A 69,578-nucleotide genomic window follows, 5' to 3' on the forward strand; every position below is an offset into this window, starting at 1 on the left:
TCAGCACCTTCTACAGCTGCATGGTTGAGAGCATCTTATCTCACCATCAGTGCTACTAAACAGGTGACTGATGTCTAAAATCATGCTGTCTTGTTACTGGGTTGCAGACTGTTACTGGTTGCACACTTAGCTGTAACTTGTTTACACATTTTTATATTACTTTTATTGTCTTACATACTTTTTGCACATCCTATTTTGTATGACTATTATTTCATTTTATTTTTTATCTATTTGTCAATATCTCTGAACACCTGACTGGAGTCAGCTTAACTGTTGTTTGGCATTCATTATAGACAGCAAAGAAAGCATTTCATTGCTCAGGGAAACATGTTTCCAGCTGTGCACATGACAATAAACACTTTCTTGAATCTTTAACTTTTAATTTAATTTATTTGTTAACACACCCAAGCTGAGTTATGCTGCATCACATTATTTTAATTTGTCACTTTACACACATTCCACCATTTCAAACCAGCAACAAATTAAAATAAGACAGATGAAAATTTAGTGATAACATATGCAGTGCATTCATACATTTTCTTCACCTACTTTTCTGTGCAGGATCACAGGGAGCTGATATTCAACTCTCATCTAGAGACAATTTTAGTGTTAAAGCATGTATATTTTCAGTCTGCACAGGGAGAACATGCAAACTCCACATAGAAAGGCCCCAGCTGGGGTTTGAACCTGCAGCCCTCTTGTTGTGAACATAAGAAGCTGCCATCTATCAGCAGCTGTTAGAACCACATAGGGACAACTTTGGAAATATTTGCTGTGCCCCAAGTTATGGACTTAAAGTCAAACTAACTAAATCCAGTTTGGTTTCTTTATATAGAATCAAATCACAACAAAAGTCACCTCCAAAGTGAAAATAAACAAGAAAGAATTTAAAAGACAATAAAAACAGAACAATTCATATCTAATCTAATCCAGTGCCTTCATATTTAATATTTTAATTATATATGCCTGATATACTGTATATCTAATATATTTTCAATGAAATCTCCATCTTGAGCTGGAATGATAAAACAGGTGATAAAGTAGAGAAAAATTTATTTAGACAGAAATGTAATCTTGATCCAATAGATTAAAACTCAGGAAAAAGAGCCATTTGTTGAATAGTTGGAGGATGCATGCACATAAATAAATACAATAAGCTGAGAAAACATCAGAAATACAATGAAAAAAAGTTTTTTATATATTTTAACATAAAAAAACAAATAACAGTATAGTTTTAGTTTTTAAATTCATAAACATTTAATTATATTAACAAGTTTAAATTTAGATAACATTTGCCTTAAATAACAGCCCAAACATGATCTTTTATGAAGTTATTTGGATAGATGAACACCAACTTGTTGTGTTTTGAAATACTTGGTTCAGCCCTTAATTAGTGCTCTAAGAAATATATATTATGTTTAAATGACAGAAAAAGTGACAATTTTAGGAATTAAATGCACATAAAATTTTTTAGTGAAGCCATGCACTAAGAAAGTAAAAAGTAAAGCATAGAGTTACAGAAAAGATGGACAACAAGCTGTCTTACCTCACAGATCACTTCAGACTCAACTTTGACCGGACAGGATATGAGAGGGAAATATGGCTGATGTTGTTATTTGTGCTGTTTATGTTTAAAGTCCTGCCAAAGTGTGATGCAAGGATTGTATCCTCTCTTGTATTAATTAGATTAATTAACTGTCTGGAGGCAACTCCAAAACGACTTTTGAAAATCGAGCAGCTTTTTTTTAAATATTTTTACTGCGGTATTGCTTTATCATATTATAATGAGCCAAAATTAAGAAAAAAATAAAATAAAACAGACTCTATGGATGAAAAACAATTTATTTATGCAAAAAAGACTTACATATAGCATCAATAGTTTATCTAGTAGTATTTATTGGAATGTTGAGAAGAATTACTTCTTCACATCATTACTGTCCAGAACCTCAGATGATCAACACGAGACTATAATCTGGTATTTGCATCTTCTTCAATCTTATTTATTATTTGTCCCAAACATTATCATCACATTAACTTAGAACTGGACTGGGGCTATGGTGTCATCATCAACCAAGACCAGGGCAGGTGTCAAAAACAGAAATGAACTGTGCCACTGAGTGCAAAACTAGCAAACAGGGAACTCAGAAAACACAGAATACACAGCAAAAAGGATACAAGGACCGTCTGACAGTGAGTGGAAAAAACCTGGTAGTTTAGGTACTGGGACAAGTAAATACTGAGTGAAGATGTGAGCTAATAACAGATGAAACACAGAGTGTGGAGCTGAGGTGAACTGAGAACAATGATCAAGGAAATGACAAGAAAACAAACAAAAAACACATAAATATGAAACTATAGGATAAACTCACAACACCAAACTAACCCAAAAATCCCACGACCATCACACTAGTCAAAACATTACCTTGCTTATTGTGTAACAATGTTTTCTGAAGTAATATTTACACCCACTTTATTTTTTATACTATGTTCCAAGACAATAATGAGACAAAAGATCTTTAGAATAAGGTTTCTTCAGTTACTAAAATGGTAAATATGTATGCTGGAGTGCCAGTAGTGGTGAATAAAACACAACCTCATCAGATGTTGGGGATATATGTGTTTTATAACAATAGCTAAGTTCTCTTTATTGAACATATTTGTTACTCAAGTGCATCAGAACTTAAGGACAACAAATTCAAAATTTGTTCTGTTTTGAATAGCAATTTATTGAAGCATTTGTGAAGAAATATCTATTTGCCAACAAGTAAAACAAAACAAAAAGTATGTCAATGCATTTTAAAGCTAAACGATAAGTAATTGAAGGAGAAAGGAGCAAAAAATTTAAAGGATACTATCTCTCATTACAAGTTGTTACATTTGTTAATTAAAACTTATGTCTGCACTTTGTGGTAAAATAACAAGAGGATGGTCATTACACAGCATCCTGTAGTTACGAAAACAGAGGATGTGCAAATATTATGCCTCTATTTATTCTGTCTAATATGATATTTATTACACCAGCATGAGTTTCACCTAAGGCTACAGTTTAATGTCTGTTCTGATGGTACACAGCAGGTATTTTTTCAAATGCCGTTTAAATGTCTTGTCCCGTAACCCATAAACAATGGGACTGATAAACCTGGGGAGAATCTGGACAATGATGAACCAAACAAAGAATAATTGAACATAATATTGAGGGAACACAAGAATAAAATATGTTTTTATCATAGGGCCTACATACGTTAGCATACACAACAGGAGCTGAAAGCTATGAAGCAGGATAGTGTTCCTAGCTTTATTTGCACTTTTATCAGCTGAATTAGCTGCTTGAGCAGCAAAAAAGATCTTAAAGTAGGTAAAGAAAAGGGTGAGCCACACTCCAGTCAAAAATATTGTATGAGAAACGTTCCTCTTTTGTAAACTTACTGGGTGCCGAAAAAGATTATCTCTTTCACAAAATATTGAGGAAAAAAATAACCGCAGAGGCTCCGTTGCCAGAGTAAGAAAGATATCAGGAATAATTGACACTGCGCTCAAAACCCAAATACAGACAATCAGAATATATGTTCGTCTGACGGTGCAGAGCTCAGCGTGTCGCAGAGGGAAACACACAGCGATGTAGCACTCCACAGCCATTACAGCTAAATTTACTGGAGTGTTCAGGGTGGTGAAAACAGCAAAAACAATAATGAGGCAACAGACAGAAGCATTAATTTTGTAGAAGACATAGCTGATGACAAACAGGCTGACTGCGGTTGTAAGCTGGATCATATCGTTCACCACCAGATGGATGAACAGGATGTAACGAGGATTCATGCAGAAAATCTGAAAAAGAGTAAAAGAAAAAAAACTATCTACTTTTCAATGTTTTCATTCATTTTATTTGATTTTGCTGATGATGCTAAGCAATATTTTAACTGCACTGATCATTCAGAAAGAACTGAAATCACTGATAAAACAAATGCAGACCTGGTGTTTCCTGAAGGTGTGAATCAGTGTGCCGTTGATGTAGTTGATGATGAGGCCAAGAGCGAGGACGATCACATTTTTGGCTGCAGCTGTGGTCGCAGTGTCCCGACCACCCAGACTGCTCGACACATTGTAGTTAGAAGACGAGGAGTTCATGGAGTTCATGGAGTTCATGGAATCCTGTCTTCCAAAGAACATTTTAAATATTTAAGTTTTAAACATCAAAAACTCTTTTGCACATTTAAACTTGTAATGGGTTTTTACCTGTACATAAATCATTCTTTTTAAAATTCTTTAAATTTAAAACCCCAACGACTTTAAGACATTATGCAGTGAATAATAATAAAAGTTGTAAGAACCTAGTAGACTTTATATATATATAATGAATATATAATGAATGTATTTTTCATAAATTACAGCAACATGTAGTCTTTTGATATACTTGGTCTGGGTCCTTCAACATGTATACTGTAGAAAATAAACTTCAGAAATATGAAACCTATTACTAAATTCAGAAAAAGAAAATGCACATAAAAAGTAGAGTAAAGTCATTGTGAAAGTTGAAACATGAAAACAGAACGGATTGATGAAAAAGGGTTCCTACCTCACAGGGATCACTTCAGACTCGTCTTTCAGGAAATGAGACTAAAATATGGTGGATGTGTTTATGTTTGGTGTTATTTAAATCTGAAAGTGTCATGTAAAGATGATATCCTCCTTCACATTAATTAGCTGTCAGGGGACAGCTGGACTGGAAAGTTGTGAATATCAGGTCATTTATTCTGTAACAACTTTATTGCCATATTGTATTATATTAGCCAATAACACAGCAAATCATTGACATAGTACTGCCATTTCACCAGTACCACACTACTGAATTTTGTAAGTTGGCAACTCAGTTATTTTTACAGTAAAACAGCTGAAAATAATATAACAGCTTTAACTGCTAATGTCAACTCACTATAAAAATCAATGATCAAGATATGCATAAGTAATAATAATACCAGTCTTTTATTACTGCTTCACCACAAATGTACTAATGAAAAGCCTATATTTTGTAAAAATCCCTGTTAATACCATTTTTACCTGCTAGATAGGAACTTGGAACAAAAGGTTTTTCTATTAAAGGACTATTCTGGTAATTTTAAAAGTGATGTTCTGTCTAATAGTCATTAATTATTAGTACCTTTACAGCCATGACATCAGTCATATAAACTAGCCAAACAAGGGCCTGTTGTTTATTGTTTGCTGCATTAGCTATTATTAAACTGCTACACATTTGCATTACATCATTTTTTTTAAAATTTGTCATAGTTTTTTCAGTTGAACAACACCTGTGTTACAATACAAATGTGCGCTGAGCATAGATCCACTGAAATAGACTGTCTAAATGCTGAAGGTGTTGAGGCTAGGAACGTTTCAGGTCACTAGGAGTTAAGTAACCTTTTGGAGACGCTCTGATCAGGTAGACGAATACATCCAGCAACCTCAGCACCAATGGCGTATTCACAATCTGTTTCAGCGGGTCTGTGATCCTCACACATACGTACACTCTCATTGTAACGCAGATTTTATTCGTTTGAGAAAACAGCAACAAACTAAACAAATGTCATGCAAAAGTGCAGAGATTTAATAGTAGCTAATGTAACATTTTTTCCACACATTTTAACACTAACTTTTAAGAAAGAGTTGTTTTATATGCCTGAAAAGCAATAAGCAACGGGCCCTCATTTGGCTAGCCATTAGTCTAGCCTGGTCAAAAACTTTTGCCCTTTTCTTCATATTCTGTGCTTTATGTCTCAGCTGCCAATATACCTTTGATAATTATTAGATAGAATATTACTTTAAAAATTAGCAGACTATGCCTTTAAAGTAGAAAGAGTTTCTCTGCCTCTACATTTTAATTGTAAAACATTGTAAAGACATTGTAACTAGACAATAAAAATATGAACCAGTCATACTGAAAGTGTATAGTTTAAATATTTAATGTAAATCTTCAAATGAACATTCACAAAAAAGCATTTGTGAAAAAACATGCATTTTTTGCAGGATTTCAAACACCAGCATCAAATTAACACCATAAAATAGCTTTTTTTATATTTTATTTTCCCCCATTGTATTTTTGTTGGGTTTGAACATGTTCACTGAAGCCTGAGGTAGATGTAAAGAACGGCTGCAGGTGACTGTCGGTGAGAGGCTCTGTGTCTTGGTTTATTTCCTTCTCATACTTGGAAAGTTCTCCTTCCCTTTTTTCTCTGAGCTACATATGCATATTAATGCAGCAAGAGTTCATCAAACACTAAACTCACCATTGAAGAACATCGACTGCTTTCTTTACTTTGTGAGATCATAAAACTAGTCTTAATTGCTTCATTTCTGGATATGGAAATCTGGATAAAAAAGTCTTTTTTTTATACTTTGGAGAGCAAAGCTTCTGATATGTGTGCCTGCTCTGTATTTCTGTGTATTTTCATGCAGCTCAGCATGACTTTGAGCTTATCTTTTTAGACTATTTTAGCCATTACTGAAATGAGGTGATTGCACTTGTGTTTGTTGAGCAGCACATTTCTGAAATAGTAGAACTAAAGCCTCACCACTGTTTGGTATAAGTGGCATAATAATTTGCACGTTTGTTTGAATCTGACCCTAACTGTTGTTTTAGAAAGTGGCAACAACTTTATAAAATGTCTCTAATTATTTTTTGACTGCTCTATAATGTGTCCAAGTAGTAATACAGTGTATGAACAGAACCTCCTAAAAGAAAAGAAAGGATTAGATGAGCTTGAAAATGAGCTTGAAGAGTAAAAACATGTAATACAATTACCTTCTACAATTATTAACAAATTTATTATGTAAACTTGAATGTCTGTGGTGCAGATTAAAGCAAAACACCGAAACCTGCTACTATTTCTATACTGTAATTTAAGCTTCAGTTTTAAGTTGAACAATATTGGGGCCTATTTGCTGCCAACTCCTATTTGCGTAATTTGAAATCTGGAAAGCTTTTCAGAGTTTCACTGAGAGCAGAGGTTTGTTGCTTGCTCCCATGCCACAGAGCAGATATTTTCTCAAATGCTGTTTAAATATCTTGTCTCGCAGCCCGTAAACAATGGGACTGATGAACCTGGGGAGAACATGGATGATGATGTAGCTAAGATTCAAAATGACAACAGCTGACCTGGTGTTTCCTGAAGGTGTGAATCAATCTTAACTTCAAATGTAATATAAAAGGCCATTTTTATTATTTCTTTCTTCTTCTCATTTTACATTTAGTGTTCCAATGTTTCTAAATGTCGCAGCTGTCACACTGAAATTTTCCTTGTCTTCTATTTAGTTTATTTGAAACCTAACATATCTCTTTACATTACATCACAACACTACTTTGGAAATAAATAAGCCCTTCTAAATTTAACCTTGTTAGGTTGAAACAAACAAACAAACAAAAATTCTGATTGGATGGAGAAGAAAGAAACTATTCAATGCATTGTGATGTTTAGAAATCAGTTAGAACAAATTTGTAGTATTTTTTTTCTTTTCAAGGTACTAAATAAAGCCAATAAACATGTGCATACAACCACAGAAAAAACATAAATGTTAATAAACATAAAAGAATGAGAAATGTACTTACACAATGATGGCTGTAACATGAAAATACCGAGGAGGAGGACAGAAAAATTTTAACTCTGTTTGTAAATCATTTAATCTCCAATCAAAGCAGAAAGAAAATGAGCCTGAAATCTGTGTGATGAGTTTATATTAAACATCTTTATCCATAAGTCACGACCCACATGACATAACTATGGTCCTAATTTGCATTAGTTTGTTGTATGTGGTAATTGGATCATGTCTTGTTAAGAAAAAATAAGATAACACAAAGTTAATTTGTCACATGCACAGTTATACATGGTACAATATGCAGTGAAATGTGTTATTGTTATTATAATAGTTTATTTTTTAAAAATCTCTATTGCCTCTACTCTTCTAAATATTTTTCCTGTTGAGTTACTTTGAGACAAATTAGACAAAAGGAACTACAACTACATTGCTCACGTTCTTATTTTATTTTTCAACCATTTAACAATAACCAGTTAACAATGTGTACATTCAATCATTTCTTTTTAAAAGTTTTATTAAATTTTATGAGAGATTTTCCCAGCAGGACAAACACACAGGCTAAAACAGTATAACCCACTTTTCATCGTTTTTGCATTGAGCAATAATTTCCATTAAAAAAAAATACAAAGTGCCTACATTTTATTAAATGTTACTGTAAGTAATTGATTTTTGACTGCAATACAAAATGGCCAAAAAGTAGAAATATATGAACAAAACCCCCAAACATAAACGTAAAATGTGTTATCCAGCTACATTCTACACTAACTAGCATAATAAACTTGAGTTTCATAAAACCAAATCCTGCTCCTATTTCTGTATTTAGTATTTAAACATCAGCGTATTAAACAAAAACAACTTATTTGCTCCCTACTCCTATCCGTGTAATTTGAAATCTGGAAAGCATTACGAGTTTCACTGAGAGCAGAGGTTTGTTGCTTGCTCTCATGCCACAGAGCAGATATTTTCTCAAATGCTGTTTAAATATCTTGTCTCGCAGCCCGTAAACAATGGGACTGATGAACCTGGGGAGAACCTGGATGATGATGTACCAAACAAAGAGGACATGGATATAATGTTTAGGGAACCAATATACCAATGAGTTTCTTAACATAGGGGCTATGTATGTTAGCATACACAAGAGGAGCTGAAAGCCATGAAGCAGGATAGTATTCCTGGCCTTCTTTGCATTTCCATCAGCTGAATTAGCTGCTTGAGCAACAAAGAATATCTTGATGTAGGCAAAGAGGAGAGTGAGCCAAACTCCAGTTAAATAAACTATGTAAGAAATGTCCCTCTTCTTTATACTTACTGGGTGTCGGAACATAGTGTCTCTGTCACAAAATACTGTGGAAAAAAACAGCCATGCAGGCTCACTTGCCAGAATGAGAAAGAGATCTGGCATAAGTGACACTGCGCTCAAAACCCAAATACAGACAATCAGAATATATGTTCGTCTGACGGTGCAGAGCTCAGCGTGTCGCAGAGGGAAACACACAGCGATGTAGCACTCCATAGCCATTACAGCTAAATTTATCGGAGTGTTCAGGGTGGTGAAAACAGCAACGGTGACGATGAGGCAACAGACAGAAACATTAATTTTGTAGAAGACGTAGCTGATGACAAACAGGCTGACTGTAGTTGTAAGCTGGATCATATCGTTCACCACCAGATGGATGAACAGGATGTAACGAGGATTCACGTAAAACACCTAGAAGAGAGCAGAAGAATTTAGTTATTTTTATTTTTGTGTTTTCATTCCTTTTTCTTTCTCTAGGCAATTGCGATAAAAAGACATTAAGTCTATCTGGTTGCAATAGATATCTAATTAATTTCACACCAAAATCACATTCTGCAAAGAATAAACAGGCATGGTGAAGAACAGGACACAACAGAAAATGTGAGGAGAACTTTTAAGCAAACAAACAAAATAAGATAAAAATAATACCAGACTGTATCCCGCCTTCAAACTATTTCATGATAGAGTGTGAAAACAGCATCCAAAACATTTCACTGCTGCTCAGAGCTGTTCTGTTTCATGATTTATGAGAAGAAATTAGGAGCTTTACCATCTCAACTTTCTGGGTCAAGTCCTGTTTACTGCAAACCTAAAATGAAGTAAAGCATCCTGGTTTCATCCTGCCAAGCAAGACAAAGTTGACTTGGAAATTAATGCCTTTCTATTCTGTTTTCAGCAACACCTCATATTCTACCAGATGATTTTGGTCACAAAAAAACCTAAAAGAAAACTAAAACACAAACACAAGTCATTTAATATTTCATCAATAAGATTCATAATGACAACAGCTGACCTGGTGTTTCCTGAAGGTGTGAATCAGAGCACAGTTGATGGAGTTGATGGTGAGGCCCAGAGCCAGGATGATGAGATTTTTGGCCATAGCTGTGCTCGCAGAGTCTCGATAGCTCAGAATGCTCGACACATTGGAGTTATACGATGAAGAATTCATGGAGGTGATTTCAGGATTTTATTTCTTTTACAGAGAAAAAAATAACAAAATATATTTAAAAACAATGATGTAAATGCAACAACTTATCTTTAAATTTGATAAAAATACTTTTTTGTGCCATGCATCAATTTATCAATGTTTCTAAATCTGGCAGATCACACACTGACCTTTTTTTCTGACTTTTATTTATTTAAAATGTCTTTTTTCTAACATCACACCACTTCTTTAAGAGTAAAATAAAACCCTTTTAAATGTTCAGTCCAATTAAGTTGAATGTTAGATTTAAAACAATGAAATTAAAACAAATTTATTATAAAAGTATAAAATAAAAACTAACTTTACTTTTTCTTTTGAGAGACTAAATTATGCCTTTAAAGGTGTGAATTTCTATTAAACGTTTAATTCAGGAGTTTAAAAAGTCGAACAAATTCCCCCCCAAAGTTATATATATATTAATGCCTAAAAAAGATGATAAAAACTCACACAATGACGGCTGCATCATGAAGGCACAGAGGAGGAAGCGAAAAAATAGGTTTCAAATTTTCGCAGATCACTTCAGGCTCCACTGTGACCAGCAGGGAAATAAAAAGAAGTTTGGATGATGTGTTTATATTAAGCATCTTTATGCAGGTGTCTTGACTGGAATGATGTAACTGATCCTGATTTACATTAGTTTGCTGAATGACGTTGGTACAGTAAGTGGATCATCTCTTGTTAACAAAGTACTTTGTTCTTCTAACCTTTTCTGTTGCTCACATACAAACTTTTTTTTTATTACATTACTTTGAGAAAAACTAGATAAAGAAACTTTGAAGTGGTTCCAGGAACTAAAAAAATATCTGTAACCTTTTAAGAAGAATTATCAATGACCTGACAGTTTTTAAACAGTTTGTTTGGTTTAGTGGTATTTGGCAGTAAAGCTGAAGAATCTCATTGTCAGACACTGCAAAAAGATAATTTATTGGAATGGCGAAGCGGGTAAAGAAAATGGATGGATGGATGGATGGATGGATGGTGTTTCTATAAATCAGAACCAGAACCAGGTTTCATCCAAAGACAGGACGGCAGCAGAGTTACCAGGAGCTCCATCAGAAACAACAGTAAAATATGTTACCCCCAAACCACTTTTGATTAGTCAGCATTCTCTGGCAAAGGATGCCTTATCTGGAAAAAAATGCCCAATTTAATAAAACTGATAACAGATTTTAACATTTTTAACTGTAAAGTTAAGAACTGGCTGAAAACTAAACAATCTGCTCTCACTTTTAATATTTTAGTTTTAATAAGGTAGGATCTATTTTTGACAGTGTAAATGTATTAGGCATGTTTTTTATTTAAGTCTTTATATCCTTGTGTAGGATTGTAGCATTGTTGATTTTGTTGCAGTTTTATATTGCTTAGTTTGTTGTAATTTTATGTTGTATATGTTTTATTTGTTTATCTTTGAGAAGCCCGGCCAGGGACTGAAGTTGCGAATTTCCAAATTTCTGTATTGTGCAGAACAGACTGTTTGTTCACTTTGTCTAACTGCATTGTTCCTGACAAATAAAGAATAAATCAATATTTGGTTGCAACACAATGGTTCCTGAAGGGAAGCAACAACAAAATGAACTTGAAATGTAGCTGTTAGTGTTTATATAAAAGACTCAAATGCAGACAAGGTTATAGGGTAAAGAAATTATTTTATTCCTGAACAAGTTAAAGAACTGTGCAAGGCAGGATTTAGAAAATCATCATCTTATAAATATAATCTGACAAAATACTGTTTGCAGGACTTGGAGTTTTGTTGTTTATTTAAACTCTTAAAGAGATAGTCTTGTCATTTCTGAAGCATTGTTCTTTCAAATATTGTCATTAGTATCAACCCAGATAAAGGTCATAGAGAACATAGTATGGAGAAAAGGGCAAAAGTCTTTGTCTAGGCTTGGCTAATGATTAGCCAAACAAAGACCTGTTGTTGTTTTCTCAACCAAACAACATCTGCATTACTACGTGTAGGAATGTAATCAGAGCATAAATTGTGTTTATGGAGTACATTCACAGCCTCAGCATCATCAGCAAATACACAATCTATTTCTGTGCTTGGAGCATAAATGTATTTGTGTAGTAACATGTTGTTTGGTTGCAACAAACAGCAACAAACTGAAAAGTGCCATGCAAAGGTGTAGAGGTTTAATATTACTTAATGTAGTATTTTTTCATACCACTATGCCATTTTAAGAAAAGCTTGCTATTAGCCTAGCTTTTGCCTCTTTTTCTAGACTCCGTGCTCAATGACTGATGTCATAGCTGATAAGGTACGATTTATAACTATTTGACAGAACATCACTTCAGAAATGGCCAGACTATCCCTTTAGAGGAGTTTCTATTCTGTTTCAGGCCAAATCTGTCTTTCTGTGCTATTAAATTTGAAGGGTAAAATGTTCAAACTACGTAACAAAAATTACAAGTAAACTGTCGGAGTGTAATCATTAAGAAAAAATAGACCGAGATCCCATTAGTTATCCCCTGCAGCCCAAAGGGAGGTGACAAAATATTTACCTGTGAGTCTGTTTGTGTGTATTTGTTAGAAAAAATGGAAACTTTTATTTTCTTTTGTAGTTTCCTGATGTCCATCTTTTGAAGCATTCGGATAATAAACCTCCACCACTGTACAAACATTTACAAAAATATAGATATTTTGATATCAGAAAAGTGATTTAAAATTAACAGGAAAGCTTGAAAATGTTAAGAAATACTGGTATTCTGCAGCAACTGTTTTAGATGTTTTCTTGAACTTGTACTGAGAGTTTATTCTGGCCTAATGAAATTACATTTTAGAGCAAGTATAAGATTTCACTTTAAGTGTTCTCTTTAGGTGGATATTGTTTATAAGCAAATCCAATTCTTCTTTAAGTATTTCCTGAAAGTCTTATCTCGTAACCCATAGACAGCTGGACTTAAAAAGCGGGGAATTATCTGGATTATGACAAAAGTTGTCAACTTGATGACTACTCTCCCTTTAGGAAAAAAGTATAAAAGGAACTGGATTAACAAAGGATGCGCATACGCCATCGTACCCAGCAGCATCTGGAAACCATGAAGAAGGATGGTCTTTCTGGCTTTTGAGGCATCAGCTTTTGCAGCGTTGGCCACAAAAAAAATTCTAAAATAAGTGTAGAACAGTGTTAGACAAACCACCACAAGAAGAAATGTGTGGGTTGCATCTCTCTTTTTAAAACTGTAGCTGCTCCTAAACACCATTTCCCTGTCACAGAAAACCCTTGAAGAGATGAACTGCGGGTCTTCAGTGATGAAAAGGATAAAGACATCAGGCAGGATAGAAAGTATACTTATTGCCCAGATGACACCAATTACAATTTTTGTTCTTTTAACAGTACATATGTTGTTGTAGTGGAGGGGAACACAGACAGAAATGTAACATTCTGTAACCATACAGGCTAAATTCAGAGGGATGTTTACGGTGGCGAGGATGGCAGGCAGGAGGAAGAGTACACAGAGGGAGACGAAGATGGTGGCCAAAGCAAAGATGTAGAGCAAAAGGCTGGACAAAAGCTGGATCGTTTCGTTTAGCACCAAATGGATGAAAAGGATGTAGCGAGGGTTCTGCCTGAGGATCTGGAAGAGTCAAACACAGTTAGACTGCAAGAAAATATAAACCAGCAGAACAATAACTAAATCAAAAATGATTACTTTGTAAAAATAACCAATATACTATAGGATGAGTTAAAAATTATTGGATATTAGCAATAATTTATAATAATTTATTTATAATTATAACTCTATGACAAAGTAGGAGAATACCGCGCAATAATCTACATTATTTAATATGTGCAGTGATAAATAGGAAGTAGGAAACTATTGCAAAAGCTTTTTTATCTTCATACATATATCAGTCATTCTACATTCATTTTTCCTTTCAGCTATTTTAAAAACTTATGGCATAAAGTAGTTTGCATGCATATATAACACATTACCATAAAAAACCCACTTGATGCTTATTGAACGTATGGAGCATTGTAGCATTCATAAAGCAGGTGGTGACGCCGATTATCATCACAACCACATATGTCATAATTTGTGGTATAAACTGGTATTGAGTAAATCCAGTCAGGTTGCCTTGCATAGGTGTGAAATTCATCTTGGTTTCTGATGAAAGAAGACAAACACTGCACTGCAAAATGTACAGCAGTATAATCAGAAAACAAACATTCTGATAATAAAACAATTCTCAGATATTGATGCGTTTTAAGTTAGAGTAAGATCTGAAGAAGCTGTAAAAACAGTAAACCGTTGACCTAAGACGAGTGGAGACCAGTCTTTGTTTGTAAGAGGAAGGCTCAGTGTGTTTGCATTTATGCTTTTCACTCACACTACACCCTCATATGTTAGAGCAAGATAATGCACTAATTAGGCTGATTTGCCAGACCTAATGTCACCTTTTCACTGAACTCACATGGGAAAATCTGACAAAGGGAAGATTTAAAAAAAGCAGAATGATGTCAAATCAAATTTCACGTAATTAAGAAATTTTCTCATAAATATTTTTTATCTACTGTCCGAGTTATGAGATATTGTACACAATGATGTATGATTTTTGTTCTTTATGGTTTACTACTGATCGGATTTAACAGTACATACAGTATATTTGTACCATCGATATTCTGTAAAAACGTTTGGGACAGGGACAGGAAGCTAGACAACAATTCTTTCATTGATCTGTAAATAGTAGTTGTCAGGGTTTTGATTTATTTAACCTGCTAAAAAAGAAAACCCTAACAGTAGTAAATGTCCCCTTTTTGTAATAAAGCCACATAAATAGCTCGAACTAATGCTAATACGTCACAACAACTTGCGAGGAAATATTAATATTATCTATTTATACACATTGAAGATTTTTATTACACTCGTAATGTGGCATTCCACCTAAATATATATGTAGAGGTGTCAAACTTTTAAAAAGTAGAACATGGAAACCAAATATGAACTATGTGTATGATACCCTAATCTTTTTATTCTGGGCATTTGCAATTTACAAATAAACTGACACTTTAAAGGAACACAACGCAAATACAAAATGAAGAAAAAAAGACGTGATTTTATTTTTTTAAACCTCCTTTTACATTTTTCACATTATCACAAATGTTCATTGATATTCTTACAGCTGCATGTTCTAAAAATGCAACTTAATGCTACAGAAAAAGACTAATGACTCATGAAACTATTCAGAAATAGAAGTAAATATTGAAATAATGTAGAAAAAGTACTATTTGAACTTCACACTCTACATGTTACTTTACAGAAACAACTGAACTAAGTGATTCAAGAACTTGTTTTTGTCATCAGTTGGAAAGACGTAAAGTTTATTGTTTCTCACAGCACTCTGACTCTGCATAGCAGATGCTTTTTTAAGTCCTTTCTGAAAGTATTGTCTCTCACACCATATATCATCGGGCTAATAGATCGTGGCAAGATCTGCACAATAATATAGAAAGCAAAGAAGAAGTCTTTAAAGTTCAGAGGGAACAATTGCTGCAGAGAACCTAAAATCTGCGGGGCTACGTATGTTGTCATACACAAAATCACCTGAAAGCCATGCAGGATGACTGTGTTCCTGGCCTTTTTAGCATCTTTGCTTGCTGTTTTTGCAGTGAACAGGATCTTGAAGTAAGAGTAAAAGATAGTAGACCAAACAAAAACTAGAAACAACGAATATGTGATATCTCTTTTCTTGACAAGGAGCGGATGCGGGAAGGCAGTTTGTCTGATACAAAACACTTGGGTGTTAAAAAAACTCAGTGGTTCTGTGGCCAAGGTGATGAACAGATCGGGCAGGACAGACAACATGCTGGTTGCCCAGATTAGCCCAATCAGCTTTAATGTCCTCCTGATAGTGCAGATCTGAACGTGTCTTAGCGGCATGCAGATGGCGATGTAGCACTCAATCACCATGCAGGCCAGGTTCAGAGGGGTGTTTTCAGTGGTGAAGAGCGTGATCAGGATCAGAATGCAACAGACTGTAACGTTGAGTTTGTAGATGGTGTAGCTTAAGACGAATAAAATGATGCTCAGCGTCACCTGGATCATGTCATTGACCACCATGTGGATGTAAAGGATGTATCGAGGATTCATGTAAAAAATCTAGAGGATGGAACCACAATGAAGGAAAAATGTTTAATTAATTAATTATTTAAGTTTAACAAGTTATGCGTGTTGGAATAATGATGTTGATATCAGACAAATAAATTAAATTATATGGCCTGAAGTATTACCCACACCTGTGAATTGATGAATTTAGGTGCTTCAGTCATTGTTTGGGCTAGGCTCTTTATTTCCAATGATGAGCAGTCTTAGTGTTTAAGCATAACAAGACATTTTGAATAACATTGTGCTTCCAACTTTGTGGCAGCACTTTGGGGAAGGCCATTTTCTATTTCCAATATAAAAGTGCACAAGTGTACAAAGCAAGAACTATAAGAAGTTGGTTTGATGAGTTTGGTGTGAAAGACGACGTCACTGCTGTTACAGCAACATTATTTAACAACTGCTCCAACAGCAGAAAATATTATAAATGTTCAATTTGAACAAATCTCTGTTCATTTATGAACATTGGTGGCACATAATTAAAGGCATAACAGACCTGATTTCTGCTGAAGATTACGATGAGGCTGGCATTGATGTAGTTGATGGAAACTCCTAGAAGCATGACGATCAGATTCTTAATCACAGCATTAGTGAAAGAGTCCCGAGTTATCAGCGACACATTGGAAGATGATAAGTTCATCTCCAGGAAGCTAAAACTGGGCAAAAAATAAAAAGCAGAGCATAAAACACAATGTTATCTAAATATAAGAAAACTCATAGTTTACTCTAAGAGAGTACAGAAACCTGATCTACATGGTGGATTATAGCTCACAACAACTGCAGATGTTAAAATACTTTTTTTTTTCATTAACAATCTATTATCAGAACATTATTGTTGATTATTGTTCACATGTGATGGTTTTCTCTGGCTCATGTCATGCTCTAATTAACAAAATAAGTTGCAATGTTCAATCAACTACAAAGCATAGTGATGCAGTGCTCACATGTGGACAAAAACATATTGCAGACTTAGGTAAAAAAGAAAAAAAAAAAACATTTTCACAAAATAATGTAGCCAAATAGTATGGTTATTTACCAATTCAATATCTGCTGACAGCTTCTGTAGTGGTGAAAAACAGAAAAAAAGTGTGCAAATCAGTGCTTATAAAAGCTGATTTTTGTTAAAAATGTGTCAGAAGTGTAATAAAAAAATCCTTCAACATAATTTGTCACAGGCAGCAGCAGCAGCCTTGCAAACAGAAAAAATGCTTGAAGAAAAGTCATCAAATTCATGATGAGAAAAAAAAATCAGTCATCTTGATTGTGTCGTTATAGAACTTCAGTACTTATTGAACAAAATAAACTTGCTGATGTCACTGAATTATGTTCACCTCAGACAAATAATGAGAGCATAAACATGAAAGATAAAAAACAGTTTGATAAACCTGAACGTATTTAATCAAAGTGAGGAAAAAAATAACACACAAAGTAAATTAGTGGAAATAATAATCATGCAATCACATAATATTAATGCTACGGTCATAATGGTGTTATAAAATGTGAATAAATATATTAAAATACCTTGAAAATAAAAAATGTTCTTCAATTAAGTGATATGCATAAATGCATAAAACAGTTTTAATAATCTACCAATCTCCTTAAATACAATTGTGGCATAAATTCAGTTGTTTTTACCTTCATTGACTCCTTCAACCAAACACTTCGCAATGACTCCTCCAAATAAACAGCTGCTTTTATACAGTGTACAAAACCACACTTTACAGGTGTGTGTGTGTTTGCAAGTGTGAGTTTATTTAAATTATTCTTTTTTTCTTTATTTAGGATGTGTGAAGTTCTTGTAATCAATAATCGTTAACCCTGAGGCAGTCTGTGAGATCTAAGCTTAGAGAAGCAGGGAGAAATTTTCAGCTGCATTATAATTCTATCCGCATGAACACTGAGTTAGCTTGAGTTGTAAAAATAAAAAGGTACAAGATTTTGAAAATATTCTGTGATTAAAAAAATGAAGTGTTTTATCTAAAGAATAGGTTGAAAGCCAGAACCTCTAAAGAGTTTTTTAGAAAATATTTATTAAAGATTTTTTACATGTATTATAAAGTACAATATTGTATATTAAAATTAGAAGTTCAACCATTGTGCTACACAAAAAACCTAAACTATTTATAAAACTATATATTTAAAAAAAAACTACCATATATATATATATATTTTATTTTCATGGTGACATTTGAAAAAAAAAAAACAGTCCAGTTGCTCTTTAAAACTGCTGTGCAGTCTGACTATGACAGTCTAAATATATTATTTCCTAAAAACAATAAAATAAACAGGTTGTTACTGTGAGTGGTATTGACACTTACTATTATGAATATTTTATATCAAATTCCAATATTTACACATTATAATGAGTTATCATATCTACAGCAATGCAAAGTTTACTTTCCTGATCAGTGAGTTTGAGTTTCTTCAGGACCTGATTTCATGTCAAACTTTTGAGTATTTTTGAATTTGAAAGCTCTTCATTACCTGATTTTTATTATTTTACATAATAAATACGTTTTCAAGTACTTCCTAAAAGTTTTATCTCTTAAGCCATAGAGGATTGGACTAATGGATCGTGGCAGAATTTGAAAAAGTATATAACAAGCAAACAGAGAGTCTGAATAATGCTTAGGGAACCATTGCTGCAGAGCCTGTTTCAGCAGATGCTCTACATATGTCACCATGCACAATAAAAGCTGAAATCCATGGAGAAAAATTGTGTTTCTCGCCTTTTTGGCATCTTTACTTGCTGTTTTTGCTGTAAACAGGACCTTGAAGTATGTGTAAAAGAGAACAGACCATACTAGGCAAAGATATGTAATATAGGTAATATTCCTCCTTTCAATGATGCTGGGATTTCGAAAAACTGATTCTCTGAGACAAAATATATTTGATTTAAAGAAGTCCAGTGGCTCAAGGGCCAAGGTCTGGAAGAGATCAGGAAGAGCAAACAAAGTGGTGGTCACCCAGATTAAACCAACCAGTTGGATTGTTCTCTTGATGGTGCAGATCTGAGGATGACGAAGAGGGAAGCAGATGGCGATGTAGCACTCTATCGCCATGCAGGCCAGGTTCAAGGGGCTGTTTTCAGTGGTGATGATGGTGAAAAACATCAGGATGCAACAAGTAACAACAGGTAACTTGTAGAGGATGTAGCTGATTATGAAAATTGTGACAGTCAGTGACACTTGAATCATATCGTTGATCACCAAGTGGACAAACAGGATGTACCGAGGGTTTGAGTTGAAGATCTAGAAATGGAGAAGAAAACCAGAAAGGAACAAAAAGTTCCTATCAGTAACACTTCTGTTCAAATGCATTGTATAAAGAGACATATATTTGTCAATTAGTGTTTCAATTATAGCAAATTTTTAACCTTTATACCTTCAATATTCACTAACTTGATTAAGATGTCAGTAAAAGTAATTGTAGCAATTCATATTGTTTGGTATGTATTATCTATCTGATACGTACCATAAGTAGTAGTAGTACATATCTGCCACTTACTAAATAATTACAGGTATATACCAGGTTTTTGCTCAGTATTTGCCAGATAAGTACCTAGTATGTACCAGGTATGTGCCAGGCTGTATTTTGTACTACCATTGAAGTAGTTCAAACAGTTTTACAAATATCTTGTTGTTTGTTTAAACCTCAAACCTCAAGTTTGTAGTTGACAACAAACTCCGCTGTTTAATTTGCATGAACTGCCAATAAAGTATTGTCATATTTTATTTTTATGTCTTAGTTTTCATTTTAAATTTGATAAATTCACTCACTTTTGTGTGAGTAGAAAGAACTGTTTCTGATTTTAGCTGCTGTAAACTTTTAACAAAGTTTTAAACTTTATTTATCACTCTTTACTGTTGTTAAACATTGAATAAAAGACACAAAGAAACATTAAACCTAAAAATGTTTAAGTTGTGTAGGTGCCTGTAGGAAGAAGTACCTACATAAATGAGAAGAATAGACTATGAACAGACTATGATTTACCTAATCTGTGAACTGAAAGGCATTATTTTTATGGCCTATTGGATATATGGAAGTTTTTCTTTTAAAGAAATTAATAACACTGTTAAACGAAGCTGTGAAAAGAATCATAAGTGTGAAAAAGTTACAATCTTGAGAAATTCCATACCTAAAAAATGTATTAAGAGTAAAACTTTAGGATTTTACCAGGCTGCACATTTTTTTTTCTTAAACATCTATAATTATTTATGAACCTGCAGATTTAGGAGTGTTGCCAAAAATCTTAAAAGCCCCAAATATTCATTTAATCATCATCTGCTGCAATATAAATGTAAGAACTGGGCCAGGTCAGGACTGCCATATAACTTGATCACTGATCTAAGATTTTTGTTTTACTCTTTTTTTTTTCCTAAGTAAATGCATTTTAAGCCATTGGGTTTCTTCAAAGGAAGGTCTGACCTGATGTTCACAGAAGGTATAAATGAGTCCTGCATTGATGTAATTGATGAAAAGGCTAAGAGCCACAACAGTGACATTCTTGATGACAGCTTTGAGAAAGGAATCCCGATACTCTACAACCACGGTCACATTGGCAGATGACACGTTCATTTCTTGAAGGCTGTAAAAGTAACAGAAGGAAAGGTGAAAGTAAACACTGTACACTGATCCACACCATTATTAAAGCTGCAGTCTGATGTCTTGTCACTTCAACAGCCATGACCTGTTGAAGCACAGATCAAGTCAGCTGAAAGTGTCATGACGTTTAGATTAAAAAGATCAAAAGCTTCTGCAATTTTGGTTTTCACAAATTCATTGTAGGATCATCTGGAGGTTGACTTAACCAGCTGCAACTCTCTGTGGCTGGTTTTCAGCACCTTATACAACAGTTTGTGTTTTAGCTTTTCTGTGTTACTACAAGCCTTTTTTTTCTCCATGCACATCAGTGAACCTTAACACAAACAAGGCTCAATCACCATCTTTCTATAAATACTTTTCTTAATCGACAATCCACTGCAAACAACCCATGAAATCTGCCATGTTGACATGCTCTCACCCAGTTGTGTAACTTTTAAGACAAATCTCTGCATCTAGCACACCATCTTCATCTTGCTGCCAAATACTGACAGATGTCAACAACAAAATAAATATTGGGAATGACATGTTATTTTATATTAGCAAGAAAACCATTGTCCATTTATTTTTATCTGTTTCAACATTTTTCATCAGAGCATGATATTTCAGTACATTATGATTTGTAACAAAGGTTTCATATATAGTATAAAAACAGACACACCTTAAAAAATAATAATGGAAGTTCTCATATTAAAAAAATTATCAAAGCATTAATGTGCACTTTTAATAAATATTTAAACTGAAAGAAAATGTTGAAGTTAATTACAGTTGTTAAAGTTTAATAACTGTGAGATTTTACAATGGTAAGAAAAATAAGCTCTAACTTCAACCTCAGGATCCCCTCATCAGCTTCCTTCCAGCAGTTAAACAATTAATTTGTAATTTAATCTATTTTAAAGCCAGATCTTTGTACAGTGCACCTACCTTTATGCATCCAGACAACACAAACATTGTTCCTCCGCACTTTATATGTGATTTGGTTGGCAATTATTCAAGGAATTGTGGGTGGGCTGATGTATACATAGATACTGCTTGTCTACAGGTTAGTGTATATTTGAAAAATATTAAAATAATTATCTTATTTTTTAGTGATAACATCAAATATTTCACATTATTCACACAAGGCCAGAACAGAGTTTTTACTTGTTTGAGAATCTGGACTTCTGTAGTCTAATTCACTACTAGTTGTTTGTGTGCTAAGGGCAAAAGGCCTGAGCTCAATGTTTTATGTTTTAACTGTAGTCTAAGCATCTGATAACATTTAGGAGTTTTTTTTTCTTTGCAACTTGTTGCTGTTGTACCTAAATGATAGCAAGTGTTTCAAGTTCACTAATTTACTAAACATGAAAGTGTATTTAATAGGATTACTGTTGCTTACATACTTGTACTTTGAGCAGATCTACATGCATTTGTTATAAAACTAATTTCAAAGTACTCTAAAGTGCAACTATAATAACAGTCACAGTAAAGGTCACAAGATGTACGGGTGCTGCAAGCTCCCATTACTGGATGAAAATAAAAAAAATATATATATTTTTCTGTCAGTTTTTGTTCCAGTGATTAATTACTACCATAATCTGTTAATTTGAGAAATAACAGGTGAGCTACAGCATAATGAAACAGAAACAGGCATTTTTATTTTTACAAATTTCAAACAAAAGAAAATTAAAATGCAAAGCAAAGGGGAGCAGATTCTGCAGAAGCTAAGCACAGAAACTTTACTATCCACTGAGTGGAGAGGAGGAAACTAGTGTTAAATTTGCATTTTTATATATTCACTGCAATTCAACACATTTAACTTCCTATACTATTTTTCTTTTGTTTGTTTGGATTTGTTCACCTTTGCTCATTCAAATTCAAACATGTGAACCACATATGGCCACTGTTCCAGTCACAGGCCTGTTGTAGCCAACAGTGACATTCATCCATCCAACTGTCCATCCATTCAGCCATTCATCTATAAATCTGTCCATCCATTCATGTATTCATCTTCTAAGGCCTACCAGTTTCATCCTCTTCAGAGTTGCAGAAGATGGTGCCTATCTCCAATAGAGTATAAAATAATAATAATTAAAAAAAAACCTCTTTGTGACATTTTGTCTCTAGATTGCTATTAGGAGTGTTTTGTTTGTTTTGTATTTTTCAAATTCTGAATAGTAGGTGTGCATTTACACTTTACACCATCCAGTTCAGTCCATCACAAATACAAATCTGGGTGGAAAAGATTAGTTCAATTATTATTGCAATTTTCAGGAAAAAAAATTAAATACTATAAAAATAGAACTGGTTATGCACTCCTCACTGTAAAGACCCCCCTGTATTTGAGAACCAGTGAATTAGAAAGTGAAGCTGTGACTTGGTCTTCCACACCAAAAACATGCTTATATGCAACACTGTGTTGCTGTGTGCATGATGTGCTGGCTTGACCAGTACAAAAATAGAAAAAATCTGAGTTGTATCTGACAGTCATCTTTAATAAACTGTCAATCTAAAATTTCCCTTCTTTGATTACCAATTAAGCACCTCCGTAAAGACCTTTCTGTTTATGTGAAAACAGAGGTGTTAAACTTGTGGTTTAAAGTTTGCTATTTAACTATTTTATTTTTTTTGACTTCCTCACAACTTTTACATCATTGTTGCACTTGCTGCTGTAAGTTTACTAGACCGTTGGGACATCCTGACATTTTCATTAATCCATGGTGAATTCTAGCAGTGAGTCGTGCTGCAGGACAAAGAGCAAACAACCACCTCATTAACCCTCTTTAGACTTTCACACTAAAGGTCACATGCACACAGGGGTGGTTTGTTACGCAGTCGTCAATGTGCAGTGCGCCATTTCAGAATCAAAGGGATCAATTAGATCTGCGAGTACTCAGAAGTGCTCCATTAGTACCGTTTAAAAAAAGAAACTTTATTTATGAGGAACATTGAGATTGTTTACAACAAAGACTTACTTTAAATGGATGTTGAAATTAAAAACAAGTGGCAGTGCATTCATTAGAGACACATAAATGAAGTTAATGACAATAACATGGTTGTCTGAAAACAAATATTCTCTTTGGACACAGTCTTTAAACAAATCCAGAAGGAGATCAACTTTAGTTCTCACTTAGTTTTTAGTTTGTTTTCCTGATGAAATTAGGTGACCAGGACTGCAGAGGAACGGGTGTTGTGTCACAGCAAGGTCAAAGGTTAAATGCTCAGTGGTGGCCTGTTTAAGTGGAGCTTGAATATATTTTACACATGACCGTAAGTGTGTGTTCATGGTAAATGATCATGAGTGACTGAATAAGTTACCAGAAATCAAAACTATAGTGCAGTGAAATACTGCAGTACATGGTAATCTTCAGATTACCTGGGTGAAAACAACACAAAACAAGACAACAAAAACTAAGTTCTTAACTCTGTCAAAATGTACCAATAATTGTACAGAATTGGTAACTCTAAAATTGTCCCTAGGTGTGAGTGAGTGTGAATAACTGTTTGTCTCCTTTGTCTCTATCGGGCCCTGTGATGGACTTGCAACCCGTCCAGGGTGTCCCCCGCCTCTCACACACTGATGGCTGAAGATAGAAAGAAAATGGATGGATAGATAGAAATATAAAATAAATGAATTTACTGATATCTGTTATCATTTATTTAGTATTCAGAAGATAAAAAAAACACATCTGAAGTTTCTTTGTCATCTTAAAAGTAAAAGTTTTGTCTTCTTGTATTTATTTACTGGATGATAATTGTTTTAAAAGCTGGTGATATTTGCAGCCAAAGTTACAAGAAGAACTTGTGTTTATTTCTACAGAATCTAAAATTTAAACTGCTCCACAGTTTGTGCTTGTTTGACTCTTCTCTTCATAAAGTGAGTGGGAAACACATTTGGACTTATAACCAATCCCAATACTTTTATTTGCTACTTTTTCTCTTATATATTTCCATTTTATTTAAAGACCTGTTGAGGCGCTCTTTTAATCACCATAAAGGGAGTACTTTTTATAAAGCAACAGTTTCTCCTGTTTCCTGAATGTGTTCAATTCTTTTAGCACTTTTTGAACCACATCTCATCACTTTTAGTCAGACAGTTGTTGTCTTTGCAGATGTCTGTTTGTTTGAAAGACAGAAACTTCTGGAACAAACACGTGTTGCATCACAGTCTGTGGAGAAAATGTTTTAAAGGTCATTGTCAGTAACAATGCTTGTTATCTGACAGCAATAAGTGATCCCTGCAGAGCTGCTCTTTAAACACTACAAATTACTGCCCACAAGGAATTAGCTTCGCTCTATTTGGGTTTCACTCACCTGAAGACTGCAGGTCTGTTCAAAACAAACCTGAAGTTCCTCCTGAGAACAAACTTTGATCATTTGGCACTTTCAGGTAAATGTAATAAGAAGTATCTGAAGTTTGTAAAAAAAACTTTGCAGTGAAGTTAATTCAGTGATACAATAACTTATTAGGCCCTTTATCAACCAGGTTCAAACAGCCTGAAGATGAATTTAAAAAAGTGAAGTGATAAAAGCACGAGTTACTTTCTCCAGGTCTTTTACTAGCAGTCAAATGGTTTTATTTTATTAGGAAGGTTTCCAACTGAGAGAAATTACCCGAACGCATCTGCATTGCAGAAAGAACAACAGACCTCGGAAGTCAAATAGTTTAAAAGCCAAAAAAAGGAGCATCATTGTTTTTTCTTCTCTTTAAGCACACAAAACAAAACTAAACAAACAAAACAAAACACTTGACCTGACAAAAAACACTCAGAAGCAAAAATTTCACTTCTTTATTGCCTTCTTTGGTAAAATACAAAGATGCAAAAAAACATATATGAGGAGCTATGAGAAAATATACAAAAACATACAAAGATTAAAATAGTAACGGTATAAATTTATTATGGTATTTTTAAATACAAAACTGCAAATTATAGATATTTGACACACGCAGAGGAGATTTCTTTAAATTTAAACTGAAGATAACTGAGTCACTGAGTGTACTTTGATTTTTTATTTGCATTTTCATTGCATATTTCGTGTTGTTTGGTTACCAATCAATAATAAGCACTCAACAAGCACTGAAAGGAAGACTATAGAATACAATTACTATGTGAAGTGGCCTGTGTTGCACAGAAACTTATACAAAGGCAGAAAAATGCAGACTAAAGATAAAATATTTAAGAAAAAGTTGAATTTTTTTGTAATAAATACTGCATGTTTTTTCCTGTAACAATCTCACATTTTTACAACAGACCACAGCTTTAATGAACAATGAACCTCCCTAAATTGCCTTTTTGTAACATTTAAACCAATTTTTTTTTTCTTTAGATTTTTAACAAAGCCGATCAGGCCTGAGATTAAAAACTGTAGTTTAGAGGCAAGCAAGAAATAATTTTATTTCAAAATAACCCAAGTGGTAATAAAACTTTCCTCAATCCTTGTCCTCCTTATCTGATTTCTTTTATTTGCTTTTCAGCTGTTGGTTATAAAACAACAGAACAACACTCTAATATAAATTCACCAATTAAGCATGTATAAAAAGGAAAAAGCATTAACAGGGCATGAAGAGAAGCAGACGGATTGTGAGCGAAAATGATTGAAATACTTTGTGCGCTCATCTAATATCTACAGTTCACTCATTACATCGAGATTAAAGTCAGCTAATAAGATTTGGAAATGTTCATTTTACACAGAAGAAGTGACTATCATACACAGTCAGCAGTAACAAATGTTATTTCATTTATGCAATAAATGTATTCATCCTTAACTAGAACATGTATTCTGTAAATGCACACTGTCAGGAATGTGAAGGTTCTTGTCTTTTAGTTTTATGAGTTATTATTGTGTAGCTGCTCCTTACTCAGAAATGACTTGGAAAATCATTAAAACAACAACTGAAATTTAATTCTGTACCACAAACTTTCAAATATTTTACTCCAGCAGGGAAAAAGAGCAGAAAAGCCCTTATCGGCTACATTTAAATTTTGGTTTTGTTAATTAATCTGAGGAGTTACTAATTTCCTCTTTGTCCTCTAAGACCCACAAGAGTGTGAATACACTCGTTTAATGCAGGTGTTCACGGGCTCACAGTTTTTCAGATGTGCCCTTCTCTTCTCTTTTACTGTTCTTCCTGCGTGATGTTCTCACTGTGATGATTGCATCACTTCCTGGAGAGAAGCTGGTTCTCCAGTTGCTCCAGGCGAGCAGTCATCGAAGCCAGTGGATGCTGGATTAAGGAACAACAGAAACTGAAAGCATTTAATATAAATGAGCATATACATTTTTTAAAATCCACTGCATTTAGGCCTTTTTTAGCTTGTTTATATAATAAAGGCTGAGATAAAGACAAAACTAGGCAAAGAAAAGAGAAGAGAAATGATGTGCAACAAATGTGCAGCAACTAGAAAAGATATTCATAATTTTTAACATTTCGACATTTTGTCTCGTTAAAACGTTTTTATGTGATAGACTAAACCAAAGTGTTGCATAAGAGTGAAATGGAAGAAAAACAATACATCATTTTCAAAATCTCTTACAAATAAAACTCTGAAAGGCACTTTAAACAGGCAGCATCAAGACCTTAAGGCCAGTGATTTAAAACCTGTGTCAAGATTTAAATAAGAGCTACAAGAATGAAGCGCAACAACAAATAAAGGTAAAGGTTGAAGCTTAAAGTGAAGACTACCAGAACGCTTCAGGTCTGTCTCTAAAATGGAGAGCAAATGGTGACCAACAGGTTAGTTTTTCTGAAAGGATATGTTTTTGTGTGAGCTGCTCCAGGCTGTTAATGGTGGCATGCTGGAACTCCACCAGGTTCTCACAGGCACATGGATCCTTCACCTCGATCTCCCCCTGACTTTCCGCTGCTGGGAGCAAACACATTTTATTCACAGTCATTTTATGTATTCTTTATGTATAATTTGCAGTATTCGTCGATATTTAAGACCATACTATTTCTTATTGTTGCTGTCCTAACATTGTTGAACAATTATTGTTTAACTTTATTGTTGCTCTGGACATTCTAAAATGACAAAGTTTTAAATTTTAATACTCTTCAATGTAGAAAATGTTGTAATTTTGATGTCAGAGTTTGTTATTTCATGATACACTAACATGTGCTCTGATGGTGCAATGTAACATTTTGGCCAGCAGATGGAGCCAAAGAGTAAATCATTTCTACAGTTCAGTCAGGATGTCACACTGGGACCGCCATCATGCAGCAACAGGTCTGCTCATTTTAATTTTACTTTATGGTAACAAAGAAACTAATAAAGATACAAGGAAAAATCTTATAAACTATTTGTTTTCAGTTCAGTTCTGTTTTTTTCTTTTCTTTTTTTTTTTTTTTTTTTACAGATTATTAAAATGCATTTAAAAAGCAGAATACAGACTTTTTCAAAACTGTTTGCATGTTTCAATGCTTTCACAATCCAACCTAATCTCACTCAGAGGGCATCAAGCATGGCTGGTTTGTTAGGACTTCATGGCATCACAAACCAATGCAAAAACATCACAGCCATTAACTGCAAAACTGTTAGTAATGTTACTCACCACAACATTTTAAATTGTTTTGTTTTGAATGAAACCTGAGTACTTTCCTAACACTCATTAAACTTAAGTTTCATGTAAGAATCTTATTATAAAATTTTCTGCACTGCAGTGAGTTCTTTCAGGGCTTTTTACCTGGGCAGACATTAAGTTTGAGGTTCTCAGCGATGGTGCTTATGGCGCTGAAGTCAGTGGTGTAGTAGAAATGTTTGTCCACAGGTTCAGATGCAATCTCACGGAGCTCATCTTCCACAGCTTTTCCTACTCCCACAGCATACATGGTGATTCCTGCGTACACACACAGAAATGTTCAGTCTAAATGAGTTTTATACCACAATCATGTTGCCTGACAGATCCGGTTGTTTACTGGGACTGGGTTGAGCCTGACCTGCTTCCTTAGCCTTTTTGGCGAACTCGCTGATGTCGTCCTGGGACCGCCCGTCTGTGAAAACCAGTCCGACTCGGGGGATGTTGCGACTGGCAGGACGAGCTCCTTCTGCCTCAGAGAAGCTGTTCTCCAGCATGTGCTTCAGCGCCAGTCCTGTCATTGTTCCTTTCTCCATGTATTCCACCTAAAATTAAGAAAATTCAATCAGGGAAGATATTTTTGATGCAAATTATCTTAAAGTGTTGTGGTAAACATTTACTTTTATTATGGAAAATTGAGCTTTTTGCATAAATCTGCTTCTATTAGTACCTTCAAGACTGCAGCCTTGATTTCCTCAGCAGTGTTGTACTTGTTGAGCGGGAACTCTGTCCTGACCCGGCTGGAGTACTGAACCAGACCCACTCTGGTACCGTGAAGAGACACATCTAGAGAGTCAACAACCTGCAGGATAGAAGGAAATGAAGAATATTTATCTAACAATATATTGATTTATAATGCGTCCTTAAATTCAAACTTTGTAACTGTTTGTGTTTGTTTGACTGAAAAAATGTTGGTAATGCTGACATTCATAAAAGAGCTGTTTAGGATCAAGAAGTCCTACAATTTTGTTCTATTTGTATGTATTTATGCTCAGATTTGTTTAGTAAAGTAAAAAAAAGTGCTTTGTTTACATTGACTGCTTCCCTGCATTTCAGAATTGCATATGAAATATTACTGCAGTAAAGAAAATGTGTGAGACGACATGTTCCACCTGGTTAACAAACTTTTTGACGAGCTCAAAGTTCTGAGGTCGGACGCTCTTGGAGCCGTCAATCAGAAGAACCAGGTCGATGTTTGCTGACCTGCAGGCTGAAGAGAAAACATGGGGCAGACTGGAAATGAATAGTGACATAGATGGATATTGGTTCTTTAAAATATTGGGTATTATTTCTGCTTTTTTGCTTCACTTATAATTTGTCAGACATAGCATAAAAAATCTAAACAAAAAAATTAATTACCAACAAATATTAACAAACAAAACAGCAAAATCACATTAAAACAGACAAAAATGAGACCTAAACAACAGCAACACATGCAGTGTTTATCACTTGAAAAATCTATAAGGTTTATTCAACCATTTATTTTATCATTAACTAAAAGATGAAAGAAAGTTTTGATTATAAATTACTAGTACAGATTTTCTTTGTTTCCAAATATCATGTGAAGGTCCGGTGTGAACTTTACTGCCAGAAACCTTCCCTCATCGCCCTCTCTGGGACAGAAAAGTAAAAAAAAAAAGACTCATGTCTGAGTCCAGCCAGGTTTCCCAGACAGAACTGATCTGGTTTTAACATCAGGATGAGTTGTATGTCATTCTTTCATTTATCTTTATTTTACTTTGGAGACATAAACACCTCTCTTTCTTTCTTTAAACTCTGATTCTAGTCATTAATGGTGTCGATCAACGAGCTGCAACCCAGAGAGATACCACCTTTAATAGTAACTGTAGGATTCTGTGATATTAGACAGTAAACAGAAGGTCCTGTTTTGTTCAGATCAGTTTGCTGCAGCGTCTGTTCAGGGAGATGAAATCCTTTCATATGTTTCACAGATCACATGTTTCTGTGCAGGCTGAACTTACTGCCGCAGCTCTTGCCGTCCTCCTGCAGCAGCTGCCCTTCAGGACAAATACAGTAGTAAGATCCAGGAGTGTTCACACACTGGTGCTCGCAACCGTGCTCCACCGTTTTACACATATCCATGTCTGAAAGTACACATTAAATATTTAAATAACACCTCATGACCCTCACAGAGACATGGAAAATTGCAAATCATTTTAAAAAAACTAACTCACATGAAACATTCATCAGAAATGTGTTTGATTTAAGAGACAGGTTGAATGACTTTTGTTGATGTTTAACTCATAAAGATGAAATAAATCAAACATATGAAGCTAATAGAAAATAGATTTTTTTTTAACAAAAGGAAGTTTTTAAGTCTGAAAATTTTTATTTAACAATTCACGATTTTAATATGTTTGTGTTATAATCTGGGTCGTTACAGTTTCAGGATCGTTTTAAGCTGAACGGTATAATTTAGCATTTAGCTCCCAAAGCTATTTTATAGATTAACACAAAACAAGTTATTCCTTGATTAATCATTTCAATCTGGAGTGTAAAGGAGAAAAGTAAAGGTGAGGATTCACTGACTTGTGCAGGTCTTCTTGTCTTTGTTAAGTTTGAAGCCTTTGTTACAGTCGCAGGTGAAAACACCCGGAGCGCTGATACAGATCTGTTCACAGTCATGCTTCCCCTCCGCACACAGGTTAATGGCTGAGACACACACAGGTATACATATATAATTATCCACAAGCTTTATCTAGAGGTAAACATCATTATATTTGTGATTTGATGAGTTATTCCATTAGTTTCTTTTGTGTTTGTAATTTTACGTGTCAGTTAGAAAAGCACAAGTAAACAGAGAAGACATTGTGACAGAAACCACAAAGGAATCCTTTAGCATTAGATGAATGAATTTGTGTATATTTGTACAAGTTTGACCAACCTGAGCAGGTCTTCTCGTCCTCGTTGAGTCTGTATCCCTTGTTGCAGTCGCAGGTGAAGATGCCCGGTCCCATGTTGACGCAGACTTGTTTACAGTCATGTTTGCCCTCAGCACACAGGTCAATGGCTAAATATGGTTAAATATGTTGTGTGTTAAAGCATTTTTCTAAATTACTAAAATAATAATTATCAAATGAGGTAAAAAAATAACTGTCTCTTACATGCAGCTTTCCTATAAATGCTAATGTTTTCAAATTGTTATTAAATGAAAATAATATATTCATTTATAAATCCGCCAATATGATATAAAAGGACAAAGAACAGAAAACATCCACCACTGGTATTATGCACACTTTATTTATCCAACTTTTGTAGGTGTCATCCAAATCCAGGTTTTAGTAAAGTTACAAACATAAATGTTCCAATTAAAACTTCTGTATCAAGAGATAAAACTAAGGTAAGGCAGTTTTAGTGTATTCTTGTCATGTTGGGACCAACCTGAGCAGGTCTTCTCATCCTCGTTGAGTCTGTATCCTTCGTTGCAGTCGCAGGTGAAGATGCCCGGTCCCATGTTGACACAGACTTGTTTGCAGTCATGTTTGCCCTCAGCACACAGGTCAATGGCTACATCACAAACACATGATTTATTAAAAAAACTATTCTCCAGCAAGGTAAAAACTAAAACTGACTGTATCTCACATAATTTCTAATCTCTAAATAACCTTTACTTAATTTGTAGTTATAAATCAGAATAGCTGACAATCTGTCATTAAAAACACATTTTTATGTTACCAAAAATTACATGGCACTGGTGCTTTGAAGATCTGTGTGACTTCAAGAATCTTTGGTTCTCAAAAGGTTGTAAATGTTTTTTTCTTCCTGTCAACAAGACCCTGAGCAGCAGATGTTTCTGTGTGATAATCTGTAAATATCTGCTGTGTGCACGAAAATGTACAAACATGTTGCCTGATGGATGTTTATTGGCTTTCTGGATGGTAAAAAGTTCTTTTGTTGCTGCACATAAATCTTTCCAGTTAAAAAAAGGTTACATAACTGAAGGCATGTTACTGCAGTAAATAGTAATGATTGTTACTTCCTCAATATTTAAAAACCACAGGTACATGGAGTGCAAAAATATCAATATCACTATTTGGAAAAGTGTAATTTTGTCATTTTTTCATAGCTCTTATGATGCCAAATGTGTGTGTGTCACATTGACACTGATAAAGGGTGTGATGTTTGTGTTTGTGTGAGACTGACGGGAGCAGGTCTTCTTGTCAGTGTTCAGGTTGTATCCTTGGTTGCAGTCGCAGGTGAAGGAACCAGGTGAGCTGATGCAGATTTGCTCACAATTGTGTTTTCCATTAGCACACAGATCAATGGCTGTAACATGCAGAAACACACACATGCAAGATCAATAACATGATTTTTTTTTCAGATGTTTTATTATTTATTTTTAAATCAAAAAGTAACTTATGTAATAATTATATATTCTTTGATGTATCTTCATATTTAAAAGGTAAATGTTTAAAGTTAACTCACAGAAACATACACAAAGATTTTAAAATGTGTTCATATTGGAGTTTCTTTATGACCTGCGCATGTTTTCCCGTCCTCATTCAGAGTGTAGCCGGGCAGGCAGAGGCAGTGGAACGAGCCTGGAGAGCTCTCACAGAGATGCTCGCAGCCGTGCTCTGATTCCAGACACAGATCAACACCTGCAGCACCAGGAAGAGCAGAGTCAGCCCACAAATAGCTGCTAAAAGTGGTACTTTATTACTCCTTACAAATAATGTCAATTATATCACTGCTGTTAGGTTTGCATTGGAAATATTTATGACTTTCTAGGCATTTCCAGAAAGACAAGTATTAGAAATAACTACTATTGGTTTATGTAAAAGCTTTTCTTATACTCAGTATTCCAAAAAAATTATTTCTATTATTATTCATAAATGCTGAAATATTTATCACATTCTCATTGAGATTACAAGAAGGCAAATTTGAGGAAAGATTGAACTTATGGAAATTATACATATGTGTTTTAAATTTATTTGTTCTAATAGTGGATCCCACTGTGGCTTATTTTTTATAGTAATTAACATTATCACTTTACACTCATTAGTCTGTTTTGCATGTCTTTTGTTCCTGGTAATCTTGTTTAATTGGTATGTAATGATGGTTATTTGATTCAAAATAAGTTAAATAAAATAAAAATAGGAAACTGTTACAGTTATAGGTATTGTTTTAAAAAATCCACAGTAAAACACTTCCATCCATTCTAACTTTCTATCCTTTCTGTTTCACTGAAAAAAGTTACCTGCATAATTCTTTCAGAGTAATTAAAGTTTAGGGAATTAAATTAAAGGGATTTGAGGAGTCTCTTATGAAAACACATTAAGTAATTTAGGAGGAGAGGGAGACTTTTGTTTTTACTTCAGGCTAGACGTTTAATGTTTTTAAATTACATAAAGAATGTTGTTTTGCCCCAGCTGACCCTGACTGCATAAAGTTTTCATTTTCAGTACTTGGCCACAGGTTTTTATTTGTCTTGTGTTAAGATGACGTTGAATAAAAGTGATCCATTAGTGGAATTAAATGCAAAAGTCAGTTTTCAGAAGGAATAAAAACAAGATCTCAAGTTCAGGAAAAATGAATCCCCAAAGATCAAGTGATTTATGAGCTTCAGTGTCTGCTTAATGCTGTCTTGGGTTGGTTAGGATTTTTACATTTTAATAAAATTATTAAATTTTGTACAGTTTATATTCACTGGGCAGTTTATAGTGTTTACTAAAACAGTGGAAAAATTAATAATCTGACAACCAAACATAAATCAATTAAAAACAGGATCTGGTAATCGTTATAGAAAAAAAGTTTCTTTAACAACAACATATAGTACATGTGTTGAACATCATGTTAATGGTTCTGAATTGACTGAGAAATCATTTAAACAGATGTGGTAAAAAAGGACCAATATGATATGAGGTAATTTCCTCGTCCAGCGGTCTTACCACAGAGTTTGTCCTGGAACTGCAGTCCGAACTGGTGAATGAGATCAAACCTCTCAACTAGGAAGACGTGGTCTTCGAAGGGCGGGGAAGCCATGGCCCTGAGTGATGTCATATCGGCTCTCGCCACCCCTACAGCGTAGATCTCAATGCCTTTTTCTCTGGCCTCAGCTGCCACCTCCGCCACGCGGTCCTGAGGGCGTCCATCCGTCACGATCACCGCCACGTTGGGAACCTGAAGGTGGAGAAAACCACCAGATCAGAGGTGGAGGAGGGAGATGCATTGTGTAAATTCAGTGTTGGAGAGTCAGAGGTTTTACTCAACAAAAGCACCTTTCTTATACCTCCTGAAGCCATCAAAACAGAGAGAGAGATGAAGAGAGGCAGAGAAGCCCGTGTAACTTTGGTTCAACTTGACGGGAGGGTTAGATGATGATCTTTATGTTGTGTTAGGTGCCTAAAAGTTTTGAACTCATAAAACCAAGGCAAATTCAATAAAACAAAACTGTTTAAACAATTATTTTAAAATCTATGTGAAATCTGGTCCAGCTCAAAATTCTCATCATGTTGAATCAGCATTCACACTATTGTTTTCCTGTTTTTTAATTGTTCTGTACATTTTTCTAATCTACTTGTGCATACTTCATGCTAATTTAGCCATTCATATATCAAAACATTCAGCTTATTCAGGAGATGGGTGCTATGGCTTCAGATATTTACAACTTTTCAACTTTTTAAGATATTGAAAAATTTTTATAAATATTTTTTCCATGAAAATACACTGAAAGCTCTTCAATTCCTTTAAAAACATTGTTTTCTTTGACATATGCTTCAGCATGCTTGCTCTATTTTAGTCTTTTTATGCTACATTTGATTTTTTAGCTACTGTTCTGATGTTTTCATCTTTATTTATGTAGTTTAAATCTAATTTTTATTAATTTTTATTGAGCTAAATCATTCTGTCAGCCTAAGACTTCAGGTTCTGGATATGAAACATGCAAATATGTCTGGTACCTTTGGCCTGTCTCCCTGCTGAAGAGTGAAAGCTTCATTCATCAAATATCTGATGGCGAGGCCAGTCATGGTGCCCTGAGCCAGAGGGATTATCTCATTGATGGCTTTCACCAAATTTTCCAGCTTGCTGTGGGTCTTCAGACTGAACTCACTGCGAACCTGAACACAAAAAAGGAAAACAATGTCACCCGAACTGTTCCACTTTTCTGACATAAAATCAGTTCATGCAAAATAAAAAAATATTGCTGAATTTTCACAACAAACAAATTAAAGAAAGTTTGGATTCTGTTTGCAAGCAGCACCTGGCTGGAGTACTGAACAACTCCCACTCTGGTGGTGTCGAGTCCAATATCCAAAGTGTTCAAGATGTCAATCATGAACTTCCTCATGGTCTCGAACTCATGCGGCCTAACGCTGCGGGAGCTGTCGATGAGGAAGACCAGGTCCACTGGACCAGACTTGCATTTCTGGTCAGGACCTGGAAGATGAGTTAACAGTAAAAATATTTTAGTTAGTTGAAGAAAAAAGAACACTAAATCATTAGTTTTTGAGACAAGAACTTTGAAAATAAATGCAGGTGCTCCTGTGGTTTGAGCGATGTTTGCTTAATGGGAATAATCTGTTGTATACATACAACATTAAAAAGTTTCTTCTGTTATTTTACAAATGTAGGCATGTTTTTTTAGACTTATTTTAGTCTCAAATCAGGCTGCAACAGAGGCCTTGTTGGTGCTTGGGTAAAAGCTTTAGCATTTTTAACACCTGGCTTTAGTTTTCCATGGTTTTCAGCTGCCTGCTTTTGTCTTTAACTTTCCTGACTCACTTTCATGCTGTAACATTATCACAGTGCAGTCATGAATGAGGTGAGTGGAGCCTGTGTTTTTGCTGTGGTTTTATAGGTTGGAAAGTGATTATTTGATTAATGCACATTCAGAGTTTCAGTACAAAGGCTGGGCTTAAACTGAAAACCACAAAGGCTTAGTGTCAGAATAAGAAGCCATGTGGGAGTGTTGGGGAGTCTGTCTTTAGTTTCAGCCAGACATGAGCAATGGCAGCTGCCTAACATTTATAAAACAACTCTGGCCACATAAAAGTGGTCACATGCAGATGTAAAATAAATCACCTATAAATGTATATAATAAAAATGACATAAAACATTGTCTTTGAATGAAAACAAGATTCCCAGGAAAAAGAATAGTTTTATCATTTATTCAAAAGCAGAATTAGTAGAAAGTTTGTAGTTTGTATTACCCTGAATTTTATGAATGTTAGGATAAAACCATCCAAGAAGGGGTGGTAAAATAAAGAAAAACAGTGTCTTACAGCTTAAACTAGTGAAGTGTCATAGTTAGTATTAGTTGATGGGTGCTGTGAGCATGTGGTAATTTGTTTGACCCTAAACACCCATTAAAAGAATTTCATAATACCAAACATGCAGTATGATACACACTTGGCACTAAATGCTGTCTTATCTGAATATGGACATTAAAAAACATATAATATTATGACTAAATGCTAATCTGCTTACTTTTGTGGGTTGTAAGTGGTTTTGCACACAGATTTAAAGGCTTTTTACAAAACTCAAATATATCAAAATATTAGAATTAAAATGTCAGCAACACTTATGAAAGCTGTTTTTATTCCCTTGTTGTATTATTAATTCTTTATTTCATTAATTTTACTTAAGCAAAGCAGAATTTGTCATATAAAATCATTTTTGCCCTTCTTCATTTATTTTCCTGCAGACTGACCTGCTTTGGGTCTGGCTGTGGTGAGGACAACCAGAGTCAGCAGAATGAAGCCACTCAGTGCTCGGAGCTGTCTCATCTTCATCCTGAAGACACCGATCGAACAGACGGTTCACCCACAGTTGGACTTGGCTCAACTGATGAAGGATCAAACTGTAAGAAACAGAGTAGCTGGATGAGTCTGAGGTAAAACAGGGAGAAAGACAGAACTGTGGCCAACATAAAGTCATGCAAAGCTTCCATGTGGTTTTGAGCGGATTCAATCAAGTGCTTCGTTAGCATTCAGTGTGGACCTGCATTTCAGAATTGCATTCAATATATCTGAAGCAAACTCTCTTTTTAGTTCCTTTAAAGCACCAAAATCATTTAAGTGATGCTTTGCATAAATTGTAAAAAGTCCAGTTCAGAAAGTGAAGCAGTCTGTGTGGAAAAGGCTGCATTTGAATGATTTTAAAAACAGTTTATCTCATTGTTTCTTGAAGAACCAAACAAAATAAAATCCCTGCTTACATTCAGCTGGTGTTGTGATTTTTATACAGATTCATGACCTGTTTTGATTTAATATCAAACTTGGGATAAAAAAAACAGCAAAAGGCTTTAAGCTAATATTGAAAGAAAATATTTTTCCTATAAAGAAACAATCCAATAATAATTCAAAACAGCAACCAATCAGCCTTAGTCTATCCAAACATTTCTATACCTCAGTGAATTTTACAGATACTGAGTTAAAACTTGGTGAGGTAGTAGCTGAGAGGCATCCACAAAACATACTTCAACTTCTAACAGATCACATGAGATATCACAAGCTCGTGAATAATGTTATTTTTAAGGTTTGACCAAAAATGCTACAACTCGGTCATTTCTCAACATAATAAGATTTTAATCTAAAACACTAGCATGAAAGGCAGAGATATGCATTCCTTCAGGGAATGCTTCCTTTCATTTCTATATATATTCTAGATGGGCTAAAACTTGGATTTTTAATCCCCTGCCTCTCAAAGTTAGTTGAAACACTGCTCTAAATTTCTTAAATATCAAATATAAATAATTTAATTTGGTTCCCATAAGGTTTTACCCATGTGGCTATCCTTGCTACTGTCAATCATAAAATAAAAACCCTGTTTCCTTGCTCTGAGCTTTTCATTTGATTCTTTTGTTTTGTCTCATTTGATGTGTTGACAAAATGTGAATCAGCAGAAAGAGTAAAAACACCTGCAGGTCCTTCCTTCGTGTTTGTGATGTTATGTGTTGCAGTGGGACATTCCAGTCCAGCCCTGTCGTAAACCACTCAGCTGTAAACACCTGGTTAAGGTGCACTGAACTTCAAACTACTGCAAGGCTGACGATAAAAAAATCAGTCTGTGTGTCTGTCTGGATCCCTGCAGGCTATCAGCTCAGCAGCAGAAGGGTAACATTACTGTCTGGGATCTGTTTATGTTCAGGACACTTTTTCAGCTCAGACAGGCAGCAGAAAGGCCACATCTCAGGCTTCAGCTCCACAGAGAAAGAGAGAAACTATCCTGCAGGAATTAATCTCTGTTCCACTTGGAGCCAGAGTCTGTGGTCATCAGACTCAGATGGGAGTCCTGAGTCAACAGATGTCGGCGAGCACAAAGACTCTTTTCTCTCTTTGTGTCTCTGTTTGTCTCGTTGTCTCTCTCTGCAGCGTCTGTTCTTTCTCTCTGTGCAGACTCTCTCTCTTCTCCTGAAATCGTATCCAGTTTTTTTTTTTATCCAGAAGCATCATTGTAGTTAAATAAAAGGTCAGCCAAACATCTGAAGCCCATTATTAATGCTTTTAGGTTCACGCCGCTACATTTTATCCTCTGCAGATCAGGCCCATAATACAGATTATTAACTGCATCAGCTACTTAGAAAACCTGGGGATAAATCAGCTCCTTCAGTTCTCTGTCTTCATCGAGCCAACTCTAACCATTTTCCACAGGGTGTGGTTGATCTCTGACTAGGTTTGGTGGTGACAGTGTAACTTTCATAAATAAATTCATAATTCTTTTGTATTTGGTTTATTGTTTCTGTAATTCTCTTTTATTTCTTTGTTGTTCCTGTTTTTAGTTTTGCTCCCTATTTCCTCTGTGGTATTTGTACCATCTTTCACACTCCCTCAGTAGTTTCCATGTCAGTCTGCCTTTACCACCCACACCTGTTCCTTGTAACTAATCAATCACCTGTGTCCACTTAACAATCACTCTCTGCTTTTAAAACCAGTTCAACCCTTCCCCAGTGGCGCATTGTTGCATTCATGTTCAGTCTGGTTTCTTAGTCTCGTCTGCCTTGTGTTGCCATTATTGGTGAGTTTTGTTATTTAGTCTTTGATGTCAGGTCATCCATTAGTTTTTGTTTTTTTTCTTTAAATAAATTAGTTAAAATTCTGCAAATATGGATCTGCACTCTGGTTCTTTTCCTTGCATGTGTCACCCTGCATAGTTTGTTTAAAAGCTGAACTTTTTAAAGTGATCATGAGAAATATTGTTACATATATTTTGAGGGTACTTACACATTTTGTTTTATTTATTTTCAAACCATTTCACTTAAGTATTTTCAGAGGAATGTTTGTTAAAGCCACTAACTCGTATCCTTACAATAAATGTCTATAAACATGCATTTAAAATGTATAGAATAAATCAATGTTCTACAGCAAGCTGATAAACACAAAATCCCACGTGTTATGAGCTTTCTTTTGCCTAAATGATGAACAGGTCAGTGTTTTTGACTCAACAATTTTCTTTTTTTTTTTTTCAAAACTAGTATATAATTTTTAAAATGCTAAAAGTGTTCTCCTAAAAACAAAATTGTTAGAAAAATTAAAGTACTAATTAAGAAAAACAATGTTCAAGAAACAATGCAACGAAATTTAAAATTATGGCAGTTTTCAGCTTCATTTACTGTCAGTCATTAAATAAATTGTCTGCTTTTTTTAATGCAATGTCCTTGTGTGAGGACCGGGTTCAGGAGGTTAAATCAGTTGCAGAATCAGAAAACGGACGGATGAGTGAACCAGCAGTTACCAAATATGTCCACTAGAGGACAGCACAAACAACGCTTAACCTATCAATTTAGGCTACATCTTTTATTTAAGGTTTCAAATGTGTTTCTTAATTGTAAATAATTGTGCCAAAGCAGACCTGACAGTTGATGTGAAGAATGAGCAGAGAAGAAAAGAATAAAACAGCCTGACAGCAGAAATGGAGTTCCGACGTTATTTAAGACTCGGCTGCAATACCCCCTGATGTCCACACGAGGGCGCCAAAAGCGTTAAAATCAGTCTAGGCACCAGATCAATGAATAGAAATAAGTGGGTAAAGAAAACAGATGGATAGAGATGCAGAAAGAAAATTTGGCTTCATATAAAAAATTTTAACAGATTAAAAAATGCACTGAAGCTAGACAGAGGAGACTTTTACCCTATAAGTCGGCAATAAAATAAACCTGAAACCTGAAGGTTTTTTTTTTTTTTTTTTTTTAAACTATAGAATGTGTGTGTGTGTGTGTGTGTGTGTGTAGGACAAAGACTCCTCAGTATAAATTTTGGTCCTAAAGTAGCAGTAGCCAACACTCCTACAGCCTGGCTTCACCCCCACCCTCTTGAGTATTCATGTCTTCATCACAGTTTGTCCACCTGACAATAATCCACTACGATCCTGCTGCTGCTCGGAACTACAAACACACACTCACACACATCCCTGCTGCCTCTCGGTGTGGCACACACACCAACATACATTCTATAATTATCCACAAAGAGAATCATTCAGCTCAGACCAAATATTTTCCTTTTAAACATTTCATTGACTGGATGGTGGTGAGGGATGCTGGTTGTGGCGACTCTGAGACAGTTATCTGTGTGTGTGTGACTGAGAAGCAAATATAGAAATTCGGATCAGATTTCCTCTCATTACCACTTTAAACAAATCAGAACTGTCTGACCCTCGCTGCCTTTAGCAATGCAGTTTATTCACAAATAAGAATCTTTCCCAGTGTTGCTTGTTTTATTCACTGAACTTTACGTGATCTTAGAAACGAGTTATTAACCAAATAGCTTAAATATAATTTAAAACAAAATGTGCTTTGAATACAAAATCAAAGCATGCCAAAAACCTAAATTTGTTTTTAAAGCAGTTTTATGCCACATACTAGAGTGTAAACGAGGCATTCAAAGTTTACTGAACTACTTTTTAAGAAAGGTAGGAGTTCCTGTTGGTGTTAGCATTTTTACCACAACAGATGAAACAGCTTCTGTTTCATGTAACTTTATTTTTATGTTTTACTTTAGACTTTTATCAGTAGACTTTCTAATGAATATCTTGGAGGCTAAAAGTTCAAACTAAACTTTTTTTTTAATGTTTTTTTTTCTGTCTTCCTCTTTCAATATGTTTATCGCCTGCCTCTAAAGGTGGAGTGATAATGTTTTTGCTTGTGTCTGTCTTTGGACATTGTTTTTATCTGTAGAAAAGCACAAAGGGTTTTATTTCTGACAAAGGATTCTGTGCATAAACTGTCTGAACTTATATGCCATTCAAGGTTTTCTTTGTAAACTTAACAACATTCCAACAGAAACATTTAGACCAAACAAATTCAGAGGCTCTCTGGGAGTTGTGGAGATCAGGGACCTTCCTGAAGCATGACGTGACTTCAAGGCTTGTTTAAATTTTTTGTGGTAACAGTTAAACCACAAATAGGAATGATGTAATGACCGCTTAGTTTGTGGTGGACGAGTCAAAATCAAGTCATCATCGGCTACAAATAACTCAATATGTCCTGGATTTCACTGCTAGGTTATAAGTTTGTGTTTTGTTTAATATTTTTTTTATTATTATGTAAAGATTTTCCCCATGGTTAAAATGAATTCACACATAATCTCTGGCATCTCACATCATTTTGGCAAAAAAGGTTTCTTTTTACTGTTATTTTTTGCATCTTTGACATGTTCTCTTGTGCGCTCTCCACACTATATAACTGTCCTGGCACGACTCTCTCAGACCACCTCAGGATAGTACTACAGGTACAGGTGCAACGAAACATAAAGAGAGTCAATGCATTTCCCAGATTTCCTGTAAATTTCCCTCAGATGTCCAGTGAAACTACAGACAGCGGGCAGGAGGAACTCTCAGCTGACATCAGAAACACTTTGTGGCTTCTGCAGAATAAATTGTCTTGAACAGGATGTTTGAGCTGCCACAGATGTGATGTAAACGAAGAGTTATAGGTTGTGAGTTCCTACTGTGCTCAGTGTTAAATAAACTTTGTTTTGGTTTGTTTTTCTTTTTGCTGATTGAATAATTAATTATCCAACTAATACAATCAGTTGCAGAGAATGGCATGTTTTTAAATTCACTTAAGGAATTCACTGAGGAATTCATACCTTGTATTTGCTTCATATTTATTCAAAACAGAGTTTTAATGTAATCTTTCCTATGATTTACCTTCATTTTGTGCTGAATTTATTACATGGTTTTAGTTTTTGTTTAGCTGATTTTTATGCTAGAGTGCTGCCAAGTGTCTTTCTTGCATTAAAAAATATTAATAAAAAGAGTAAAAAGCAGCTATAATGCCAAAAAGTGATACCTTCGCACTTCAAACCAGCTGAATAATGTCATGAAATCTAAATATTACAGAAAAAAACAACTGCCCTCACGTGTCTTTTGTGTTTGCACAAGAGAAAGGTGTGTGTGTGAGAAACCAGCAGTTCTGAAGCAGGTGATTATCTCCTTATCCACACAAACTGAAAGATACAGTAATATTTGCATGTACTCACACACACACACACACTTTTACACACTAGAACCAGATAATATGTAATGTAGAGCAAACAGGAACACACTCTTACATTTTTTTTCCATCAATGCTCCTCCGACCACTGAAGGATTAAAAGCAACGTCACTTTTTCATGTTCAACTGATCAGTTGACTGATGAACATTTAGCAGTTTTTAAATATTTGTTTTTTCTTTCACTGAAGATGGTTTTTCATTACAGCGTTTTAAACAACTGGATGGCCAGAAATTGACTCTGTGGCACAGAAATGTTTAATTTACCAGAAGAACAGCTGCAAGAAGGTAAGGAGCAACACTACAGGCTAACTTGCAATTAAAGCTTTGACAAGAAGACAGTAGTCGATGTTAAATATTATCAAATTCACAGTAAAAAATGCTAATGAAGCTTGATGCTTTAGCTGGAGAGTAGAATCTTTAATTAGACTGTTTTCTTCAGTAATAACACATAGAATGGGTTTTATACAAATTGTAAACCCAACAAACATCTGATTTCAACAGACCATCAAACTGGAACTCAAACTTAAGCTAATGTTTAACTAACAGCAGCCTAAGTTAAATTACCCAGCTCTTTATGTTATGTTTGATGCTTGATTAGGACTTAAAAGTGTAGACAACCAGGCGACAGGCAGGCAGGCAGGCTGGTGCAGTCCAAAAACTTTAATAAGAAAAGTTAAACAGGCACGTGACAAAACTCCAGGACTGAACAAAAAACTTTGACTGGTTAGGATCTGATACCTGACTTTGAGAAAGTAAGACAATAAACAGACTGGGAGGGGTAATTGTGAAGTGAACAGGTAAGAAGCCACTGATGAATGGGAGTCAAGTAATCATGGGAGCTGAGGAAACACTGGCTGTGAGTGTGTATAGACGAAACTAAAAAAAATCAGGCTAAACAGGCACTAAATGCTGGTAACAGACAGAAAACACAGGCAGGAATTACAAAAACACACTGACACACAAGGTACAGTGAAAAGAAGACAGGGAAACAATAAATTAAATAAAACTCCATGAGGCCTTCAAACCTTAAAACTTTAACTTAATATCAGTATATATAATGTGTATTTTCACCCGAATAATACTGAGCAAGGTGAACAAATGGTCTCATCCAGATGAACCCGAACTTATCTTAACAATCTTTTTGAACACAGAGAGATGATGGAGAACATCTAATCCTAACTAAAGCAAAGGTTGTCATGGATACGGTGGACACTGAGAAAGATGGGAGTGAAGGTGAGTGGAGGATGACTTTTCCATTTACTTTTATTAACATTTTTGGGAACATTTTTTTTTAGGATGATTGAGTGGGGTGCAGTGCTTTTTTTCACCTAAATTATGTCAGATACAGCCAAATTAATTTATAGGAAAAATAAATTCCTATGATTGACTGATTGTTTATGAATGCTGTGCCAAGAATCAGCATTTAAGCACCATAATATAATACTAACCCAGTACTTGAAACAGTTTAAATGAGGCTGTGCTGTAAAAATAAAACCTTTGTTCTTCATGTATTATTTTCCACATTCTGTCAGCTGACCTGTAATAACTGTCCCATAACATCCTATTGGGGTCATGACCCTGAAGTTAAGGACTGTTGACAGATGCCAGATATTTAACTCTGCTGATGTCCTGCAGGAACGTTTCTGAACCTCATTTTGTCAGAGATAGGACAACATCACCAAGAAAGGACTTCAATAAATCTTTTTAAAGTATTAGCAGCCTTGAGAAAAACTAAATATTCCCAACGTGACCATATTTTCCTACTTGAAAATTGTTTTGTTCCTAAACTTGTCTTCATTTCAACTCTGTGGACAGTCAAGCTTAATCAAACCACTGTGAACAAAAAGCACCTGCTGCCTTCAGCACACTAGGTTGTTGTTTTCCAACCAGGTGTTCATATGATGGATAAAACCGGGAGTCCCTCAGAAGGATCAAAGCGTAAATATTTCTCTCACACAAGTTTTTAACTTATGCATGATTGTTAGTCATGTTAGCAGCTGCGTTATCCAGATGGCAGAGTAGGTTTGTCAGTCTTCTGCTCTGGTCCCAATGGATGTGTTTCACCCTCCATTACAAGTCATGGATGGCTTGTTATTAAATTACATTGAAGGTCTACAAAGGAAGAATCCCAATAACTATAGTTAGCTGAGATTTTCTCTTGACCAAAACACTGGTTGACATTTGTGCTTCAGCTAAATGGTTGAGAAATGACGACTGTCTACAAAAGTACAGACAATGATTGAGTTAAGCTGACATGCATGGTAGACAGTGACTGCTGGAGTCACCAGCGCCCCGAGACCCAGAAAGGAGAAACGGGTAAAGAAAATGGATGGATGGATGAATGTTACCACTGAATTTTATCATGTATCACTGGTCTTGTTTGGATGTTGTATGAATTTGAACTGACTCCAAACATTAGACTCAAAGAGCTTCCAACTTAACCCTAGTTGTTTTCCAAGAAAATGATTGGTCCATCATATAATTTTGTCACCTGTTATCACCATGGAAACAGTCAAACATACCAAGTAAAGCATACCTGTACACCACAGAAAACATATTACTTGTCAGATTCTTTTAAATTATAAAACATTAATCTTGTCACAATTCTGTTTCAACTTTGAATTGCCCATAGAAATTGTATGCATAGTACCTGAACCACCTACAAATATTCAGTTTCATCTGCAGAGCATTTAAACTTCGTAACTGATCAAGAAGGACATTTTTTCATAATGGAACCTAGTTTGTAGACTGTCTGTATTTTTATGTGAGCCATTAATCTTGATCTTAACTTGTGATTTTCCAGCTACAGCTGGCATCTGTAGTGTGCAGTTCTGACAATATTCTCCTTTGTTTGTCCCCTGAATGTGAGGTAAGATGATCTTCTTCTAAAGAGGAGGGGAAATTAAAGCAACAGGTTAAAAGGTGAGATAAGAGGGGGGGAAAACTGAAAAGGCACGTACAGTTTATTTCTAGAAGTACATATTTTAAGAACATGTAATTTCTCTGTATATTGACAGGCAGTTTGGATTCACACAGAGTTAAACCCAGAAATGTGGACCATATGTTCATACACAGTGATGCATAAAGAGAGTTGTGAAAAAAGTGGGTAAAAACAGACATGAGAGCAGTAGATACATATGTGCAGCGAGCCACAGTCCGTGGATCATCCTTTAAGAGAGTTGGGATTTGAGTGACAGCTGGAGCCCACACTGAGATGAAGACACAACACTTCTTGTTAGTGGCTTTAGATTGGAACCAGATGTTGACTCTGCTACTGTTAGCAGTTTCACTGACTAGCTGACTGTTTTACTGTGGGTCTACCTGCCTGCCTGCCTCACTGAATGACTTCCTGTTCAATGGCATCGCTGTACATCAACCCGAGAGAGGTTTCATACGTCATACTGAGGTTTTTATCAAGCTAAACCTCGGACAGACTCCTGAATCAATTCATAGTACAACAATGTCTAATTAATGGTTCGCTTAGGAATAATCTGTCTTCATTATTTACTTATATTTGAACTGAAAACGTGGAGGCCCAAACAACTGCAGGAGTCAGAAACTATTTGTCTGGAAGATTAAAAGAAATTTATCTAAAAATCATTCAGTGGCATAATCTCAGTGGAATGCAGACATGGATTAAAGCTAAACTCTGGCTTTTTTGTCAGATAAATAAAAACAGCTGACAATGTTGTCACTGCTATTTATTTACACAATTTCCTAAAAAGTCTCCACAAGTAATTGAGCAGCTTTTCTGTATTTTATAGCATTTGTAAGCAGGTATCCTTAATGGTTATGATTTTGTTGCCAGACCAACCTCTTCACAAGCACTGGTCCATTAACTAACCAATAATATGCATGTAAATATCACTTAAAAACCATAGTAATTTTATAATGCAGACAGATTCCTATGACGTCATTTCAGTTTTGTGGCGTATTTGGTTTGAATCTAAAAGCAGTGTGTAAGCAGTGTGGGTTTCCGAGTGCAAATCTCATTCATGAAATGTATAGAACAATAAATCCAATCAAGAATTAAACAAGCTTTGCTCTGCACAAGTTAGTTTTTATCAATTATGAAAATAACATCAACCAAATTAATTTGTTAAAATTAAGATTGAACCAAAACTACAGACTGGACTGCAGTATCTTTTTGATTTTAGGTATCATTGACCCTCTATAATCTGTCTTTGTGGCTGTGTGACTATATGCTGATTTTCTCTTTAACTCATCATCTTTCTGACCATAAAACTGTCTGCTTGTCTTCATCCTCAGACAGGCTGATGTGCCAGTTTCAGACTGTCTGTACAGCATCACCTCCAGGCTACCAGTGTGAACCCAGAACTTTAAATTCACCCTGTCTTTTTTTACAGTCACCTAGATTCATTCATTCAAACTGAAATATTTAAACCTCATCTTTGTGCCCCCTGATGAGGCACAAATAAAGTTATTCTATTCTATTCTGTTCTATTCTATTATATATTCTTTCAGAACATTTGCAGTGACGTTTCATACCTGTTTCATGGTGCTTTACGTTTTATGTTGCACTCATGTCTTTGCTTTTGTCTCCATGATGCCAATATAAAGTTAATTACGCGTCATTAACGATCAATCGTGGGTAATGATCGGTTTCCAGTCAGTTATGATGTCAGTTGGTTTGTCTTTTCTTATCAGAGACGTCAGTCCACCAGCTGGGACTCTCCCAGACAGCCACCCCTCTGTTACCCCCCTTCCCTCTGTCCCCCGACCCGACTAACCAGCTGACTCACCTGGGGACGCTGCTGCCCGGACACGACGCACCGAGGACCGGCGGATGGGACAACAGGTAAGACGAGCTGGATTATTTCTTGACCTTCGACACCAAAAGTCTCCAAACACGCGCACACATACACTGTTCCCCGGATCTGAACAGGTGACTTCCCGGTTTGTTGGGATCCCAAAGCAGCCCTCGCTGTGTTGTGAGGAATGAGCGCCTGGACGTCAGAATGCGTTCAGGTTCTAACCTCTGCTTTACGCACCGGTGGAATGAGGAGGCTGGGGGATTGTGTGGAGGTATTAGAATGCCATGAGAAGACCTGTTAGGGGAGGGGGAGACCGCACCCCCTGCTACTGAAATCTGAACATCAGGGAGAGCTAGAAGAGGTTGGAGAAGTGAGCTGAGGCGCACAAGTCAGTGGATCTTTATGAATTCTTCATCCTTTTTAGTCCTCATATATTTTACTTGTAGGCCTATTTGTTTTCTTTTCACAATAATAAACAAATTATCAACTAGGAGGTGTACATTATTAGAATCAGTTCTGATCAGTAACTGCTAGTCAGCTAAACACTGGTCACGTTTTTAGTAAAGGTTTTTTTTTTTGGAGAACGGCACTCATCCATTTCTGGATAAAAATGGTTTGAGAACTGCTAAACCAGAGTCTCTTCTTGTGTATTTTATAGCCCTGACACCTGTTGAGTCTTGCTCACAAGCAAACCTAACAAAAACTGCTGTCAAACCTTCAGACACCACTGTCAGAACAACTTGTGGACCAGAAGATTTACTTGTTTGGTGGTGAAAGTGCACTCTGCTCCCTCCTTACCCTGCTTTGTTCTCAGTCCATTCAGTGTTTCTGGTGTGAAATACCAGAAGGTTTGAGCTCCTGCCTTACTGTCCTTTGACCTTTGAACTGAGGAGGGTCTAATTCTGATTGCTGTCACCTTGGTGACACAAACACAGACAAAGACATTCACCCTTAAAAGACGCAACATTGTATCCCCCGTCATATATCATAAATATTCAGTACATGATCTAAGTTCATAACATGAAACTTTACCAGAGTCCTAATAAGTAATCAATGAAGCAAGATGATCTGAAGAAGAATAACACAAATCACATAATAAAATATCTAAAATGATATCTGAGATGTTCCTTTTAAACTTGCCATAACATTTTTTATCCATCCAATCAGAAGTTGGCAGCAAAATAGAGAAATAGAGAAAAACTCAATTTGTGTGAAACTTTAATTTTCAAAAATATTTGACACTACATTTGCATTTGAGCACCCACTCAAACACAGAAAAGAATCTCCAAACAAGCAGATAAGTCTGTTTTGTTACAGTGAGGTGGACTGTGTTGTAAAAAGTTCATGTGTTGTGACTGAGTGCGACAGGAAGTTTTTCTCTGTCCCAAACAATGGTCTGATCTGAGCAGCATTGTGTCCAAAAGCTCCATTAGTACAAACAACTGTTTATTTTAACTCGTCCAGTTTTTTATGTTCAAATGAAAACAGAGAAATTCAACTTTCTTAATGAAAGGCTTTGAAATCTGTGCAAAATTTAGATTGGAAATTGAACTTGAAGTGTTGTTTGCCAAAACTTGAAAAAAAAATAAAACTTCCACTGCTGCCAAATGAAACAGAGTTTAAACCCCTCTGAGTTGGAGCCTGGTCACCAGAACACAGAGAGCTTTTTTGTTAGGATTTTACAAGCACAGAGGTACATAAACCCTGCTTATTCTGATACATTTACCCTCGGCACGGACACCTAATCCTTCTAATATTCTCTATGACATGTGGTGGTTTGACCGATGTCTCACTGGGCTGGTCTCTACACAATATTTTTACTTATTGCAGTCATGCACTGGTGTCTTATTGTATTTCTCTGATGATGTCATTTTCTTAGTATACAGTTTCTGGTGGACATGTTTAATATTCTGATATATAGCTTTTGGCCCTAAGGCAGCAAAAACAGAAAGTGGGGAAAAAGGCAACTTGACCTATAAAAATTCAACCTGAATTTGTTTGCAAGCATTTGTTGTTTATTCAGGATTCCAACATTCTTATCCAATCAGGAGACTTGATCCAGGGTTTCCAGTGTGTCAGCTTCTAGGAGCAACAAGGGAAGTAAGACGAGAAGCTCACACAGACCAGAGCGTCACCATCCTGCACGCCAAGGTGGCTCAGAAGTCCTACGGCAACGAGAAAAGGTCTGACGCTGCTTCTGTGAAGAAAAACAAAACATGCTGCTATGAATGACCTGAAGTAAAAACAACAATACAGTACATACCATTAAAATTATTTTCTAACTAAACAGGCTATTAGTAGCATCCTTCACAAACTAATAGGTTGTAAATGATGAGAGGAATAAACTGATGACTTGGATGCAAACAGTTCGTATAAAGTGTAAATGTAAACAATAAAATAGACTAATTACAATTAAATTAAGGCTCCAGTAGGTCATTTGAGGTGTCTAACTCTTCTTATTACAACTGAATTAGAATATTTAAGCATTTTTACAAAAAAAGTAAATAAAACAACTCTTGTATTATTAGTGGTAAACTATAGAATTAAACAGATGGGCCATTTCCAAATTATTTGATTTGTAGTGCTGACAGATTTTTATTTAATGTGACGTTTAAGTGTCTCACTCAACTAATAAACTAAGCTTTTTCTGAATTTGAGCTTAAATGTAAAGTTGCATGACAATAATAACAATGATGATAATAATAAAAATAATGAACATGTGGCTTTAATTCAAAGCATTGGTGTGATTAATTCTGCTGTTTAAACATCTGCTGTCACATCACCTGCAGGTTCTTCTGCCCTCCTCCTTGTGTTTACATAAGCGGACGTGGATGGAGAGTCATGCAGGACCATTTGAAAGGTAAAATAACTATAATAGTCATCATAAAATTGTATGAAATATGATGTTTTCTTCTTCATTTTCACACTTTTTTTATTTCTTTGATCTTTTTTACTATTTAAATTTCCTTCTGCTTGTTCTCCATCTCCAGTGGCTGGTTATGGTGATTCTGTGTACAGAATATGTGGTTACATGTGTTTGGACAGCTCCAGTCAGTCGCAGGCAGACACATTCAAACTGGTCTTTGATGAGCAGCCAAACTCAAGGGTGAGAGAAATGTATACCTAATGTAATGGGCAGACATAAACAATATTATAATATAGTTTTGTGCAACATGTATCTGAAAAAAAGGTCCTAAAGTTGTAACTTAAAGCTTTTTTTAAATTTATGTAGTTTATCCTGATTTTTTTTGAAATAATATTTATGTCACATGTTTGATTCAGTTTTCACTAACTGTCTTCCTTTGTCTCTGCAGCAGCTGTTTGCTTGTGCAAAGTCCCTTTTCATCTCTGATCAGGACAAAAGGAAGCATTTCTGCCTGCTGCTGCAACTTTTTTTGGGCAACAGACAGGAAGTGGGTTCCTTCCAGAGCAGGATGATCAAAGTTATCTCCAAACCTTCCCAGAAGAGACAGTCTATGAAGAATGCTGACTGTGAGTCACACTTTTCAAACCCCCAAATCAAGTTTTTTATGACTTACTTTACTTTTAAAACCGATCATTTGGACAGCTGAGGTGCTGCAGATCAGGTGACTTCACTTTGCTTAGAAGTATCATTTCATTTACCAAAGCTGTTAGAACTTGGATCTGGGAGTGGTGTCAGACCTGATTTAACCCTGTTTTAACAGCAAACTGGAGAACCACCAGGATTTGTTTATTGTTGTGCTCAGTGACCAAGCTAACACCCATCAGCAATACAACTCAATAAAAAAGGAATTCTCAACACTATGTTGCAACATATTCACTAATACTGAGTAACAAGTATTGCCTAAAAGTCCGTCAAATTAATCAAATTAAGTTGATTTTAATTACAGTACTAGCCATTTTCACCAACCCAAATCACTCTAAATGATTTGACTCATGCAAGACATAGCACTAATTCATAACAAATACTCATTACAAGGCAGTTTACAGTAAGCGTTTCCAGTTTACAGCAGTTTAATAGCAGTAGCTGCTGGGAAAAACTGCATACAGGAACAACGAGCATGAGCAACATACAATGAGTGAAATAAAAACCCAGTTTACCCAGTATTATGAAAACTGTGTTCATGAATGGTTGTTGTCCTCCAGCACTGACTTGTAACATACTGAAACTGCAAAAATCTAGTTGTGATGCAGGAGACGGAAGTTTCCTGCTCTGAAAAAGGTTCATGTTCTGAAGAGGAGATAATAGCTACTCCTGACTGGATCCAACAATATTATAACTGGGCTCACAGGGGGGAGACAAAGTTCAGAAAACATTGATTTGTAACTTTGTTGTAACGTTAGTTGTACTTAAAAATGAGCTGTGAGGGACTGCCCCTCCATGCTGTTGTACTGACTTGTCTCCTTGCTGTAAGAAAAATGAGCTCAATCAAATCCATCAACTCTGTCTTTATTTTTTAAATTTCTTTAACACTCAGTTTATTATTCCAGTTTATCAACAGTACTGGACTTTTGCTCTGGCTGCACAGATACAATTTTTTAAATTTACATCATGCAGATGCCTGCAGACATAACATGGAGTTTAATAGCTAATACTAAATATAGTTAATGGCGACTTAAACAGGAAATGCATAATGATCATAATGGTTTTCACAAGACAAAACAACTTACAAGCAGCAAAAGATGTATCAACTAATAAAATGTATTCATTTACACTCAAAAAGACCAGAGGTCATAATAACTGCAGTGTTATATAGTTTTTACTGTGTGTCTGTGTGTATTTCCAGTGTGTATATCGTCCTGCTCCAGAGTGGCTTTGTTTAACCGTTTGCGCTCCCAGACGGTCAGCACTCGATACCTCTCAGTGGACAGAGGAGCTTTCATAGCCAGTGCCAGACAGTGGACAGCCTTCACCATCACCATGGGTAAATATGTGTGTGAGAGTGTCACAGCTTGTGTGTGTGAAATGTACAGTAGTTTAAAAGCTTTTTATTCACACAGAGGTGTGCCTGTATTCTACACAGGTCACAGTGTGGTCAAATTATGGTTTAATTGTGACCTTTAAGAAGGAACGATCAAAAGTTTAGTTCTAAAAGTTTCATTAAAGTTGATCCAGTAGTTTATGAAATATTTTGCTAACAGACACAAACACTTACAAAAGCATGCGCACAGTCAAATGCCATCTTGTGAAACAGTCACAGAATTAAGGTTTGCATGATAAAAGATGTAAAGTCTAGATTTTGAGGTGTCAGGATGTGTGTGGAGCTAAACACATAAACTCAGCAGAATTAAAGAAACAAAAAGCACATACATAAAAGAAACAACCAATGGAAACCAAAAAGTGCATTGGGTAGTATTAAATATAACCAAAAGTCATTTCCATATTCACAAAAATGATGATAATGATATCAAACACACTGAAACAGGGATAATCTATTGGCTTTGGTGGCATCAAACTTCCATATTCCAGGTATTAGACAGCTCCACTCATAACCCCGGCCACCCTGCATTAATACAGTCACTGTGTGAGCGGTTATTCACCAACAGTTTCCTCTCACACGTCAGGAGAAACCTGTCTGAGGTTATTTCTGTAGTACAGTGTTCAGTGTGCACAGACCTCCCACCGCCATAACCTCATCATCCATCAGAGCTCCATCCTCTCACGCTCACCTTCTGTCCATCTGTCTTCGTTCTCCTATCAAAGAAAACAGTAAAATTATTTAAAGAGAAATAATCTACTGACTTAAAGCAAAAACATTAAACTATTACCACACTAAAAAGGCGTGTGTTACAGTAAAACTATGTACGTTCATGTATTCATGTGTGTGTTAGTAGTGGATGACCACCGTGCCGCCCAAGGGGGCATTGTGCTGAGTGAAGCCTTCATCTGTTACGGTTCTGTGGTCCAATTAGTATGTACTGAGTCAGGAGTCGCTCTGCCACCCATGGTAACACTCACACACACATACACACGCACACTTACATCCTTTTCTATCTGCATAGGATTGTGCCTTTACCTAACCATACCTGTAGTCAACAAAAACATGTCTAAAGCTAGGATTTTGAATTCAAGAAACTCATTTGTGGTTCATTTTGCTTGTGTTTGTGTTCACTTGTTTCCTAGGAAGTAGAAATCACTTCCATTCTCAAGGGTCTATTATTTAAGATCTTTATTTTCTTTCTTTAGAACAACTTTATCACAAAAAAGAGTTTCTATCCCAGTTAAATCACAATCTCAACCCTCTCCAGATCAATCTTGCAGATCTGTTCAGGTGTTATAAGAACAGCTAATCCCCAAAATGTTGACTGGGTTCCTCCCAACTTCCAGTAAGACAAATCTGAGCAGAGTTCTTTGTATTTTGCTGAACAGAACTTTTCTTCACTTCTCCTAAGCTGTTACGTGCAGCTGTGGGTCTTGTGTAAGATGGTTTAGGTGTACCCTCATGTTATACCTCTATATGTTATTGTAGTTGGGGCCTATTACTGCAGTTTGTTTAAAGATGGAGATATCTTTCCTGCTAAGTTGTTAGCGTAAAGTGGTCCTTGGCTCTGATTTCTCATGTGGTCTCCATTCAGAGAGTGAGGAGAAGGAAGGTGGATGTACAGAACAAAATGTTCAGCCGGATCAGCAGACTTATATATAAAAACAACATGCTTAATTTCCTGTGTGCCATGGAGTCTGGGGTATTTTAACTCAGGTTTGGGGCTCAGAAACTGGAGGTATTTCCTTTGGTATAAAGACCACCTGGTTTGTAGATCTTTTTAAAATTTTAACACTGAACTGTCAGCTGTCTTTGTCAGCTTTCTGTAGTTGCCATATATGTATGCTGTGTCAGGTTATGCTTTGGTAAAAGACAACAAAACTTCCTTTCTTGGTTCCTGAAACAGTTTTCCTTATAATCCAAGAAACTTCTTCAGTTCTAGTGGACTTTCAAGTATATATAAGCTGTAGTTGGAACATTTGCTCTAAAGAGCTGAAATATATGAAATATATTTGCTACAGCTTTCTTTATGTGCAGTCTCAGACCAGTCTCTAAATGATTCTCATTAAGGGATGGATTAAGTTTCTATTTTATACAGCATTGTTTTGCTAGCACCATAACAAATTTAACTTTCTGCACAATTGAGAAAATAATGGTCATGACAGGAAAAATTATTTAGTGAAAATTATTTTTGGTGTTCTGAAAACATTCCTGAGGATTTATTTGATGCCTTCAGGTGATTTGGAAAGTCAACAAGCAGCATGCCATCTTAGACGTGGATGAACCCGTTTCCCAGCTCCACAAGTGTGCCTTTCAGTTCAGAGACAATCCCAACACTTATCTGTGCCTTTCTAATGACTCTATCATCCAGTACCAGGTGAGACAGCACCACGTTTTCATCTTCCTTCATCCTTCTTTACCTCAACTGTTTCATTTCTTTATGCAGCCATCTATTTATGCCTTTTTATACTTATCACATCTTCAAACAAGGCCCCATCCAACATCAGGGACTCCAGCAGAGTGGTGCTGAACGATGGATCCTGTTGGACCATCATTGGTGTGGAAGTGGTGGATTTCACCTTCAGTCAGGGTGTTGCCTGCATTCAGACTCCAGTCAGCCCTTTTCCTGTCATCACTGGGTTAGAGGTGAGTTTGTTAAGCAACACCTTCTCTAGAAATTTAAATATAAAATTTGGTTAATTTTCACCTAATGTGGTTGTTTAATCACTTAAAATGAAATAAAGTATGTTTGTTATTGCAGGTGAATGGTGGAGGACATGTTGCCATGTTGGAGATCCATGGAGAAAACTTCAGTCCTCACCTGAAAGTCTTGTTTGGAAACAGCGAGGCTGAAACCATGTTCAAGTGAGTTGGAGTAAAAAAATGCAATTTACAAATACAGTAGAGAAATGTTATGTTTAAGAGAAAAAACAATAAAGTGTGGACCAATACTGCAAAAGGGGATTTGTAAAGTCATAAAGAAATGTTATGCAGCCAATTAAAAAGCAGAACTGAAAAAATAATTAATTTATTCTAAATTTTAAAAGCAGTTATTGGAGGAATTTCAATAAAACAGAACAGACAATCATGCTATTTGTTTTTTAATGTGTAGTTATAAGTTCTGACTGCATCTATTTTAACCTAAAACACAATGCTTTCCTAGTTTAAGTGATTTAGGGGCTTAAACCTAACAACAATATTATTACAGTACATTAAAAATATTAAATTAAAATGACAAAAATCATGGGTCCCGCAGACATAAGCCAGTGTCCTGAGTGAAGCTGACGTCTTTGAGTCATAAATCTTTCACATCTTCCACTTGTGAATGGCTTTATCCTCAGTTGTTAACCTTTTTTGTCATTTATCAATATGGACATGTTGCTAAAACCCTGAAATATTCAGGAATAATTTTCTGTGAGGACAGAGTTTTCCCCAACACCTAAGACTAGAAGTATCCCTGAGAATAAAGGAACTTTAGTCAGCATCACTTGGAGTAACCCAGTTTGGCTCTTGTGAGGGAGTTTTATAATCACATACTGGCTCGGCAGAAATGTGACAGCCATACATCCCTCTTACAGTCTCATATGATGAATTTGAGATCACAGTTGCCTCTCTGACGTAAAAACCCACCTCAGATCCCACAGTGTAAGTGCTGGGCTGTTATAGTTTATGGTGTGTGGCAGAAAACGGCTCACCGCGAGTTTCTGCAAATATTCCTCCCAGCAGCTCAGTAGTGTGTAAGAAAGCCTTGTCTGAATAATTGAGCCATCTACAAAATACTGTTTGTCTAAGAAGGTTCTGGCAATAAGGAGCATGATCCCATGAGGTGTAATTTCAGTTTAAATTAAATACATTAGTTATATTTTATTGTGTGTATCAGCAGACATGAAGGCAACATTTGCATTCATTTGTAGTTGTGGGTGTGGGTGAACATCTAAAACTCACATTTCATTGTGTTCAAATTTGTTTTTCAAATGGGCAGAGCAAAGACATATCTTGTTTTTTCCTCAGGTCTCCCAAATCTCTGCTCTGCGTCGTTCCTGATGTTTCGGTCTTCAGTGATGGTTGGCGCTGCCTGCGTCGCATCGTCACCGTTCCTCTGTCCCTCATCAGAACAGACAGCCTGATTTATCGAACATCCTACAGCTTCACTTTCACCCCTGAGCTCCACCTGCCTCTGCCTGCTCGAGGAGCAGCGGGAGGCAGAGAAAGAGGAGCAGATGGAGGTCAGGAGGATGACGAGGACATCCTGTTAGAGACAATTCACCAGGAGTTCACCAGAGCGAATTTCCACCTCTTTATGCAGAGTTAGCCGGTCTGTTCATATTGGTTTAGTCAGCTTGATTTTGTCTGCAACAACTGAAAAGTCCACAATGGTAAGCAGAAATGTGCACACAAAAATTAATTTGAGTTTTAACAACCAACTGTCTGGAAGGTGCAGCTATCAAAAACAAGAACAACATCAGACAAAATAAAGATGCAGATATTTAAGACATTTTTTAATGGATTAGATGACTATTTCATGACTGCAATTGATTTATATTTTATAACAATGATGGCAAAATATACTGTCATCCCTTATCTTAAAATTTTAGTTGTTTCCTGGAAATCATCTCAAGGTTCCTAAATTGTTTTTTTGTCTTACAGTATTGTCCCGACCCTGACTTTGGGAACCACAGGTCTGCTGTATAAACACTGTGGTTTGTGTTTTTGAAGTGTAATAAAACAACTGGGGGTGAGAAAGTGAGCTGTAACTGTCTCAAAGGAAAAACAGACATGTTTAGTAGATAAGGTGACTGCTGTGTGAGAGGATGTTTTTTCTACAGGACAGACCCACCGTCTGAGAGCAACGTGTGGTGAAAGAAAACTGCATTTTATTTTTAGATCCTTTGAAACGGAGCTTTCAACTTAATATTCAGTGAAAAAACAAAAGCTGGAGTGTAACAGGTGTAACTTTTGTTTTACAGAAGTTATCAAATGTTTGACAAGCTGAACATATTTAATAAATAGCTAAATAAATAGTTTTAGAAAAAATTGGTCAGAGCCTGTTTTTAGGAATAAAGGGATTATCTGTAATTTTTTATGTTTGGAGTTTCATTTGATCGTCCGCTGTTAAACACATTAAAGCTCATTTTGGAAGCAGAGTAAAGAAATGACAAATTCTTTGGATCACATCCCTTTTCTTTATGCCTTTCTAAAACGTTCTCCCTTTGTCTCTTTTAAGTCCTTAATCTAACCACATTAATCCTGATAATATAAAGTGTCGGATTGTAGCCAAACTAAAACACCAACAAAGCTGATTTCCCTTCATTCTTGTTCTCACTGTATGCCCTTAAAAAGTTATTATAGATCAAGTTTGTGGTGAAAAGAGCAACTAAAGAGCTCTTTTGTTCTAACCAAGTGAAGCAGAGAAAAACCTGCAGGCCTGGCAGGACCTCCCACATGGCTGAATGACTCTGTAGCAAACCCAAACTTCCCTCTGAAATCCCTGCATACTTATCATTATTACTGGAACATGTCCACCTCTCAGCAGCTCAGGACAAAGTTCTTTCTTCACTCAGATCTGCTGTTGTCAGGTGATTACAATCCAAAACCAGCTGATGTATTGTTTGATTTATTCATGACTGTAAGACACCGACCAGACTTCAATTTCTATTTTTCTGCCAACATATCCATATCTACCTTTTGATTGTAGCAAAGTGATGAAATGTTCAGTTTACTGCACTTGTATTGAAAGAAGTAGGAAGTCATAAATCTAATAACCTATAGATTTGTTTTTTATTGATATCAAAATGTGTTGATTCACATATAAACAAATTAAACTTCAAAAATGTCCCAAGATTCAATGATCACTTGTGATTGGAATCACCTCTGCGCTCCATAGTCAAAGCTAACTTCAAACTTTAATTTACAGTGAGATCCTTAGCCCAACCAGTATTTAACAGGTTACACAGTCACCTTGGCTTTTATTTTAACATTTTTGATCTTCATCCTGGTCCTTCCTTCTGTGTTTGGTTTTTATGTCAACTTACTACTAAATAGTATAAAACCAACAATAACAGTAGGTTAACTTTTTCAGGATGAAGTGAAAATATTTTCCATCAATTACTTTTTGAACATCTTGAAATCACACCATTGCTGGAAACTTGAGCTTGATTCTTTGAGATCGTCTTTGCCTTTAGTACTCTTTCAGTTGGAACATGGGACAACATGGCTCAAACCATAAACAAAGAAATCAGAGGAGTAGGACAAAGTCTAAGGGTTTCAGGATGTCTCCAAGCAGGAATCAGGTCCCGCATTTTCCCTTCATACCTCACATGTTACAATTCTGAGAAACAGAAAGGCATGTGTCCTTCTTCCTGCACTCATTCTCCCTTCCTCTTCTCCTCTTCCTCATCATTAGTAAGACAAACATGTGTGGGAGAAAGGAGGAAGGAGACTGGTAGAAACACAAGGCTGTGTCGTCTCTGCGCTGCTAATCTCTGTCATGTGGGAGAAACTTCAAACTAAGATTCACGTGGACAGAAAACACTGACAGCCGACACGTTTCCTTTCATCCCGGTCAATGAAAGAGCTCATTCTTGGGTTCCCATGTACAGTTACTCCCACATTCTTCATGGAAACCTGTAACCTTTTCCACTCTGTTACACAAAGAAAATGATTTTGTAACTTTAACATCAGCAAACCGAGTGTGGTCTTAACAAAACGCCAGTAAAATCAGTCATTCTAAAATTATCGAATATTAGCTCAAAATCTGTAAAATCAACTCAGCTATGGCTAAAATTGATTAGCTTTGGGAGCCATCTTGAATTGGGTTGACTCTAAAAGTTAAACAGTAGTCTGCTACTGTCCTGAATTATTTTTTTTAAGTTTACAGCATTATCTGGGAAAGTGTTTATACTACTGCACATCAGGAAATCTTCAAGGTGTTTTAATATTCTGAAAGAAAGATCAATATTAAGATTAGATTATTTACTGAAGCTTAAAAGTAAATTTAGGTTCAAGGACTAAGTTTAAACCTAAGTTTCACTTTAGGTTTAAGAGTCAAACAAGTGATATGATATAAAGGTTTTGATCCTCAGAGGGGTAACACGTGCACAAGTGTGTGAGAGTGTACAGAAGCTGTATTATAGAGGGGCCCTCGACCTTCTCCCTACAGTTTCAGCACTCATATCCTTCACCCTGTGGTTGAGGGGCCCCTGTCCCGCTGGTTTCTCTTTGTTTATTACAGTGGAATAAAGGAGACCACTGTCCGGCTCTGCTCCGCTTTACCGTAGACCTTTTCCTGCACATCATCACCTCAGCATCACTGTGACAGACAGGCAGTGGGACGAAAAACAAGAGACAACCTAAAACAAAAGACAGGCAAAGTAAGAGAGGACTGAAAGAAATTAAGAAGAGTGGTGACAAACCAAAATATGTAATGGTAAGAGCAAAATAAGAAAACAAAAAAGGAAGAAAACAGAAAGATGTCATTAATGACAATATCAGCAGTTTATCCAAGAAGAAGATGGATCTCATCAGTAATCCTGTTGCTTACACCTGTTTAGCTGCAGGTGTTGACAAGAACTGTCTGTGAGGAATCCTCCTGTCAGAACATTTGGAGAAATATGAGCAGAATGGTAATTATTGGAAGCTAACAGAGCATGGGAAATATGAGAGGAATGCTAATCGTAGTTAACAGAGATTACACCAGGTGGGAGTGTTTGTTATGTCTTGGAACAAAGCAGGATTCAGTAACGATGATGGGGAGGTTTGTGCAAGAGTTTTGATTTTTCTATGAGACGATTCTGTGATTGGTTGATTGATTGACGAGTCATGATAAAAGTTATTATCTAATGTGTTCTTAGAAATATGGCAAACCTGCAAACAAATGTCTCTTGTAAATAAAATTTGCAGACAGATATTAGGTCATGCCAGTCTTAGTGTAATCTTTTCACCTGACAAATACTGAAGCATTTTCAGAACCAAAACTGGTGCTGCTGCACCATCAGCATCTAATTTGTGGTAATAAACAGACCTTCGTCAGCCAAGAATGATCTTGTCAAAGTATTTAACAAAGGATGTAAGAGACAATTAAATATTGGCAAATGTTACAAGCTGAAATAAACATGTTTTGTGCTATAAGAAATCTTTTTAATGTATCTGCTACAAATTTTGCCTTTTGTTTGTTTGCTTATGTTATAAAATAAATAAAGATTTTCACAAATGCTTTCCAAGATAAGACAATCAGGGTATATGTGAGTGTCTTTAACAAATAAGAAATGAGCTACAACTGTTTTGGGAAAATCTCTAGCTACTCTTAGAATTTTGTTCCATTGTATTGTGTCATCATTGTGAATGTTATTGCCACCTACTGGCTCAGTGTGTTAATTTTTAAAACTTTTTGTTTGTTTGTTTGTTTTTCTGAAAGTAAATTTTCTCATCAGAAGCAAAAAATTGTCTAGAGCAGGCCTTAGATTAGTTGAATCTAAAATGGGTCTCTTAAATCATGTTCTCTAAATTGCTAAACTCTTTACTTTGTGTTTGTGTCAGTGTGTGTGTCTGTGTGTGTTTAATGCAGCTGGTTGTGCATCACAGGAAGTTACCTCGTTTACCCAGACAGATCAGGGTCATGTGCAGAGCAACACAGCGCTCAAAGAATTTACGAGCCTCTGCAGACATAAGCCACCTTGTATTGTGGTGAGAAAAATGTTTTACGAGCTCACTGTGAATTTTGGTCTGCATTATTTAACAGTTACACAAATTTCAAACATATATTCTGAAAATCATACATGACTACTGTCTGCTCCAGATTGAACAGCTTATTCAGGCACAAATTTGGGTGAAAACAACATTTTTATTGAGTTTGTTATATTTAAATCTTTTAAAATAAACATGTTTTTTCTTTTTGTAAACCCTGCATAATGATTTGTTAAAAGTTAAAAAATTCAGCCTAATGCAGTTTTGTGTTTTTTTATGTTTTAAGTTTTTTTCTGTGCAGGAAGAAAGTTTAAATTCTCATCTGGCAAGCAGATGTTTCAGAGAAGCGTTTTTTTTATCAGACTGATATGTAAATAAGCCCTGAGGTGCTGCATTAGTGAAACATGCTGACTGTTGAACAACATCTGATCAGATGTGAGTATAAATTCTCATTACAGTTCATATATCTTGCTCTGATCTGACTCTGTGTTCTGCTTTAAAAAAAAAAGAACAAAAAAAATCTGATATTGACTGTAAAGTGTTTTAATGAACTTACTGCTGTGAGAGGTTGGGTGTGTTTTTATGACTGTTGACCTGCAGAAGACCTCACTGACCTTCACATCCTCCAGTCAACCTTTGAACGAAATCCCACAAGACTTCTGGGAGAACGCACAACTATAACACCACACAGACACACACACACACACTGAAAGAAAAACTCAAATCGCTCATTTGCATACTGTATGTAATCTGAGGCCAACTCACAGAGTCAGGTCATCTTTTACACATGGAATAAAATCACAAATTTACTGTTATGACACATTCAAATAATACAAGTTACAAAATTATCACAAACATGCACATAATTACACTTAAGGTAAGACAATGCTTTTAACAAACACATCTGAACAGACTACTCAGATAAGCTGGTGCAGTCCCATTAATGACTTCATGAGCACCAAGTAAAGCCAAGTTCAGGAGAAGTGATGAAAGATTGAGGTTATGAGGTGATGAAAGACTGAAAGTGACCTTTTTGTTATGATTTCAGGAGAAATACTGCAGGAGGTGAACAGAAGGGGGAGACCTGCAGTCTGTTTAGCTGAGAGATGAAAGGAGGATGAGGAGGAGCTGAGAGGGAGGGAGGAGTATGAAGGGCCTGCCAGGAGGTGCCTGTGTGGAGGGTACAACCTCACACCCGTTTACAGCAGAGAGTTAGCACTGCTGCTGTTTGACTTATAATGTTGTTGTTAAAATGAGCGAACATTGTCCTGGTTTGTTGTTTTTGGTGTTCTGGTTTGGATTTTTTCTTTTAATTTCTGATTTTATACATTAAATATGATCTGATTTTTATGTCTATTTTGTAAAGCACCTCCTTGAAATGATTCTTCTTTGTTTGTTCCGGGTACTTTTACTTTTTGGACAGTTTTAAAACCTTTTTCTTCACATAGATTGAGTTTTTCTTTGCCAAACTGTACTGTCAGTGCCTTTTATTGTCGGCCTTTCAGTAAGTTATCAGTCTTTTGCTCACAATGTTTTCCAATAACAGCATTTTCAAAGTTGCTTTGGGTCTGTAATAGGGAACAGGTTAATAATGTCATTTAGTAAAGTTTGCCAGACACTGACATATTTTTTTCCCATAAAAGTTTGTCGGAATAAACATCTGGGGTTGCCGAAGTTCTGGATGAATAAAGCTGGATAGGAGTCATCAAACTCAAATATCTAAAGAACTTCTTAACATTTAATCCGGGCTCAGATTAAAGCTCTGAGGAGGTCTGTGTGGTTGTATTCATCAGACAAAAAAAGAACTGTGTTTGTAAATGGATTCAAATATTTAAACTAGCTTAGCTTAGTCTGAATTATGGTATCAAACTTGTTAAATGTGAAATAATAGCAAGATGAAAAAAATGATGACAAATAAATCTCATGGAAATAACACACACCCCTCTATCTCTGCTGGAGGTTTATCTCACATGACCCCTCTGATGCTGTTCTACCAGACTGAGCTAAAGGGCCAAATAAATCTATCTGACCCAAAACAAAAGGTCAGAAGTTCAGGTGTCTTATTAGGTTAACTTGTGAATGCATATGGGAGTTCCTTTCTGCTTTTTATCTGCTGTATTTCACTCATCATTCATTGCTATGCATTTGCTATGGTTTATGAATAGCATACACTGATATAATATCTATTATTACTGCTTCTTTAAACACATATATAATTGAAATAATTAATTGTGTGAATTCTGAATTAGCGTTTATGCTTTTTTTAGTCAGCTTTTATTCTGCTCATGAATTTTAGTTAAACATTTGTTGCTTTTAACTCGTGTTTTGCTTCTTTGAGCATTTACACTGCATTTTCAGAGAAAATGCAATTTCTCTTGTTTTATCTTGTGAGTTTGTGAACCTTAAAAATAAACAGTCTGACTTTCATTTTGCACATGCTCATATGCAGAAGAACCCTGGAACATCACAAATCCCCATGCCTTAAAAGAAGAACAACAAAATAAAGTTTATTTTACAACCAGTGAGTTTGAACATCAGCTCAGATTTGCTGGACCTGGTCTGCCTGCTGTGATGTTTTTTTTCTATCATCATATCTCATTACACAATAACGTATGGTCCAGTTGGGCTTGTTCCTGTAATAAATGAACCGCCTCCACCTCTGTCTCCCACTGTGGCAGCATTTCCACAGGAACAATCAAAGGGTTGCAGGAATATAACCATTCATGCAACAGAGATTACTGCAACATCAATGACCTCAGTCATTGTATAAGTTCAAAGAGGTCCCCTGAGATTAGGCATATAGGCTGAGCATACAGCACACAGTGCTATAAAACTATAAAGCTGATATTTTACGGCTTTATCTTTTTATCTTGTTCAGATAAATCAGGTGGGACATATTTCAACACACAGATCAAAGAGTGTCCCAATAATCAGAGCCACTGGCTGTTATTTACAGAGACACATTTTATGGAATTAAAAGTATTTAGGTTTTGAAACTTGTATCACCTGCACTTTTATATTAATAATGATGAAGAGATGGGTATAGCCTTCACAAGTGTACTGTATATGTAGGTCTGCAGTCTGCAAAACTCTCTCTTTTTGAATTACAATTTGTACAAAACCAATATTACTTAAAACATAAAATATTTTTTTTAAAAAGCAAAAAGAAGAAATAAAAGGAGAAAGAAAGAAAATTAAGTTACAAATTTTACTGAGCAAAAATGAGGACAGAAACTATTCATTTAATTTTACTTTTTCCTCTGCAATACATACAGTTTGACACTAGAGGGAGACAGAGACCATGAAGTCAGATGGAGCTGTACGTTTAAGAGCTGCAAACCTCTATTTAATTTTGTATTAATATATTTTGGGTCGTTTCTATTACCAACAAAGTCTCTTTTTTAGCTTTTAGCCTCTTAATTTTAGCATTTTTCATACATTTTTTGATTTTCAGTTTGGATACAAAGCAACAATTGTCACTGTTCCGTTTTTTTGAGTTTTTGTGCAAAAGAAAATCAAAACTGTACAAAAGAATAAGCTTTTGAATAACGTTGTTCTTCCAACCAAGATTTATAATGATAAGAAATTATTATCTTTAAATTTAAGTATATTCACCAAACACAGTTGCTGTATTTGTCATACTGTAAAATCAGAATGTGAATTTTCAAGATGGATTAATTTATTCATAAAAACAATCCTTGAAACTAATGACTTTATTATAACTGACTGATCCAACATGCATGTTTTTTTATGTTAGAAGGAAACTGTTGTTTGATAAAAAGATAAAGATCTTCTCAGTCAGTTGGCGCTGCTGTTACAATTCAGCAGCAAGTTCTCCATGGACTCTGAAAGCGTAAATGCAGGTTTGTTCACTGTTCCCCCAGTTATTGTGAAAGTGGATTTTCACGTGACTGAACACTGTGCCATCTGGATTCTGGATGAAAACAGGAGACAAATATTTGTAATAAGTAAACATCAGAGGGCTGGAAATCAGAGGCTCTAATTTTGAATGTGACAAGAAATAAGTGTTATGAAGAAAAATACTAAATCGCCTATACATACAGGTAGTGCAAAGATTTGAAACCCAGCATTGTTTTCATTATATACTGCTGTTAGCAAGTAGGAGCCGTTGTCGACTGAGGTCTGCATTCCCTGAAAATAAAATGTGAAAGGTCAACTGAGCAGATCATTGCGCTCTGTGGAAATGAAATTATTAAACTCAAAGAAAACTGGGTCTTACATAAACTGAAAACTCCCTCGGTGCACTTGTTATGACTCCACTGAGTGACTGGCTTTTTGTGATGTGGCCCAGAGTCACATGACTGATGGTAGCTGGGTTAGACAGAGCGATGACTAAATGTCCATGATCACCTGGAAAACACCAGCACTCCCCTGCACGTAGAACTGAATGTCCCTGAGGAAAGATAAATTGTCATTTTGATCACAAACAGTGATCACGAACTCCATTTTGCGCCTAATCTTCAGGTCAGAGAGTAGAAATAAGCAGAATGAGTGAAGCTGTGTGTTCTCTACCTTAATCACAATTTTCTCTTTGCACTGTCTACGCAACCAGCACATCATCCTCTTTAATATATGATATTCTGTTGGCCTGTATGTGTCTGAAGACAGCTCTTTTAACACCATGGCTCCTTCACACACAGTTACAAGAACACAAAAAAGTTACAAGTTGATCTCTACACATGATTCTTGATAAATAAAAACTGTGAAGATAGTTTGCCTTGTGAATGGAGAGCAAAGTTTGCCATGGTGTCGGCCACAGGAGAGCACATTTCCATCTGCTGACTTCTAACGTTTAGTTCCTGTTTAACAGCTTTTAGTTGGAAATGCAAGCATGTAATTGCTAGGAAAGGAAAAATACCCCAATTGTTAGGATGTGCATAAACTAATCTTAAATACTTGAACCACAGGTTAACATAAACCACTTGTGTTAATCAGAATTTAGAAATGACTGCAAACATTACCGACTCACCAAAAGCTAGAAGCAGCACTACAACGAAACAGCTCCAGTTTCTCACATCTGTGATGCATCTGTCTGATTTAAAAAAAACAAACAGGATGTTCAGAGGATGCTGAAAAAATACAACTGAAACAGTCTTAAAGTTCTGTTTTTGCAGGGGTGGCTGTCCTTACACATGTCTGTTTTGACTCTGCTGATTTGTGTCTCGTTTGTTTCACACAACCAACCATCAGGGACGCATGATCGAAAAGGCTCATCGGGGTCAAAGGTCATGGTGTTCTCCATGGTGTCCTCAAAATTCAAGTAATTCAAAAGGTTTTGACCATTTTGTTGTGTCCTTCTTCGAAAGATTCTACAAACACAACAGAAGTTAGAAAATGGTGATAATAATTTATAAATAAAATCCAAACATAATGAGAAAGAAGTGGAGCAACATGCCTGTATATTTTCTCTTTATAGGAAATAGATGGACTTCCTTCTGCTGTATAATATCCGGATTCTAGTAGGCGCAAACTCCTTCTCAGCATGACTTCAATTATCTAAAAGACAGAGTCAGATCAATAATACATGTAAATATTCTGCACAAAGACAGTGGAAAATAATGGTTATGCTTAACAGCTGCTTTACTTTTGTTTACTTTACTAAGGTTTTACTAACATTATTGCACAGTCCTTTACAAAACAGCCACATGAACGGCACATCTAAAAATGTTTTTATAGATGAAAACTCTGGGATTCCTTGAATATCAGGGTTTTAAACTAAAAGCGTTTTATGCTAAGAAGGCACCGACTTATACCTCAGTTATAATCACGTTTTTGCACATGGGAAACGTGGTTTTGGAACATTTTCCATATGTTCGTCTGATAACATGTGGAATTTGTGTTTTTTCTGTAAGGGGTTTCACATTTGCACAGAGTGCACAGAAAAAAACCTGCAAAAATAAACATTATTTACCAAAACCAACAATTTCAAATGAAAAATTTAAATTAAAATAACAACTAAGACATGGTTGGATCATTCACTTCATCTTGGAGAAGATTAAGTAAAATCTTTTGTCACAAAGTTATTGAAAATTTTTACATGACAGCATGAGCCAAATTATTCTAACTCGAAGCTTACACCAGGAACATCTCAGGTTTTACACCACATCCTGCAGCAGAAGTTAATTTTAAAACATATCTAACAGCTGCTCCCATTTCTGTAAAAAACGTACCTTTCTGTGTTCATGTTAGTTTCATTTCCTGTTTGTTTTTGACGAAGTGAAGGTCGACTCAGTTTCCAAGAAGTTGTTGAATCTGTGATCCATGTTTCTTTTTTTTTTTTTTTTTTTTTCAGACAGAAATGTGTCCAAATGTCTCAGAAGTGAACTGGAGCAGTTTTCTGTGGCTGCAGCCAAAAATCGACAACTTTGACAGTAAACAGACAGAAACTAATTGGAATTTAGAATGTTTGTTCCCTGCTTTCTTACTGTCCATTTCTGTTTATTTTTAAAAATAATAATGAAAAATATGTTTGTTTTTCTTTGTTTGTATTGCTGTAGGAACTATTAAGGTTTAGTTATTTTAGGATAAATCAGAATACATTGCTATTGTTGAACATATGTATGTCAGTCATCTTCTAATGTATCGTCGTTCACTTTTTCCTTTATGCATATTTGTTTGTTTTTGAATTTTTGCATTGTTTATGCAAATAAGTAGATTTGCTCTAAAAGCTGAACATTGACTTCAGAGAAGAGTTGCTTAGGAAATGAAATAATGTTCATGGTCTAGAATACAGTTTTGTAAGCCGTGCACATAAAACGTAGCCATGTTTTTTTAATTTTGGCCACAGAAATGCAGCTGCATGGCTCACTGCTTGCCTGTGCACTCAAAATTCAGTGAGATTGCAATGGGAAATTTGTGCATTTTCTCTCAAGATTAAGTTAAGTTTGAGCCACAGTCTAGTCACAGCCCAGTGCAATGCTGTTTTCAAGCTCTGTATCATTTGTTTCATGTTTGCTTTTATTTATGAGCACAAAGCACACTCCTACAGCACAGCAGAACCATCAGCTCTATGCATCCCAGCTAATATATACTAGAAGTGAAAGGCTGAAGAGACCACCATGTGATGTAGGTGCTGCCATCTTTAATAAACAGAAGGTGAAGTGGTGCCCTGGTAGGTTGTATCAGAGTGCACCCCTGAGAGGGTGGGTGCAATTGGCTGACTGAGAGCTACAGTTACACATCTGTAGCTCTCAACCAGTCAGGCAACTCTTCATTCGGTGGACTCGATCTGAGGCACCCTTTCAGGTCAGACCAGTCAAGGAGCTAAACTGGTAAAAAATAACACTAACTTCATTCGCTTCCAACTTCTAAAGATGCTCTAAGCGCGCTTTTGGTGTTGGCAGGATGTAAATAGCTGCAGCAGGATGTAAAAGCTGCAGTTCTCACTCTGCCTGAGGCGTCAACCGCTCACTGTGTGCTTTAGTTTCCGTTTACCACGAAATCCTACCAGCTTTATCAAGCAGACAGCCATAAAATGCCTTTTATCGTTTTACTTTCTTGAAAAAACACTAATGCACAGAGCTTTGGTATGTGTGTGTGGTTGGGTGGGGGGAGGGTGGTTCAGTCTAAAAGCTATTTCTATAGCGCATTAAAAACAAAAACCTCTCAGACCAAACTGCTTTATAGTTAAGTCAAACAAAAGTTCAAAACTATGAAATGCAATAAAGTATAACAGACATTAAAAGATCAATTTAAGAAAAAACACAAAAATGGCTACAACCCGGCCAATTTTACAAACATTGAGATGAAATTTGGTATGGTAGTAGCAGAGAGTCATCCACAACACATACGCTGAGCCTTATACACTGCACAAGATATTTGCCTACTTTTGTTTGAGCCTTTGACATCACCCTGTTTGTCTGTTAGCAAAATATCTCATGAAACAGTGCACCAAGTTGAATGACACTCTTAGGAAGAAATTATTGGATCTTCATTGATTAAATTTTTGAGTCACCCCCTTTTAAGATGACCACCACAGCTAATCAGTATTAACCAATACAAATCACCTATAACTCAGTCAGTTTTAGACACATGGAGCTACAGTTTGCTCAGAGTTATCCTCAACACATATTCAGATCACTATCAGCATCTTAGCTTGAAACTATAGCATTAACTGTTACAGTCAACACTGCCGTTAGCAAATTATCTTTTCACCAATTGGGCAGATTTGATGAGACTTTCAGAAAGTAATCATTGGATGAACATCTACAACTGATTGACATTTGAAGTTAACCAAATTCAAGATTGCCACCACAGCTAATTTACCATTACCAACACACATTTTTATAACTTATGGCAGGTAATATGCATTTCTTCTAGAAATGCGAGGCCT

At 35.7% G+C, this 69,578-nt stretch overlaps 9 protein-coding genes across 15 annotated transcripts in view; 1 reads left to right on the forward strand and 8 right to left on the reverse strand.

Annotated features, from left to right (window-relative positions):
• The window catches only part of LOC108244926 (odorant receptor 131-2-like), a 3,454-nt gene extending 1,871 nt beyond the window's left edge, over positions 1-1,583 (reverse strand). Inside the window, exon 1 of the mRNA XM_017431470.3 lies at positions 1,547-1,583. The gene's annotated coding sequence lies outside the window, so the exon portion shown is untranslated. The remainder of the gene's footprint in view (positions 1-1,546) is intronic.
• Positions 1,584-3,039: 1,456 nt separating this feature from the next.
• On the reverse strand, positions 3,040-4,143 carry LOC108244914 (odorant receptor 131-2-like). The gene is made up of 2 exons (XM_017431455.1): positions 3,970-4,143; positions 3,040-3,825 (listed from the first exon to the last, which is right to left on the reverse strand). Exons 1-2 carry the CDS (start codon positions 4,141-4,143, stop codon positions 3,040-3,042), a joined length of 960 nt encoding a protein of 319 aa, XP_017286944.1.
• Positions 4,144-8,440: 4,297 nt separating this feature from the next.
• On the reverse strand, positions 8,441-10,049 carry LOC108244915 (odorant receptor 131-2-like). Its single transcript, XM_017431457.1, has 2 exons — positions 9,894-10,049; positions 8,441-9,292 (listed from the first exon to the last, which is right to left on the reverse strand). The coding sequence occupies exons 1-2, from the start codon at positions 10,047-10,049 to the stop codon at positions 8,441-8,443; spliced, it is 1,008 nt and encodes a 335-aa protein (XP_017286946.1).
• A 2,494-nt stretch (positions 10,050-12,543) lies between these two features.
• LOC108244916 (odorant receptor 131-2-like) lies at positions 12,544-14,190 on the reverse strand. Its single transcript, XM_017431458.2, has 2 exons — positions 14,041-14,190; positions 12,544-13,667 (listed from the first exon to the last, which is right to left on the reverse strand). Exons 1-2 carry the CDS (start codon positions 14,188-14,190, stop codon positions 12,918-12,920), a joined length of 900 nt encoding a protein of 299 aa, XP_017286947.1. The 3' UTR covers positions 12,544-12,917.
• A 978-nt stretch (positions 14,191-15,168) lies between these two features.
• LOC108244917 (odorant receptor 131-2-like) lies at positions 15,169-17,043 on the reverse strand. Its single transcript, XM_017431459.2, has 2 exons — positions 16,690-17,043; positions 15,169-16,190 (listed from the first exon to the last, which is right to left on the reverse strand). The coding sequence occupies exons 1-2, from the start codon at positions 16,831-16,833 to the stop codon at positions 15,423-15,425; spliced, it is 912 nt and encodes a 303-aa protein (XP_017286948.1). The 5' UTR covers positions 16,834-17,043; the 3' UTR covers positions 15,169-15,422.
• A 1,624-nt stretch (positions 17,044-18,667) lies between these two features.
• LOC108244918 (odorant receptor 131-2-like) lies at positions 18,668-20,771 on the reverse strand. The gene is made up of 2 exons (XM_017431460.2): positions 20,622-20,771; positions 18,668-19,444 (listed from the first exon to the last, which is right to left on the reverse strand). Exons 1-2 carry the CDS (start codon positions 20,769-20,771, stop codon positions 18,674-18,676), a joined length of 921 nt encoding a protein of 306 aa, XP_017286949.1. The 3' UTR covers positions 18,668-18,673.
• A 4,779-nt stretch (positions 20,772-25,550) lies between these two features.
• matn4 (matrilin 4) lies at positions 25,551-47,847 on the reverse strand. 2 transcript variants are annotated; one of them, XM_017431508.3, is made up of 17 exons: positions 47,568-47,847; positions 37,024-37,173; positions 35,575-35,750; positions 35,273-35,431; positions 34,262-34,493; positions 32,849-32,971; positions 32,514-32,636; positions 31,752-31,877; positions 31,255-31,380; positions 30,900-31,022; positions 30,332-30,454; positions 29,462-29,559; positions 29,020-29,151; positions 28,711-28,894; positions 28,458-28,610; positions 27,533-27,637; positions 25,551-26,993 (listed from the first exon to the last, which is right to left on the reverse strand). In XM_017431508.3, exons 2-17 carry the CDS (start codon positions 37,103-37,105, stop codon positions 26,935-26,937), a joined length of 2,124 nt encoding a protein of 707 aa, XP_017286997.1. In that variant the 5' UTR covers positions 37,106-37,173; positions 47,568-47,847; the 3' UTR covers positions 25,551-26,934. The 2 variants fall into 2 exon arrangements, with proteins under 2 accessions (XP_017286997.1, XP_017286996.1); XM_017431507.3 differs by having other exon boundaries at positions 27,533-27,640; positions 47,568-47,846.
• rbpjl (recombination signal binding protein for immunoglobulin kappa J region-like) lies at positions 39,092-57,041 on the forward strand. Of its 6 annotated transcripts, none has more exons than XM_017431509.3 (15): positions 39,277-39,329; positions 42,651-42,732; positions 43,010-43,089; positions 43,956-44,037; positions 47,473-47,623; positions 49,628-49,762; positions 50,369-50,439; positions 50,570-50,685; positions 50,894-51,071; positions 52,349-52,486; positions 53,394-53,509; positions 54,780-54,920; positions 55,034-55,189; positions 55,305-55,408; positions 56,555-57,041. In XM_017431509.3, the coding sequence occupies exons 4-15, from the start codon at positions 44,001-44,003 to the stop codon at positions 56,853-56,855; spliced, it is 1,644 nt and encodes a 547-aa protein (XP_017286998.1). In that variant the 5' UTR covers positions 39,277-39,329; positions 42,651-42,732; positions 43,010-43,089; positions 43,956-44,000; the 3' UTR covers positions 56,856-57,041. The 6 variants fall into 6 exon arrangements, with proteins under 6 accessions (XP_017286999.1, XP_017286998.1, XP_017287000.1 ...); XM_017431511.3 differs by having other exon boundaries at positions 53,397-53,509; XM_025009437.2 differs by having other exon boundaries at positions 50,897-51,071.
• Positions 57,042-64,414: 7,373 nt separating this feature from the next.
• LOC112451115 (SUN domain-containing protein 3-like) lies at positions 64,415-67,680 on the reverse strand. Its single transcript, XM_037975469.1, has 9 exons — positions 67,417-67,680; positions 66,642-66,742; positions 66,377-66,555; positions 66,216-66,278; positions 65,964-66,086; positions 65,759-65,874; positions 65,466-65,639; positions 65,288-65,377; positions 64,415-65,159 (listed from the first exon to the last, which is right to left on the reverse strand). Exons 2-9 carry the CDS (start codon positions 66,728-66,730, stop codon positions 65,040-65,042), a joined length of 954 nt encoding a protein of 317 aa, XP_037831397.1. The 5' UTR covers positions 66,731-66,742; positions 67,417-67,680; the 3' UTR covers positions 64,415-65,039.
• Between the last annotated feature and the right edge of the window lie 1,898 nt (positions 67,681-69,578).

Source organism: Kryptolebias marmoratus, linkage group LG4, assembly GCF_001649575.2.
Source record: "Kryptolebias marmoratus isolate JLee-2015 linkage group LG4, ASM164957v2, whole genome shotgun sequence".
Lineage (NCBI taxonomy): Eukaryota > Metazoa > Chordata > Actinopteri > Cyprinodontiformes > Rivulidae > Kryptolebias > Kryptolebias marmoratus.

Excerpts from the sequence above, each read along its gene's own strand:
- LOC108244914 (XM_017431455.1), bottom strand. The coding sequence starts at position 4,143 with ATGAACTCCATGAACTCCATGAACTCCTCGTCTTCTAACTACAATGTG. Across the intron at positions 3,826-3,969 it reads ACACCTTCAGGAAACACCAG|ATTTTCTGCATGAATCCTCG; the intron begins GTCTGCATTTGT and ends ACTCTTTTTCAG.
- LOC108244915 (XM_017431457.1), bottom strand. The coding sequence starts at position 10,049 with ATGAATTCTTCATCGTATAACTCCAATGTGTCGAGCATTCTGAGCTAT. Across the intron at positions 9,293-9,893 it reads ACACCTTCAGGAAACACCAG|GTGTTTTACGTGAATCCTCG; the intron begins GTCAGCTGTTGT and ends GCTCTCTTCTAG.
- LOC108244916 (XM_017431458.2), bottom strand. The coding sequence starts at position 14,190 with ATGAATTTCACACCTATGCAAGGCAACCTGACTGGATTTACTCAATAC. Across the intron at positions 13,668-14,040 it reads ATACGTTCAATAAGCATCAA|ATCCTCAGGCAGAACCCTCG; the intron begins GTGGGTTTTTTA and ends TGACTCTTCCAG.
- LOC108244917 (XM_017431459.2), bottom strand. The coding sequence starts at position 16,833 with ATGAACTTATCATCTTCCAATGTGTCGCTGATAACTCGGGACTCTTTC. Across the intron at positions 16,191-16,689 it reads TAATCTTCAGCAGAAATCAG|ATTTTTTACATGAATCCTCG; the intron begins GTCTGTTATGCC and ends TCCATCCTCTAG.
- LOC108244918 (XM_017431460.2), bottom strand. The coding sequence starts at position 20,771 with ATGAACGTGTCATCTGCCAATGTGACCGTGGTTGTAGAGTATCGGGAT. Across the intron at positions 19,445-20,621 it reads ATACCTTCTGTGAACATCAG|ATCTTCAACTCAAACCCTCG; the intron begins GTCAGACCTTCC and ends CTCCATTTCTAG.
- matn4 (XM_017431507.3), bottom strand. The coding sequence starts at position 37,105 with ATGAAGATGAGACAGCTCCGAGCACTGAGTGGCTTCATTCTGCTGACT. Across the intron at positions 35,751-37,023 it reads CACAGCCAGACCCAAAGCAG|GTCCTGACCAGAAATGCAAG; the intron begins GTCAGTCTGCAG and ends CTCATCTTCCAG. Across the intron at positions 29,560-30,331 it reads GGACGGCAAGAGCTGCGGCA|CCTGCAGGTCAGCAAACATC; the intron begins GTAAGTTCAGCC and ends TTTTCTCTTCAG.
- rbpjl (XM_017431510.3), top strand. The coding sequence starts at position 44,001 with ATGGATACGGTGGACACTGAGAAAGATGGGAGTGAAG. Across the intron at positions 50,440-50,569 it reads CATGCAGGACCATTTGAAAG|TGGCTGGTTATGGTGATTCT; the intron begins GTAAAATAACTA and ends CTCCATCTCCAG. Across the intron at positions 53,510-54,779 it reads GAGTCGCTCTGCCACCCATG|GTGATTTGGAAAGTCAACAA; the intron begins GTAACACTCACA and ends TGATGCCTTCAG.
- LOC112451115 (XM_037975469.1), bottom strand. The coding sequence starts at position 66,730 with ATGCTGAGAAGGAGTTTGCGCCTACTAGAATCCGGATATTATACAGCA. Across the intron at positions 66,087-66,215 it reads AGTGCTGCTTCTAGCTTTTG|CAATTACATGCTTGCATTTC; the intron begins GTGAGTCGGTAA and ends TTCCTTTCCTAG. Across the intron at positions 65,378-65,465 it reads CGAGGGAGTTTTCAGTTTAT|GGAATGCAGACCTCAGTCGA; the intron begins GTAAGACCCAGT and ends TTTTATTTTCAG.